Source organism: Dermochelys coriacea, chromosome 2 (assembly GCF_009764565.3).
Source record: "Dermochelys coriacea isolate rDerCor1 chromosome 2, rDerCor1.pri.v4, whole genome shotgun sequence".
Classification (NCBI taxonomy): Eukaryota; Metazoa; Chordata; order Testudines; family Dermochelyidae; genus Dermochelys; species Dermochelys coriacea.
In genome coordinates this window covers 208,710,958-208,783,046 of record NC_050069.1, presented here as the reverse complement: position 1 = coordinate 208,783,046, position 72,089 = coordinate 208,710,958, and the positions used below count along the sequence as shown (strand labels likewise).

Genomic DNA, 72,089 nt, shown 5'->3' with positions numbered 1-72,089 from the left:
AGCAGAGTTTTTTAAATAACTTCTCACTGTACTGGATCTAGGTGCTGATTGGGAGCCAGAGAACTGGAATGCAATAAAGGGGGCTGAGTGATTTATCTTTTTAACTTCTTGATAATCAGTGTTGGAGATCAGAAATACAGTCTGTGACTGGTTGGTGAGTTTAACTTCACAGACTCACTCTCAGAGACCTTGGGAGATAGGCCAGTCCTCGCTTACAAACAGCCCTCCAAACTGAAGCAAATGCTCACCAGCAACTACACACCACACAACAAAAACACCAACCCAGGAACCAAACCCTGCTACAAAGCCCAGTGCCAGTTCTGTCCACATATCTATTCAAGGGACACCATCATAGGACCTAACCACATCAGCCACAGCATCAAGGGCTCATTCACCTGCACATCTACCAATGTGATATATCCCATCATGTGCCAGCAATGCCCCTCTGGCATGTACATTGGCCAAACCGGACAGTCTCTATGCAAAAGAATAAATGGACACAAATCTGACATCAGGAATCATAACATTCAAAAAGTCTCTCTGGTCACTCAATAACAGACCTAAAAGTGGCAATTCTTCAACAAAACAACTTCAAAACCAGACTCCAACGTGAAGCTGCAGAACTGGAATTAATTTGCAAACTGGATACCATCAGATTAGGCCTGAATAGAGACTGGGAGTGGTTGGGTCATTACAAAACCTAAACTTAATTTCCCCAATACTAATTTCTCCCTACTGTTACTCACACCTTCTTGTCAACTGTCTGTAATGGGCCATTCTCTTACCACTTCAAAAGTTAATTTTCCTCCCTTGGTATCCTGCTGTTAATTGATTTATCTCGTTAGACAGACCTCACACTTGGTAAAGCAACCCCCACCCTTTCATGTATTTATACCTGCTCATGTATTTTCACTCCATGCATCTGATGAAGTGGGTTCTAACCCACGAAAGCTTATGCCCAAATAAATTTGTTAGTCTCTAAGGTGCCACAAGGACTCCTAGTTATTTTAACTTCATTGTTAACTACGAGTTTTGAGAGTATCTGTTTTACCTTTTGCAGCCTGCCCTAACCTTGGCATTTTCAGTGAAGGCTACCCAGGCACCCTGGGGTCACAGGCACAATGACTGGGCAGCACTTTGTTTGGCACTTGAAAATAATTCTGTTCTTTAGATTATGTTCTCATGCTTCAGGCAAAAACACTTTCTGCCCTTCATATGGCTATCATGTGCCAATACACAGCACACTGAGTTAAATGTAAAATAACTCAAGAGTTCCTGAGCTAATAATTACAAAGCTGCCTTAGATGTGGATTGGATATCATCATCTGTGCTGTGCATTCAGAAAACAGCTCATGTTGTACCACTCTTCTACTTCTGTAGTGAGCTTAATGCAAAACTACCACACACAGCTGATGTTCATGAGGTGTTTTTACCTGCTCGGAGCGGGAAAGGGCACGTGCAGAACTCAATTCTAATTGGATATTAGCTTGAATAATAGTATATTTTAAAAATAGGCATTTGTGTGTATGCACTGACATATATCCAGTATACTGCTCTGATTGGGCCAATCTGTGGATGTGGATCTGGTTGTGGGCAGAGTTCTCATATCCATATTTCCTACACCCATGGCTATGTATAATAGAAACTGCTATTCCTTAGTGCTCACTTAGTAGCATTTTGTTCTGGGAATACATTGCTCCAGAAATTGCACTGGCTTCCAATTTGTTTGCAGGGCCAATTCAAGGTTTGGATCTTTGAAACATTTTATGAATTTTTCCTTGTCCCAAGTATCTTAGAAACCTCTCTTTGTGCTTTGACCCAACAGCTGAGTTAGGTTGGGATGCCCAAGCTGATGGTTCCTAGACTGGTATATCTTGAGGGCTAGGACACAGCATTCATAGTAGAAGGCCCTTGACTATGGATTTCTCTTCACTGTTTGGTTCAATAGTGCCTTAATTTGTTATCCTTCCAGCCACATTGCAAGCCTTGGGAATTTTTGAGAAGGTGGGTTCAGAAGAAAGGTTTTGGTCAGATGGAGATCTTTTCATTTGCTTTTCCTTGTTAACATTAAGAAATACAAACAGCAATATCTAAATTATTGTGTGTGCATAGTGTGACTGTGATAGGCCCACTGTATTAACTGAAAACAAATAAATACAATTGTGTTTACATTGTTGTCTACTTACCATATACTGCATTCTGGCTGTCCAATCCAGAATAGACTTCCTACTAATTTCTTTCCTGATAAGACATAGAACTGCATGAATGTAGATTAGCATTATATGAGGACTAAGCCATCTTTATCTGAAACTGTAGAATTCAAACAGCAGAGCCAGCATGCCTACAATCAGGAAAATACAAGTTTCTGTAAGAGCTGGTTAGAAAACAAAAAAGCCTTATGAATGTTTTGACAATTTTCCCTCCTTACCTTAATTTGTTGATCAGTTTTAATATCTTACTGATGTATAGCACTATCTGTATCTATACAGTATTTGCCATAATTTCTCATGTCTTTGTGACTTGAATTAACAAATGACCAAAAACACACGTGTATCTTTAAGTATCTGATTAGTTCCACTGAGTACTTCATTGGTGCTACTTCATACCCATAAAGTTACACATGTGAATAAATGTTTATAGGATCAGGACCATACTGTATACCCTAGTAATTCTACAGAACTGATCAATAAATGTTGCCATGTTTTGCAGGGAGGGATGTAAAATCTTTATTACATGAGGCATATTTCTCAGAGAAGTGCAAGCATATTAATAGCTGCCTTTCCAGTTGTGACATGCCACCTACACTGCAGCATGCCTCCTTTGAAAAAACAATGATGTGACACTTCATTGAGAGGCATGTCACATGTCAGGAAATGCAGCAGTCACATTTTGAATGAGCAATTTTTATTTTGTTGTATTCTTTATACATGAAACGGTTAAATAAAACATATTACTTACTTATATCAGTAATTTGCATTGAATTATACTTGTATTAATTACTAGATTAAATATATTAGCCATTTTATTTCTATCAAAAGGATGTTTTTTTTAATCTTGGGTAATCTAGTCATTGGTTCTTGACCCAGATATCCCCAGGGAGTATCAGAGATCCACAAATCCCTACTGCTAGATTTTATATGGATCTCTGATTTAGCCAGTAGGTTTGTAAAGTCACATACAGGCAAGCTGCTCCAGACCAGCTTCATCGTGACTGACTGTTTTTTCCATTCGGAGTTTGTTCAGTGGTTTATGTGAAATACAGAAAAAAGTTGCAGCTTCAGTCCAGTTCCTAGTTGACAAGGGAGTGTCCATATGACAAAACTACCATCATACTCCCATGCAGTAGTAAGTATCCCCTTTGTTAACAGCCGCAGCAGGGAAGATATCCGTAGAGAGTGCAGCACTGAATGGGCATTGAGCATGAACTATTTTCAGTCTGTTTTAGGTAGTTATATGGTCATCATAGTATCTGAGCGCCTCATAGTCTTTACCACATCCCTGGGAGAGAGGGAAGTATTAATACTCCCCTTTTACAGATGGGGAACTAGTCACATGGAGAATAAGGGACTTGCCCCAGACCACACAGGAAGTCTATGGTGGAGCAGGGGACTGAATGCAGCTCTCCCTAGTCCCAGGTTAGCACCCTAACTATGGTGTTCAGTGATTGCTAAGGGAGTAAGGTGCTTGCAAGAGACCTGCTTTATTTTGTGCCTGGTTCCCTCCAACTGGTTTTGCATAACAACAAGAGGTTCACAGTGCCCCGCCCAGATGGCTGTGTCTAAACTGCAACTTTCAGCGCTAAAACTTTAGTAATTCAGGGGTGTGAAAAAACACACCCTGAGTGACAAAAGTTTTAGCGCTGAAAAGCAGCAGTATAGACAGCGCTTTATTGCCGGGAGCCACACTCCTGGCAACAAACCTACCACCCTTCGTTCAGGGTGGGGCTTTTTTATCACCGGGAGAGCTCTCCCCCCGGTGATAAAGCGTGTTTACACTGCCCACATCACAGCACGGCCGCAGCACTGTAACATGGGCAGTGTAGACATACCTGGGAAGCTCAGCCCTTAACAATGCAGCCTTCAATACTACACTCACCACTGAAACACTGCTGATTAGGGTTTAGTTTGCACTCACACTGTAAGCTTTTGGGGGGACTATCTCCTACAATATGTCTGTACAGAGCCTCTTGCTGTGGGGTCCAAATCTCAGCTGGGCCTCTAACCAACATCGTAATACAAAGGACAACCAAAGGGTTGAGGCACGATGATGGGGAGGTGTGTCACACATGGACCCTACCAGCACAAACTTCAGCTTTCCTTCGAATAGGTGGAGGACCTGAGATTTCAGTATAGGCAATAAAGCATATTTCATGGGTACTATTGTGGCAACAGGTGCTAATGTCATCCACATTCAGTCACTGATATGTTAGCACCCAGGACAAAACACTCCATAGAAAGAGCTAACCATGCAGTAGCTGCCTCCAGCCAGTTGCTAGGGGGATGTGTGGATTAATGCTCTGGATGAGTAGTCAAAGCCTTTCTAAAGTGCCTTTGTGTTGCAGAGCAACTGCACAAAAGTATATAATGCCCAAACCGCCTTTGAAGACCATGTGATCAATAGCAGAGCTAATAGGAGAGAGGGCAACTACTCCTTCAGCCTCCTCCCCTTTGCATTTAGGTGTATATGTAGTGCCTTTACACATAGGGCTCTCCCAACGGTGGCAGCTCCTATCCTGCAGGGCTGGCCCTAGCTCCTCACTCCAGGTATTGCGATATGGCTCAGTGTTGCCAACTCTCATGCTTTTGTCATGAGTCTCATGATAAATATTGTTTTCCTTAAAGCCCCAGCTCCTGGAACCAAGTGGATATGTGATGATATCAGCCTTCCTTCTTAAAGAAAAAGTAAGTTTCTAGCCCTCGTGGCCATGGAGAAAGCTTCAAAATGTGACCCCAGTGCACCGTAAAGGCTTAAAAAGCAGAAGTCAAATAAAAATCGATTATTTTTTACATAATCTCATGAGTTTAAACCCAAGCTCATGATGAGCCTGACTCACGATTTTTGAACATTTGGGATTGGCAATACTGGTGACCTCATGCACCAGTCTCAACACCGCTCACTCAAATTTGGCCCAACCACCCCTCTGGCATGAGAGAGGGGCAGCCAGGCCAAACCTGAGCAACACTGCAAGCCCATGAACCAGGTTGCAGCAGCTGGAATGGAGAGCTGGGACCAGCCTCATGGGACAGGAGCTGCTGGCAGGTGAATGCAGGGTGGACTCATTCTTCAGCCCCCTGTCTCCTCATGGGGACTTCCCTCCACACCAGGCTGGAGTTAGGGTTGCAGTGGTTAGAGTGGAAGGTGCTGCTGTGGGTGATCAGAGTCCTCTTGGTGGGGTGGGGAGGAGGAGGAGGAGGAAGTGGCAGGGGAGAAATGCACCCACTGAATGAGGCACCACCAAGGACCCATCACCATCCTGGTTGCAAAACCTGGCTCCACCGCTGCATGTGATCACAGGTGTGGAGCCTTGGACTGGGGTTTCCCATGTGTAAAGCCCAGGGGTTGAGACAGGAACAAGGATCTGTGGGGAAATTCTGGCCTCAGTGAAGCCAAAGGCAAAACTTCCATTGATTTCAGTGGAACTGGGATTTTACCCTCTGTTTTTAGAAGATAGATTCCAGAAAAGGCTGGGAAAGACAGAGACCCAACAGAGATTTTTCTTGGTGAAAGGACTTTCCCTGAGGTTTCTGCAAGAAGGTAGTTGCCTGCATGCTGTTTGTGACTACCTCTGGTCATGGAAGACCTACCTCTGCTCGGGATTTGTGTCCATTTTGTAAATAAACAAATTACACTAAAAATACTTGCTTCTGCATCACTTATTTCTCTTCCAAAGGGAAAGACCCTAAATTTGGCTACTGTTTACTAAAAGGCCAACAATACAACATGCACTTAAAAAAATAGTTCTATTGTAACAAATATCCATTGAATTCTTATTACTTGACCAGTGGTGCCTTTAATCCAGCATTTTGTTTCTGATAATAACGAATACCATTTGTTCCAGAGAAAGGTGCTAGAATCCCCTTAAGTGCCCCCAGCTGGCCCCAGGACCAGGAGATGATAAAGTTTACTTCAAACCACCTTTGCTTCCTCCTCCCCCTCACTTGGCACTGGTCACAGCTTGGCCAGACAGAATATCTGGCTCTTTATTAGAAAATCTCACCAGGTAAAAAACATTACAATTCTTCCCCACACACCTCCTTCATGTTATAGCAACAGATGCCCTCAATCAAAGGGTCAATGAATCCACAAAGCAACACCCATTCTCAAGAAGCAAGTCGGAGGATCATGGTGTCCCAAAACAACACCTTAATATCTGGTTTCATGTTCTGTGACAGTAGGCACAATGGTGGGCTTTAAGGCAGAGGGTGATGATGACACAAGCTACAGTTATCAGTGTGCTGAGATGGTGGAAACATCCTCTATTAATAATTACATGAGAGTTCAGGTCATTTGAAATCTCTCCCTGTTTCAAGGGGAAAGTGGCTAAAGGAATGCAGGAATTAATGGAATGCAGGGACACAGCCTAGATTTACAAGACACAGTGGATCTCCCTAAGCTGCCCAATTTGTTGTTTTCTTCCAGCTCCCACTTTGCCCATTGCCATTTTTTTTTCAAGAGAGCCCCCTGACCCTATCCTCTGATGTTTTTTGTTTTGTTCATACCATTACTATGTGGCTGAAGCAGTAAAATGATGAGTCCTGCAGCATGGCCCTTCAGCAAGGTGGGGGGAAGAGAATGGAACAGTTCTCTTGTCACCACTAGCTAACTAAGGGCCCTAGCTCCCTGCCATTCACATCTGCTTGTGTTCATACTCCTTCTTGAACACATTACGTTATGTCACTCCTGGAAAATGTTATATAGTTCTATGGATCAGCCCCCGGCTACTTCTCCCATGTATAAGTGAGTCTAATCAGCCTCTTCACTGATTGGAGAGACTCGGGAGGTGCACTCATCCTTGAGGCCCCTTCCAGGCACTGGGACGAAGTCTGTGCATACCATCACTTCCACACTGGTGGGACTGCTCATCTGTCCTGGGCTAAACTGGTCTCAGTCTAGACTCAGAGTTGGTATGCTCCTAGTTCAGTTTTTCCAAGAACAGGATGATGATGAGATGGCTAGGGACAGGGGTCCCTTTATGGTTCTTTGACAATGACACCCTTTTGTAAATGGTGACTTTTGTGACATACAGAATGGTGGAGGAGGAGATTTACGAAGTACGGGTAGCCAGACATCTCCCTAGTGAATATAGATATATGGAGGCTAGACATAACAGGCCTATAAAATTCATTTACATATTCACCTGTTTTGGATAGTTTAATGCAATTTAATGTTGGCTGTTGGCAAATATCAACCACTTTGGGTCAAACCACTTCCTGTTTTATGAACCTCCCACATCACAAACACCGATGACATGGGCATCTGAATAGTCACTTGTTTCCAGGGATGACATCATACCACTGGAGTCAAAATGTGATGCAGAAGCCACTTTTCAGCTTCAAAACATACACACCACCAAATTCCAGAGATCTGAACGCATGTATCTAATGGCATCTTATGGCCTGCCATTGGTTTGACTTTTGACTAAGATTAGTATTTACATCACAAGCAGAGAAGACTCCAGATAAGCGAGCCAGCCATCTTCGCTCTACTATCTCTTATGCAGAAGGCCCTACCAAATTCACAGCCATGAAAAATGCGTCACAGACTGTGAAATCTGGTCCCCCACGTGAAATCTGGTCTTTCGTGTGCTTTTACCCTATACTATACAGATTTCACGGGGGAGACCAGCATTTATCAAATTGGGGATCCTGACCCAAAAGGGAGTTTCAGGGGGGTCACAAGGTTATTTTAGGGAGGTCACGTTATTGCCAGCCTTACTTCTGCGCTACCTTCAGAGCTGGGCAGATGGAGAGTGGTGGCTGTTGGCCAGGCACCCAGCTCTGAAGGCAGCGCCCCGCTGAAGTAAAAGTGGCAAAACCACACTATGTCACCCTTCTGCACTGCTGCCTTCAGAGTTGGGTGGCTGGAGAGCAGCGGCTGCTGACTGAGGGCCCAGCTCTGCATGCAGCAGCGTAGAAATAAGGGTGGCAATACACCATACCATGTCACCCTTACTTCTGTGCTGCTGCTGGTGGCGGCTCTGCGTTCAAAGCCGCCAGCAGCAGCCCAGAAGTAAGGGTAGCAGTACCACAGCCCCACCTACAATAATCTTGTCACCCACCTCCACAACTCCTTTTTGGGTCAGGTCCCCTCCAGTTACAACACTGTGAAATTTCAGATTTAAATAGCTGAAATTTATGATTTTTAAAATCCTTTGACTGTGAAATTGACCAAAATGGACCGTGAATTTGGTAGGGCCCTCCTTATGCATTTCACCATTAGGTGGCAAGATGGCGGCATGCACACACATAGAGACAGACACATATATCATCCTCCATTTTAAGTATATTCTACACAGAGCCCAATAAATATTAACGTCAAAAATAAATGAAGAGACTTAGAAGAAACTTAAAGCATTTTAACTATTTAGTGAAGAAAACTAGGCAAATAATGGGAAAATATATTCAAACCATGACTATTTCAGTGAATTAGAAACCAAATTTCAGTTTGCCATATTTGCATTGTTCTTGTGCACAAATACACCCAGACCATAATTATGATGATAACTGGAGGAAATAGTGATCAGCTACAGAGAAAGGGAGACCAGTAAATTAAATAATATTGTTGTGTGTTTGGTATGTACAGTACACAAAAGATAATTCCAATATTAATACATTCAATCAATTCAATATGGAGCGTTTCATTTGTACACAGAACTTTCAGCTGCATCTTGTAGTACCTAGAAATGATTATTTAAAAGAGGATCATGTTTCATTACCAGCTCTATCAAAGCATTGCACTTTCTTCCTTTTGGTTAAGTTCTCCCCATGAACTATACACGTAACTTCGACTAACTTTAATGAGTGAAATGTAGGCACATGATAAGAAAAATAGACGTATACTTCTCCAAATTAATCATGATCCAATCCTGCCAAGTATAAAATGAAGTTTGTTTTAATCAGAATGGTTAAACAGTGAGTTACCTCAAAGGTACATCTTTGTTCTAAATAATCAAAGGGCATTATTGTGTCTCTTTACAATTTGGTGTAATGATAGTCACTTACATTTATATAGCAGCTTTCATTGAGAATAATCCCAGAAAGGTTTTCAAGTCTAGCAGCTGACTAACAAACTATCCAGGAATCATTTTGCCTAGTGCTGATGTGCAGCCACTCCTGGGGTAGAGCGCAGTAGCTGTTCACATCAGTACACTGCAATAACAACAGTTTAGCGTAAGAAGTGAAGATTATATTATCCAAGTGAAATTAGGGCTGCAATATTAGGTAGTCAGAATATAGTTACCCTAGGTGGAAACTGACTAGGGCATTATCTATTCTTGCATGAAGATCCATGGCATATTAAATGGCAACCAAGTGGTCAAGACCTTTGCTGTCTATCACATCCTAAACATGGCACCTCCTGCAGCAAACTCATTTCCTGAACATCATTTTGGGACATTGGTTTGGTACTAATGCAGTGGGCAGAATGCTACCTATTTGAATCACCAATGCTTTCTTTCTGTAGCAAATGAGCTAATACTAGTGGTCTCCCATCCAAATACTGACCAGACCCCCCATGGTAATGTATTAAATCAGACAAGGTCACAGCCCAGAATGCTATAGCCACATAGCATTCTATTGTATACAGATTAGGATTATTTCAGCAATAAAATAAACCAGTGCTTTTATGAAATGAAGACCTATTTTCCATGTCTCCAGTCAGAGAACCCTCATTAACATGATAACACCAGTAAACTATCACGGGAAAGTTGCAGAGTTACAGGAAAATTTCCCTAAGCTACCTGGAAAAGGGGGTCCACTGGGGTTGAGTTAAGAAGAGATGGAACATCTGAGTTATAAACCATTACAATATGAGAAAAAGCAGCGATACCTTAACAGTATACTGAAATACTAGGGACTGATCCAAAGCCCATTATAGTCAATGAAAAGATTTCCATTGATTTCAATGGGCTTTGAATCAGGCCCACTTTTGGGAGTGAGGAAGAATGAAAGCTGTAACTGAGGAGTGAGCATGAAACTTGTTCACGAAACAGCCATTTGCAGGTGATGGTATTACTCATTACTAACATTCTTCAGAGCTAGATGCTGTATAAACTGGATGCTGCTCCTTATTTGTACATGGGTAACTTATACAAAAGATCAACAACATGCACCCTTTCTAAAGAATACTTGAACTAGGTAAACATCCTTTACAATCTGATCAAAAGCCTCTCTCCGTTCTACAATTTATGATGTTTCTAAGGAGGTTTATTTTTAGAAAACTTACAAATGAAAATTTAATTGCGGCATTCTTGTAGGTTTAAGCTTAACCAAGACTAACATTCAGTCTTTATGATTCTAAAATAATGTGTTAAAGAGGCAGAAGTGAAATAATTATCATACAAGTTGCTTCACTAAACATATGGCAATTGGGAAGAAATATGGACTAACTTTTCAGGCTGTATCCTTTCCTTCACATTATAGTTGCCAGTAGCAAGGTGTTTCTGGAAATGCTGTCATTTTTAATCATGGCACACCATATGTGTCAAGTTTGTTAAGATAACCTATTGAATGACAAGAAAAGAGGTAGTAATTTAAGACTATATTTGAAACATCTGAGGCTCACAAAAATGATTAATAATTTTAAAAAATGACATATGAGTTACAGATTCCATAAACTAGCACCTATTAAATTGGTGGGCCAAATTTTTCCATGGTATAACGCCAATGAGTTCAACAGGAATTCATCTGGCCCATTGTTTTAATGCTGCTTCAGGACATTAATCTAACTGAAAATGACATTCAGAGGTTAAATAGGCAAAACCAAGGTATGTTTCTTGTGAAAATACACTAGCAGCCAGTTCACAGATCAGATTAAGGGCTCTTCTCCAAATCCAACAGAGTTTTTTGTGACCCAGAGGCCCACTGGTGGATAACTACTCTTGTGTCAGCAACTCTTGTCAGATCTGACATGCTCATAGACTTTCAGGCCAGAAGGGACCATCATGATCATCTAATCTGACCTCCTGTACTTTGCAGGCTACAAAACCTCAGCCATCCACTCCTGCTCACTACACCTAACACACTGTCATGATATATGCCCAAAATTGGCATGTACTATATCATTAGAAAACTAATAACTCACTGATCATTAATATTTGTGTGTGATGTATATACAAGGTGTGTACAAAGAGTTATGGATATGTGCTAGAATTAAATTCTGAAAATGTGTTTGGCAAGCAATGCATAATCCCAGACTGCCCTAGACAAAAGAATGTGTATTTGCTTGTCGTCAGGCACAGATAATGAAGGCATATTTACATAAAAGGTAAACAAAGCCATCAATCTAGTGAGTGGGAGAGTATCTTGCGAGGGTCTGCACCCTCAATTCAAATGATAATTAATTGAATCAACTGTTTGTACATAAAATCACCATACTATACAAGTGTATCAAGGACTTTTCTGAAATCTAATGGCACACAGGTGATTGAAATCAATGTGAAATGTATATATTCATACTAAACCTGGAAAGATGGATATTTAATTATATTATGTTTTACAGTCTCTGAGTAAACACAGGGAGAAACAGGTTTCTTCCAGACATGAGGGAAGGGACTTATCTACGCATCTCCAATGAAATTAAGCAGAAAGTGTGACCAAAAACAATGGAAGCCCCATTTATATACGAATCAACAAAGGAATGGGAAATCCACAGGAAGGGAAGAAAAGTATGAGGTCATCCTGAGTCTGGGGACAAAAGAGTGAGTTTGGGAAGATATAAGGAGACAGAAGCAGTCATCTTGGCATCCACCACTGGACAAACACAAGGGGCCAGAGCTCTTGCAAGCGGAGAAAGATGGGTCCTTCAAACAAGGGGGCTGAAGTCTTTGGGAACTGAATATAGTGAGAAACCTGGTTAGGCAAGGATCTTTCACCTAGGAAGACTAGGGTACCCAGGACCTTGTGATTCTGTGGAAGGTCCTGTTAGAGAGATGGAAAGAAAAAGATTAGTAAGAAATCTACCTTGAACCAAGTCTGTAAGTCTTAGCCCCTAGAAAGCATATTCTACTTTTATTTGCTTGTAACCATTTTGTCTTTATCCCTTATACTTGAACTCACTTAAAACCCCTCTCTTTTTGGTTATATAACTTGTTTTACTTTTGAATTGAAGTGATTATTAATTCCAGCGAAAGCAACAAGCTGCTGTGCTTTTGAGCAATGAACCGCATGACTCTTCTGAATGTTTCAGGAGAGGGCTGGACATTTTAGGGCAGATAGTATTGGGGACATTCAGAACTGAGGAGGGGTGTGCTGAGGTCACTTGGGTAGGAGTAACCTGGGCTATTGGAGACCAGAATGTGGCTGTGGTGTAACAACCAGGCTACTGGAGTCAGTATTGCTGAACTAGGGCTGACACAGACAAACAGGGCTTGTCTACACTATGCAGCTTTTAGCGACAAGGCGGTGTCGACACAGCCTTGTGGCTAAAAGTCAGCAAGAGTAAACGCTCTTTTTCAGTACTTTGTCGGCGCTTTTGCCAACAAAATACTTCCAGCCCCGCAAGCGGCATTAGCTTTGTTGGCAGGAGAGCGCTCCTGCTGACAAAGCAGCATTCACACTGACACTTGCATCAGCAAAACTTTTGTCTTTTGCGGGGAGGCTTTTTTAAATACCCGTGAAAGACAAAAGTTTTGTCTACAACTTCGCAGTGTAGACAAGCCCACGCTCAGCACATGGTTATATGCTGGCTGGGAGCGTCCAGACAGGAAGCTAGAACAGCAGAGCATTTTAAGGCACTCAGGGCTACAGGACATTGAGGACAAGCAGTGACACAACCTCTCACTGGTCTGAATTGCACCCCAAACCGTGACAGTTTTTCACTCATCTGATCAAATGTGTATACTGATTAATGCCCTTGAAATTAAATGGCAGATTTTATGTATCATTAAAATAATGGTAATAATAATGGCCAACATTTAATAAAACCATACTATAGCAACTAAATGGATGGCATGATTTTCAGTGGTGCTCAGTACTCAAGGCTCTCATTGACGATCAGATAAACTGCAGGTGCTCAGGACCTCTGAATATCTGAGCACTTACTCAGGTTCCTAAATGTGGATTTAGGTGCCTATCCTTAGCCCCAGGTGGATTCTAGAGAGTAGTCCTCCATGGTAGCTGTCTCTGTGACTTTTGGGGTGAGACAGAGGGTAGGCTGGGGGAGGAATGAGATCATGATCGGTGGGTCAGCAACAACGTAGAACCACTAGCTAAGCCCCCTCTCATCCCAAGAAGGTGAGTGCAGGGCCATGAACACCACTGTTGCCCTGACATTTCTGTAACAGCTGTGGAATAACTCCACAGGGATGGGGAGTTACATAGACAAAATACGGTCAAAGGGCGCAATATGAAAAACAAGGTGACTGAATGGTCACTTTTCCTTCCTTTTTAGCAATTTTGTTTCCTTTGTCTTTACATTTTTAATGTAAACTACAGACACTGCCATTTCCTGACTTACTTTTTTTTTCTAAAACGAACACATCCCCTAACACGTCTGACTAGTTTGCTTTTCCAGCTGCTCTGCTCAGGTGCATTTAAATTTGTGTGCGTTATCTTATACCCCCACAAAATTAGTTCAGTTTTTGCTTTCACCTACTGGGTGTGAAACTCAATACTAAAAAGTCAAAACATCCACAACGCTGCTTTTCTTCTGATCTCTATGGGCAATCAGTAGACACCTCCAAAGAAGGATAGGTTTTATTATAGTTATCAGTGCAAACCACACAATTCAGGAGCACTTTGCTATAGAGCTTATATTCCCAAGGGACAACTATGTTGCCATAGAAAGCAAGATCCTTGGCAGTCAAGCATGCCTGACATTTTTTAAATTAATTTTAGCCATTTGCTCTCTCCGTAAATCTGTAGTTAAGATTCTAAATCAAGCAATCTGGATTAAATCGATAACTGCTTTATTTCTCAAATTGAAATAAGACTCACCACACCAGCAATCTCTATTGTAACTTTATAGCTGATTATCATCATTCATATTCACACTGAAGTTAGATATTCCCAGTTTGCATTTATGACCAAGCACGCTTCAGAGTAATGTATATAAATTGAGTTTTATTGATCATAGAACATCTGCTGGCACTTAAATATGTGGACATATAAGCATGAACATAAGCTTTGCAAGTTCGCATTTTTTGATGCTCATAAAATTATAATTTATAATCTAGTACACTGTGTTATGTTTTCTATATCACCTTCATAAAGATAAAGTAATGTAAGCAGAGGTTTTGGATTACAAAACCATTACAAGATTGCAAAGTCTTAAGGTTTTTATGATTTATGGAAGAAAAACTTCATTATTTTTCCCTTACATCTGACACCATTTAATTGCATTTTGCCTGCTGTGGAAGAAGAGATCTGCCAAACCATAACTATTGAAATCAGATCTGGAAATGTTATGAAATACTGTTTTCTTACAGTACATTTATTGCTAAAGTTAGTGAGCAAACCGATTTTTGAAAATTTCAGAATCTGGTCAAATAATTTTGGCCCCAGATTTCAAACAGATTGATTAGTTGATTTTGACTACAAGCACCTAGCCAGGATTCTAGGTGGAGGTGTGAAGCCATGTATAGTCACATGCACTTTGGCACACATCTGACATGGGTAACTAACCCCTTCAGTGAAGGCATGAAGCTCAGGGAGTTGCTCACACCTACAGCATGAACAAAAATAGGTACCCTGACTTGCACATGCACATCAAAGGAGGCACCATGCATAAGGTGAATGCTCACAATAAGGCATGAGCAATTATGCACCTGCTTGAAAATTTGGGTGTAAGTAACAAAAAATGTACCTGGAGATGAAAGGCCTTGTATCTAATTACAATTCTCCAGAGCTATCAAGTTGCCTCTCATCCACCTCCAAAATTATAAAATGATCTCCCTTTCATTGCACAGTCAACACTGAACTAAGACAATTACCCTGGCTGAATGTCAAGTTCTCTAAGGCAGTCATTTGAGCATCTCTGAGTTTATGGGCCAGACCTTTAGCTGGTGTAAATCAGCATAACTCCATTGATTTCCACAAGACTGCTAGTGTAAAAACATTAATAATACCTAGTTCTTTTCATCAGTAGATCTCAAAGCACTTTACAAAGGAGGTCGATATCATTGTTCCCGTTTTACAGATGGAGAAACTGAGGCACAGAGCAGTGAAATGACTTGCCCTGGGTCACCCACCATAGATTCATAGATTCATAGATACTAAGGTCAGAAGGGACCATTCTGATCATCTAGTCTGACCTCCTGCACAGCGCAGGCCACAGAATCTCACCCACCCACTCCTATGAAAAACCTCACCCATGTCTGAGCTATTGAAGTCCTTAAATCATGGTTTAAAGACTTCAAGGAGCAGAGACGCCTCCCTCAAGTCAACCATGCCCCATGCTACAGAGGAAGGCGAAAAACCTCCAGGGCCTCTCCAATCTGCCCTGGAGGAAAATTCCTTCCCGACCCCAAATATGGCAATCAGCTAAACCCTGAGCATATGGGCAAGATTCACCAGCCACATACTGCAGAAAATTCTTTCCTGGGTAACTCAGATCCCATCCATCTAATATCCCATCTCAGGGGATTTGGCCTATTTACCCTGAATATTTAAAGATCAATTACTTACCAAAATCCCATTATCCCATCATACCATCTCCTCCATAAACTTATCAAGTAGAATCTTAAAACCAGATAGATCTTTTGCCCCCACTGCTTCCCTTGGAAGGCTATTCTAAAACTTCACTCCTCTGATGGTTAAAAACCTTCATCTGATTTCAAGTCTAAACTTCCTAGTGGCCAGTTTATACCCATTTGTTCTTGTGTCCACACTAGTGCTGAGCTGAAATAATTCCTCTCCCTCTCCTGTATTTATCCCTCTGATATATTTATAGAGAGCAATCATATCTCCCCTCAACCTTCTTTTAGTTAGGCTAAACAAGCCAAGCTCCTTCACCAGACAAAGCCAAGAACTGAACCCAGCACTCCTGAAAACCATTCTAGTGCTGGACCCACTACTTTGATTAAGCATGTGCTTAAGTGCCATGTTAAATCAGGACCACAAGAGTGCTGAAAAATATTAACAACTTTGCGGTAAGGCCCTGAAAAACACACCAGTTGCGTGCAGCCTTGGGGGACTGGAAGTAAAAAAGGCAGAGGAGGTGTAGGGAAGGAGGCTCAGTAAATAAATATAGGAAGCTGGAAGAGGACAGTTCACTGAAATGAAAATTAAACCTAAACACTTGGGGGGGGCACCTGGTCTCCAATAGCGAGCACAACTCTATCCTTGATTTACAATCGTACAATAATTATGAAAATCTAGCCTATGCTGGTGCCCAAAGTATTAAAGAACTGAGTTTTTACTTTCAGTCAATATCATGACTATGCTGACAAATCCTTTCCTTCGCCCTCCCCCCTTTCATCCAGAGCCTAGCCACTATTTACTGGGAATTAAAGACTGCACCTTTATTTACAATAAAACAAGCTAGATAAGTTAAAAAGCGTACAAGTGTGGACTCATGCACCAAGGTTACAGAGTTCATCACTAAATTATCTCACCAGAGGGCAGCCTTATTGACTTTAGGGAATAATATTTCCCAAAGGAGATTGCCTCATTCCACGATGGGGAGTGGTGGAGAGATATAGGGTATAGTCTTCTGAAATTGCTCTTAATATCTATTTCCCCAATCCCCATTCATAATAATGCCACCTAGCTTTACAAGGGGGCGTCAGTATCATTATCCTCATTTTACAGCTGGGGAAACTGAGGCACAGAGCAGGGAAGTAACACTTGCCCAAGGTGAACCGGCAGCAGAGCTAGTAATTGAACCTAGGTCTCTTGAGTCTCAGTCCAGTGACCTATTCACTAGCTTTACTTACCTATTCCTGGATTACTTAGGGCTTGACTCCAAGCAAAAACTGAAGTAGTGACTGAAGCCTTTGGATCAGCTCACCCTGCAAATGCGTAGACCCTGAACCTATGGTAAAGTTAAAGAAATCTCAGTCTCCTTTGGAAAATATAAAGGTGTGCACATGATGCTAAACAGGAGTCAGAGTCAAAACTTTTCTTCCTTTGTTTCTCTTTCTGACCATATCAGAAAACATCCCAGCAATTTACAATATTTATTTCATGTACCTATTTTGTTGTATTCTGAGTTATTAGCCATAAAATAACTTTTTAAATAGTTATAAGCACTCAAATGTTCCACAAATCCTTCCATTTTTTTCTGCAGCTCCTGAAATAAATAATAATCCCACGTGTCTTCAGGTTCTATCATCTCCAGGTTCATAAATGCCTTGCATGTCCTGTTAAGCCAAAAATGTGCTAAATTTCATACAGAAAAACAAGAGAGCAAGATCCCAAGAACTTCCAGTCTAAATAAATTCCTTAAATTCCATATGCTCATCATGTAATTTTTTGTAAGGCCAGAAATTCTCTTTCACCATTTTGTAGGGCTGTGAGTTGAGGTACAGTCTCTATCCACATATAAATGTCCTATCTACATGGCAGTTTGTTGCACTGGCATACGGACAGGGTTTAGGCACACATTTTGAACAGACAAGTCCTATCTTTCATGTCTATCAAAACTAGTGCTTGAAAACAAACAGGTTCAGAACCAAATACCACTTGGATGTTTGTAAAGTACATTCCTCTGACTGTGGCTGCTAAACCTTTTGCGTGATGTAAGCATTCACATGTTAAATAGTTCTGATTTTACAAGGCAACTGTATTAAGTCTGGTGTAATATCCCGTGCCCAAAGCAATATTTATGCTCTCAAAATTCCCATTGTCTTCAAAGAGAATGATGGCTATACAAAGAATGCAGGGCTGAGCCCCTGATAGGTCAATGTTCAGCTGAAAATCTTGTTGATGAAACAGAACTATCCGTAGATGTTAATGGTATGTGCTGTTCAGTAACAGCTAATAGAATCGAGTGGGAATCATTCACCAACAATTTATTCAATGCATCAGGGGTTTTTTTATGCTTGCATAATGTCTGCATGCCAATTGTGATTTCACCTAATATATTCATTACCTATATTTATTTACTGAATGTTTGTTTTTGAGGGTTTTTTTCCTTTTTGAACTGATTTGGAAAAGTTCACTGCAAGCATTTGAGAGTATATATATATATATATATATATTTGAAATGCAAACTGTGCTGATTACTTGTAAGTTGTGATTGGGCAGAAAAGTAACATGGTATTATTTCTGTTCCCTGATTGTAGGAACATAACTTGTAGGCAAGAGGATGGCCTGAAGAAGCCATCTCAGCAATCTCTCAGCAAGAGGGAGCAGTTTATGGAGAAGTAGCAAACAAAACATGATCAGGGAGCTTTAGAAAACTGTATGCTTCCTCCCACCACTCTTTCTGGGTCCACAGGCCTTCTTCAAAGCATCATCCTCAGTCAAATCAGACAACCACAAGATTTGTTGGCTGTAAAAAAAGACAAATTCCATTTTTACTTCTTTTTTGCAGTCACACAAAATTATTGAGAGTCTGATTCTGAGGGGTGGATTCAGACCCTTATCTGGTTCATTCAGCTGCCTCTGTGATAGGGCACTGGCAAGGGGTTTTGAAAACCTTGTACTTGTGCTTATGTCAAGCAGTGTTCCATCCCCAGGCCAGGTGGAATCACAGGGGAAGGGTTAAGATTATGAAATGTACAATGTGATATTTTACATGTGTGTATTTATGAGACTATAAAATTGAGGGCATTTGAATACTGTAATCATTTATTTTCATATTTTAAATGCTCAGGTTCTTGCTAACTGTAACATTCCTTTGGTAATACATCTATTTAAGATTTAATGTTAACTAGAAACTGTAACTTAAAGGAAATAGAGATGCTTATGTCCCTTTCATTTTAACAGGAGTACTTAAAGTTAAGCATGGGCTAAGGTACTTGTGACAGCGAGCTGGGCAAACGGTTGCTGATTCAGCCCTCTGTGTCATGCCAGTTCCCATTTAAGGGGATAGTTTAGAGCTGGCTGAAGATAACCTGACCCTAATTGGGGAAGCTGAGACAGTTGCTGCCTAATTAGCCTGGGCTGTATAAAAGCCTCAGAAGAAGGAAGCCAAAGGGGGAGCAGAAAGAAAGGGAAAAGGCTGTGACTGGAAGCAGGGGGTAGCATTCCCCTCCTGCTGATAGTGAAGGGCCAACTGTACATGGTGAAACGTGGTAGGAACAAGTCTATGAATAAACTGCACCAGTGGTTACTACTACCAGTGGTGAGCAGGAACCAGTTCACACCGGTTTGCTGGAACCGGTTGTTAAATTTAGAAGCCCTTTTAGAACCGGACCAACCGGTTCTAAAAGGGCTTCTAAATTTAACAACCAGCCAAAAGTGGTGCCTTAGGCGCCAACTCTGTGGGTGCTCCGGGGCTGGAGCACCCACGGGGAAAATTGGTTGGTGCAGAGCACCCACCGGCAGCTCCCCGTCCAGCCCCAGCTCACCCCCACTCTGCCTCCACCTCCTCCCCTGAATGCACTGCCCCGCTCTGCTTCTCTGCCCCACCCACCCCAGGTTTCCCGCAAATCAGCCGTTCGCGTGGGAAGCCAAGGAGGGCTGAGAAGCAAGCGGTGGCTTCCGACTCAGGCCAAGGGTGGCGGCGGTGAGCGGTTCTCCTGTGCCCTCCCTCCCCCCAGGCTACCTGCTGCGGTGCAGGTGGCCCTCCTCGTGCCCCCAGGCCCCAGCTCGCCTCTGCGGGCCCGAGCGCAAAGCCGCCGCTCGCTTCTCAGCCCTCCCTGGCGTCCCGCGCGAACAGCTGATTCGCGGGAAACCCGGGGCGGAGAAGCAGAGTGGGTCGGCCTGTTCAGGGGAGGAGGCAGAGCGGAGGTGAGCTGGGGCCGGGCACGAGGTGGGGAGCTGCCAGTGGGTGCTCTGCACCCTCCAAATTTTCCCGTGGGTGCTCCAACCCCGGAGCATCCAGGGAGTCGGTGCCTAAGGCACCACTTTTGATGTGATCAGTGGGGGGAGCAGCCGCTCCCCGCCAGCTACGCTACCCCACCTCTAAGAGCCAGAGGGACCTGCCAGATGCTTCCCAGGAGCTGCCCCAGGTAAGCACCGCCAGGACTCCCCACGTTGCCCCCCGGCAGGACCCTCTGGCTCTTTGGGGTGGGCCCACTATGGTGGTCCATGAGACCCTCCTGCCCAGTTCTGGGGGAAGTCAGGGGACAGAGGAGGGGGGTGGATGGGGCAGGGGTCCGGGGGGGCCATCGAGGACGCGGGGGGGTTGGATAGGACAGGAGTCCCAGGGGGGCGGGCCACGACCCCCTCGTGTGGTGATGAGGGAACCGGTTGTTAAGATTTTGGCAGATCATCACTGGTTACTAACCCCAGGGTCTCAGAGTGACTTTGTGGATTTAGCAGAGGCAAGAGCCAAGGGGGCCCTGCCATGCTCTGTTGCAGTACTGCATCAAGGTCAAAAACTAAACCTTCGTGCTATTGAAATCACAGTAAATCTCCCAAGCATTAGGACCTAATCAATCTCCAGGTCTATTTGTAACCTTTTTCCTTTCTGCCAACCAGCACTGATGGTGGTGGGTTTTGTAATTTGGACACACATCCATTAGGAACTGAATAGAGACTCCCAAACTAATTTCACAGAGAGCACTGAACCACCATCCCATGGTAATAATTTTAGATCAACTGCCTGCCGGAATTGGATTTGAACAGGTAACATAGAGATGAAAGGCCATACAATCTATTACCAATTCCCTGATTATTATAATCCCCCAGACCTTATTTTTGAGATTTTGAATTGTGCTGCTGTTTATATGCCTATGCTATACTCCAGTGAGAAATTAGCTACATACAGTGCTACAGGTTGGAAAGTGTAAGATCATGAATAGAAGACCAGTGGTCAAATCCAGAGCCAGGAGGTGCAATTGCTTGAACCCACTGATCCCAGGTCTGCATCTGGTCCCAGGGGCTACATGAAACTTTTTCTCACTCTTATAAAATATTTACCATTAACTTCCATCCTTTGCTCAACAGTCATTTATCCACAAATATCAGATTAAAACTAAAACTAGGAAAAGAGCCTGTGGTTAATGAGATACTGAGGAATTGCAGCCTATCTCACTCAGGGCAAGCTGAAGGAAAACTAAACTGGGAAAGCTCTAATTAAAGGATTGCAGTCCAGATTCTCCTTTACTCTGCACCGTATGTGGTCATTTACACCCGTGCACCAGAGTTCTCATCTAACTGAGTTTTGCATGGGCATAAAAGATTACACAAAGCCTAAGGTCAGAGAATCTGGCCCAAGAGGTTTTTAAAACCTGGTTTAAAAAAAAAAACACCACGAGAATTACTCCATGACATGACTTTATTTTTCTAGCCCACTTCATAAAACACCTGGCTAGAATAGAGCCATTGTCATAAATTGCATTTGTTACCAAATAAAAGTTAATAGCTGCCATATATTTGAAATCAATCCCCTATTATCATTATAGATTATTTATATAATGCTATAAGCATACATGTTGCTATATTTGGTTGCCAACCCTCCAGGAATGTCCTGGAGTCTAAGATTATGTCATATGAAATCTCCAGGAATTTGTCCAACCAAAGCTGGCAACCCTATATATAGTAGGCTAACGATGTACAAAATACCAGTTCTAAAGAGCTTACAGACTAAAGGCACAAATGGGTACGCTACAACAGAGACCAAATACAAAGAGGGGGTGGTCATTATTTCTAGAATCCAGACCTGGACTGACAGATAAAGAGGCCCAGGCAACAAATTTTGATGAGCTTACACAAAATGGTCCCAATCAAGTTTTCTGATCACTCTTTGCCCAGTCTGAACTAGGAATCCAGTGCTGCCTCCTGAGTCTTAATCATCCTTTTTTTCGGCCCTCTACCCACCCTCCCTTCTTTTCAGGCACTATCTTTTGTGCCATTCCACAAAATTCTACCCAGAATCCCCTACATTTAGCAGAACATTGGGGTACAATATACAAGGTAAAAAAAAAGGGAAAAGTTACACTGAAAAGTGAGACATGTCAGAGGTTCCATGAAGTCCACAGGGACTTCACTGTTGCTATCATGGAAGGCACTCAGGTGATGGGCAGTAGTATACACTCTAAGACAGACAATTCTAAACCAGTGGCGGTGGTAAATTAAGGGAAGTTATGGCAGAATGTTGTGGGCCACTCCGAAGATTGATGTACACGCGTACAACAGTTGCTTTTTGTTGCAACATTTTGGCATCTGACTTTACTAAACAAGAATATCAAATCATTTCCCCCAGTATCCCTTGCTTTTCTTCCTCCTCCTTTCTCTTTTCTGTTCCTGTCCACCAGTCTTCCTTCCTTCCTTCCTACTATTAGTGGTGTTGCTTTTCCTTAACTAGTTTCCATGTTCACTCCTTTCCTGCCTCTTCTTCATTGTCCCCAGTCTCTTTCCCTGTCTCCCCCTGTACCTCTCCTTCTTGCTCAAACTCTAACACTGTCCCACCAGTCACCCCTATCCACTGGCACTGTGAGCTCACATTCTCAGTATCACAACATCTGTTACCCACACACTGGTAATGCCCAAACTTCTTGCCCATGTTTACACTGATGCCCACATACTCCACCCATCACTTACAGGCCTAGGGACCTTCTCACCCCTGGATGGTCATTTCCTCCCCCCTCAGGCCACTGTATGTCAGGAAGGAGCTCTGACCTGGGCTCCACTTGTTCTGCTTGATCTGAGATCAGAGCAATCAGGGCTCAGATCAAAGCTCCCACTCTGTACCAGTGCAACTGGCCCCGTAGATCATGAATGAGCCTGATCCATTAGGCGAATGCCTGGTTATCCAGCAACCCAGTCCAGGCCTGCTGGGATGCTTCATGAAACAAGAGTGCTTACAGCTGGTTTTAGGGAGAGGATTGGTAGCTGGCACCTGTTAACTAGGAGGTCATGGGCAGCCACAGGACGCCCGGGTGCAGGTTTGGCGGGGGAAGATTTTGCTTTATTATGCTCCATGTAGGTTCCGGGGTGGCTGAGGAGGTGGTATGTGGTATTCAGCTTCCTGGGGTTCATCAGTAAGCTCCCTGGAGTCCAGAGAGATTACTGATGAACCCAGGAAGCTGAGTAATGCATACCACCTCCTCAGCCACCCTGGAACTTGTGTGGGGCATATCAAAGGCTCAGGTTCTTCTTTGGGAAGAGACGTTGTCACATTGTGGCTTTTCCCAGGCAGCATGGGGTCTGGGGAGGGGAGGTACAGCGCAGCTGCAGGTGGCCTAGGGCTCCTCCAGGCAGGTGGGGGGGGCTCCTCCGGCTGAAGGGGGGCACTCGGGGTTCTGGCCTTGGGGGGCACAGGCAGAAGGGGCAGAGCCATGGGGTAGCCTCCCTGAAGGGGGGCTCCACCTGCCATCCATGCAGGAGGTGATTTCAAGCAGAAAGGTTGGCCTGAGAGAAGGTATGAAGCCAGGAGTGGGCAAAGGAAACAAAAGGCATGGTCATGGAAGATTTGAGGCAGAGCACAGGGAGTGGAAGGGATGAAGGCAGAGAGGAGGGGAGAAATGTAGGCAGGTGACAAGGTAGAGAGAACTTGGAGAGTGACACATGCCAGTTCTCGTTTTTCATTATAGCCTTCGTGTTGAGAATGTAATTGTTACCTTTCCTAAGAGGTGAGCACGAATGTCAAACTCTGATTGCCAGTGTTGAAACACTACAAATTGCATGCATCTGGAGGCATCTCAAACCAGATTTGTTTTGTATCCACTGTAAGGGGTTGTCCACTTACTAACATTCACTGCGGGTGTTTTGGTTGGCTAGCTCCCCGTACCAAAAGGGGAGAGGCCAATGCTCCAGGTCAGCCTGACTGACCGGGTGGGCAAGCTAATCAGGGAGGCAGGAGGCCATGGAGGTCCCGTCCTCCGTGTGAGCTGAAATTGCCTGGGTCAGACAGAGTGGGGCTGAGCTAAGGATAAAGCAGGGGCCCAAGCTGAGCTGGGGAGCAGAGCTGTGCCAGATCCAGAGAGAGCAGTCCCTGTGCTGGGAGCAGAGCTGCAGCCCCAAAGCCAGAGACACAGCCCAGAGAGAGCAGACCTGCCCTGGGAGGAGAACTGTAGCAACCAGAGCAGCCAGAGAAGCAGCCCAGGGAGCTGGAGGCAGAGCAGCAGCCGTGCTGAGGCAGAATGGAGCCAGAGCTGAGACAGTGTGTTGGAGCTGGGGCTGGAGTAGTATGGAGCCAGGTGTGGTGAGCAGCTGGGAAGATGGAGGGGGACCCTGGACAGCGGGCCCAGCACAGGGAGATGCCCCGAACCAAGAGGCCCTGCAGGCCAGACTTGGAGGTGGATCGTAACCCTGACAGGGTGGGGGCGACACTGGGAAGAAGAGTCCTGCCACCTAGAGCCTGAGAGCGTGTGGCCACCGCCAGAGCAAGTGTCCAACCCTCAGCATCCCTGCAGCACAGCCAGGGCCTGAGAAGAATCTAAAGATCTAAAGGGAGCAGACTGAACTGCCCTGACATTCCAGAGACACTGTTTGTAATGTTCCCTGCCACAGAGCGGAGTGATGTGTTTTCCTTTAACCTTTTCAATTTTTCCTTATTCCTTTTTAAACTAATTGCTGATTAAATAAATTGTATTTGCTTTAAATTGCATTAAATGATCAGTGGGTCAGGGAAGTGCCCAATGCAGACAGAGTACCCAGAGTGGGGACGCCCTAGCCCCTGTCCTAGATGACCACAGCAAGATTGGGGGTCGAGCCCCTGAGGAATCCTGGGCCCAGCCTTGTTGGGGTTACAAGGACTCTGCCAGACAGGAGAGTGGAAGGGGAATCCTCAAGGGCAGGGAGGCCTCTGGGTAAAGGAAGTGGGAGTGAGGACTCAGATCTTTCCGCTAGCTCATTTTACCAGGGTAGTGCAGAAGCCAGGAAAGTTCCCCCCTCCCCCACCCGTGGGACCATTCCCCCATGTACATAATTGGCGTCACGAACAGGATCCTATCCATAGGATCCACCCCACTGGTTTACTGGTTGAGTTCTGGTTGCGCTGTCCAGGCCTGGTCAAGAACCCTACCATGGCTGGAATTGAAGAACTATGGGCCCAGTTTGCTGAACTTCAGCGCAGATTATCAGACCAAGCTGAGGCATTACAACAAGCTAGAACAGAACAGAGAGAAGCCTTATCACTAGCTAAGGCAGTAATAGACCAACAGGCAGCAGAAGCTAAGAAACCCCCTACTATTTATGTCCCACGGGAGCAGAAGGTCATGGAGTTTGGTGGCTTCCCAACAAGACCAGGAGATATTATGGTAGTGAAGTTGGTGAAGTCTGTGAAGGCAGCTCTGCATGTGCTAAGAGTACCTGAAGAAGATTGTGTAGACTTCATAGAGGAACACCTCAAGGGCCAGGCCAAGGCCACAGTAAAGTTCATGGCAGTGGCAGACAAGAAAGATGTGGAAAAGGTATTTGAACTCCTCCTAGAAGTGTATGGAGACAAGGTACCTATTGGAACTCAACTAAAGGAGTTCTTTGAGAGAAAGCAGGAGCCTGGTGAAACTATCCGGGCATATGCATATGACCTCCAGGAGAGAATGAGCAAAGCGGAGCGGTGAGACCCTCAATGAGTTCCAGACCAAACAGCTGATTTGCGGGAAACCTGGGGTGTGAGGGGCAGAGAAGCAGAGTGGGGCGGCCCATTCAGGGGAGGAGGTGGAGCGGAGGTGAGCTGGGGCTGGACGGGGAGCTGCCGGTGGGTGCTCTGCACCCACCAAATTTTCCCCATGGGTGTTCCAGCCCCAGAGCACCCACGGAGTTGGCACCTAAGGCGCCACTTTCGGCCAGTTGTTATATTTAGAAGCCCTTTTAGAACTGGTTGTCGCGGACAACTGGTTCTAAAAGGGCTTCTAAATTTAACAATAGGTTCCAGCGAACTGGTGCGAACCGGCTCCAGCTCACCACTGTCTATATCCCTGAAGCTGCTTTGAAAAATCTCAACCATCTATAGATCATCTCAGGCATTTTGATGTGCCCATCACAGTATCTAGGTGCCAGCCCAGTAAAAAGCACTAGAAGATCATGACTGGAAGGACACTGATTTAGCATCCCACCCCAACCCCATGACAGTCTGTACTCTGGAGGAGTTAACGCTCAGAGATGGAAGAGCCTTGTGGGTTGCAGGCATGAAATGAGGAGGCCAAGCATTACACTTTCCTTTTGGAATTCCTCTGTCCATGAAGCATTCCAGCAGACCTGGACTGGAGACTGCTACAAACAGCTTTTAAACCTGTAGTAGAGTTCATCCGGGCCAAAGGCCATAATCAGCTCTTATTTACATCATGGTAAATCTGGATTAATTCCAGTAAACTCAAATGAGTTATTCTTATGTACACTATGGTACCTGAGAGCAGAATCAGGGCTCAGGAGTGCAACCATGAACAGCTGTTTCTCCCTGCTAAGGTTTATCATCATAATAAAGCAAATTTAGTCTGAAGCATTAGAGTAGATGCACCCAGAGCTGGTACTGAGCCCATTCAACATGTGCATTGCTTTGTTGTCCTCTTCATGGCTTGCCATAAAGAAATTGCTCACTACTTTGCCAACAAACTTTAGGCACTTTTCACAAAGCTTTGGTTGACACTAGGTATGCAGCATAATCCCTACTCACTGAAGCACAGAGGCTAGAAGAGGTAAAAGGCTTGTGCATTTTTGGCTCACAAAGCAAACAGGGAAAAACTTCGTGTACCTGCAAACACGCCCACACCTTTGTTCCCAGAGCTCAATCATCACACTTGCTAGGATGTAGCACTCAAGTGGAAACATTTAAATGTTTCTCAAAGCTTGAATGAAAACTGTAACCTGGCTAAAACACTATATTCTGCTCATACAGACAATTGAGTGCTCTATTCACCGAAACACCACCCCTGGAACACAAAAGTGACTACAGAAAGCTGTTACTCAATGACATCTTTTTTGTAGTTGTCAGTGCTGAGTAGTCAAGGCACTGGATCCCAAGAGGCAGGTTATTTGTCTTTCATTAGAGAATATAAACTAGATCTAATCTGTTTAATCAGTCATGATCAGCATTGGGTTCATTAACTTCATGTTCTGACATGATACAATGTTGTAATGAAGACAAGTTCTAAGACTCAGAGCCTGAAAGGGATTTAGCTGCCTAATTCCCACTGATTTCAATGGACATGAGGTACCTAAATCCTTTGAGGATATGGGCCTAAATCACTTGCCCAAGATCACAGAATGATTCATTTGAAGAGCAAGGATTAGAACTCAGAATTAGACCCTGGGACCAGAAATTCCTGTGCACAGAGAAGCCTCACAATCAGACCTCAAGTAATCAATATTTCCATCAGAGTCTTTATTCTGTGATTCATTCTGTGTTTATGTGACCCAAGAACCTCTTAATGCCAGCTGAAAAGGGGGTGCAGAGGGATACAGGTATCTCCCGATTCTGGTATGTACACTCTGGTTCTCCAAGGAATGTCATGTGAGGTATCAAATGAAAGCTGGTGTCACACAGGTCATCAGTATCACTGTGAAATATATAAACATGTTTATGCAAGGAGTTACATATCTGTACCAGAAAATTATGTTCTTTAAGCATGTAAGGAAAAAGTAAGTCACCAAAAGGTGACAATGTCTTAGATCAATTCCCCCAAACAGGAGGCGAGAATCATATTGCTCTGTCAGGATGTAAATTAAGCATTGTAACAAACAGTGTTAACAGACAGGTGTGATATCAACAGGAAAGGAGCACACAGGAAAAAACAAGCCACAGGGGATTATCCTGTCTAGGAGTAAAGACAATTAATTTGGGGGGGGGGTGTATTTCTAGAAGGCAAAGACAACACCCTGTCACCTGCACTTAGGTAGTAAACAGACAGTGTGTCCATTCATGAAAATGGAGTCTCAGCCAACCTTGGTTGAAAAGGCTGAAGAAGCCTTTGGGTGAGATAAAATATTTAACCTGTTAATTAAGTTTAGCCTCTAGAAAGCACGTTATGATTTTATATGTAACTATTTGTTTCCAATATTCTTACTCACTGTCTCCTGAATCTCTAGTCTTAGATAATAAACTTATTCTTGTTTTCACCATAAATATATCTTGGTGTTGTGGGATTGAGGAAAATGTTAATCCTGGCTTGAGTTTTACAAGATGCTGTGTACTGTGTCTTTGAGAACAGCAGGCCTGGTAATTCTGTGAGGGTTGAATGGCTAAGGAGCTAGACACTGCAGGAAACACTCCAAGGACTTGGGGTTGGCATGTAACGATTACTATCTGAACAGAGAAAGGGAGCCTGTGCAGGCCTGGAAGGCAGTGCTTGTGCGGCCAAAGGCCTGTGGTTTCAGGGGGATAATCACAGCAGGCATAGAGAAGACAGATTCACACTAAGGACAGGTAGTGGTGAGGTGCCTCACTACTCTGGGTACTGTCCCAGTTTAATATTTTTATTCTGCTAGTCAGTATTTATGTTATTCTGGAGAGATTTTCAACTAAAAACCAATTTAAAACAGAAAAAATATTTTGGGTGCCTCCATTTTTCAGCATCTAACTTGATATACTTTAAAGGGGCCTGATTTTCAAAAAGACCTGAGCACCCACCTTCTGAAAATCAGGCCCTGAGTCACCCAAAATCACAAGTCCCTTTTAAAAATCTTGGCCTGAATTCTTAATGTAACACTAAGACACACACACACACACACACACACACACACCTTCTTAAAAAAAATTTTTCAGGCTGTCTTTCTGATAAAAAAGCAAAAAAGGGAACAAATATTTTTTTTTCCCCTTTTGGAGATCACCGGTCTGAGGGTTTTCCCCTCCTTACAATGGCGTGCAGCAGCAGAGCTGCTAGTTTCAGAGATGTTTATTTTTGGAGCAGCAGCAGTTTCTCTGAGTTTTATTCTGCACGTTTTAGTTTCATTGGCTATATAATCTGAATAAATTAATCAACCAAAGAAACCCAACCAAAACAGTCAATGTTTAAAAAAAGAAAACCATAATAATTTAGAAGGTTTCTATTTTCTGTTACATTTTTACTATTAAAAGTTTTTAATTTTTCACTAGCATTTTTCTTCTTGCAGTCTGTTGAAAACAGTAGTGAGCCATGAACAGACTCATATACTGCTGCTCCCATGTTCACTGATTCAGAGGAGATCTGTGGTTGTGGAAGAGAAGCTCAAATTTACACACACACACACACACACACACACACACACACACCTTACTAAATCACTTAGGAACAACATCTGTGCTAGTATGACCACTGTTTGTTACAAGCCATAAATAATATTTTAAATAAAGCTAAAATCTGCTTCTTTCACCCCATATTTACCATCTTAGCCCACCTGTTTCCTTGCACCTGTTTTTGTTTTGAATAGTTTGCACACCAGTCATCCATTACTTGAAGAAACCTCTCCCCTTTGGAAAAAAAATGTAATCATTTTGACAACCTGTGTTCACAGGCTGATATCTCACATTCACATTCTCACACTCCAGCAAAAGTTACAGAGAACATGGCAGGTACTTAAATAAGAAACAAGATGTAGTCTTTTCTCAAATGTCCCTTCACTTTAGAGGGCACAGGAGTGTTCTCTGACCTGTTGATTACTTTAATTAAACTAAAATGTCAAAGTATGTCCAATAACTACAAAGTGTTTTCACACATTTTGCTTTTCTGTTAGGGATTAATATATTCTATTCCTCTCAGTGTACATATGATTGTGTTTGCAACTTGTGGCACTCTGCCAAGACATTGGTCTGAACCTGTAATTACAGGGTTTGTTCCAGGCTAGAAGAGAAAAACAAAACTTCAAAGTATAGAGCCTACCCCAGAGTCATTCAGACTCTGTGATCCAGACAGGTTGGGCAGGTCTGTCACTGCCTGATAAAACTGTCCAAATCCAAGTCCAACATACAGTGCCAAGACTGAAACTGGATCTGGAGATTTGCATAAACCAGTGAAAGATCTGTCACAGTTGGGAGCACAGATTCTGAACAGATCCCAGAATGGTAAAATAGGCTGGGAAGCCATTAACAGAACCTTGACTCCACTAGTACAATTTGGCATTACACAGATGAGAACCATTAATACATCTGCAAACAATACCAATGAAAGAATTCTACCACTGCTGAGCTTTCAGTGATAATCCTTTTCATGCAGAAACATGGCCTAACATCAGGGATAGATTGTGTTAAGACGACTCAGGACTAGAAAAAAAGGAGTAAGATTCAGGGGAAAAAATGAAAAAAATATGGGTGAGCACAAGAAACTGAATGAGACAGAATAAAAGAAAAAGGAATGAAAATACAAAAGCTTGGAGTCTCCATTACTTTATACCATTGGACTCATCTGCACCTATGCAAACTGAGAACCAAGTGGGCGCAAAACATTCCCATTCTGATTTAGTGGTATCTTACTCTCACTTTGAACAGGTCTAAATGCCTACCCATGTGGCACAAGAACCTAATGAAACACAGCATATGCAAAAAACTAGAAGGTGATACAGACAGTATGTGTGGAGAGAGTCTGAAGAACAACAAAGGGAAGAAAAAAATGACAAACAATGGTGGAAAGGGAAATTGAAGAGGAGACCACTGAAAAACTGCAAATAAATAAGACCCTTGAAATCACTGAAATCAATGGAAGTTAGGAGCCTAAATATCTTTGAGGATCTGGGCCCTACTCACTGCAGAAAAATGTGTGGATGCAATTTTGCCCTGTAACAATGGAAAATTACATCTTTCACTAGTGTTTAATTTGTTAATTAATTACTAATTAGAGATTACAAGTTACCCAATGATCCAGTTACTGGGTCATAACAATTGTCTGCCTGTACCTCAAATAAAAATTAAAAAAAATCATGCTAGATTATTTCAATTCTTTTTAAAAACTGAATCAAGGGTAACTGGATGGCTCAGGAGCAATGGGACCTATGGCTGAATGAACCTTTCACTTCTAGGACACACTCAAATAGGGCCCAATTCCATAGTGACCCAAGTTCCTTCCATTAGAAGTCTCTTATTAAATGAGCTGATGGTTACAATCCATTTCTTGATTGCCACCTCCTAAAACCTAAAAAAATTGCTATTAGCAATCTCCACAGAGTTACAGAGGATTGTCAAAGCAGAGACTAAATTAACCTATTACCTCTAGACTTGTTCCCTCCAGAACAGGACTGAGACACACTAACAGGGCAAATGGGGGATCCTTGCACAGTTGATACCTGGTCTTTACTATTCTGTGGATAGAGGACTTCAGTCTTCCAGGCTATCAGTCTGGTGCCTATGGCTATTAGATCTGTGCATGGAGGAATTGTGTACACAAGGGTTCCTAATAAGCTGTTTTGCATTCGCATTTGTACAAACAAGTGTGATCATTGCAATCAGACTCACAATGGCTCTTGCCTTTTGCAGATGCAATTGTTCACCCAGCTTGTTTGACAATCTGGTCCTAAATTCCTATAGCAAAAATTCCATTCTACACACAGAAGAGGAACACTTTTAGAGGTTTACTCTTCTCCATTACACCATGAGATTGTCACAATAAATCATGAGAAATATGGCAATGCTGTCAGGAGAGAAAGCAGCAGAACATGTTAAACCCTGTAATTAAAATGTGTTAGTTAAAAACAAGTTAGCCGACACCTTTTTAGACATGCCCTATGTCCTAGACCAGACATGTTCTAAGGTTATAGGAGAGGAGACACAGGACCATCAGCAAAGGGAATATGAATAACATGGATTCAAACCTTAGGTAAGGGACCAGGTACTCAGTAGATAGTGTAGTCACAGCCACAGCCCTGATGCCTGGCCTATGCACATATTTCATATATACTAATGTAACCAGTTCAGTTCTAGGTGTGTATTTTTTTTATCATAACAGTTATAAAGCTACATAGATACTAAGGTCAGAAGGGACCATTCTGATCAGCTAGTCCAACCTCCTGCACAATGCAGGCCACAGAATCTCACCCACCCACTCCTACAAAAAAACCTCACCTATGTCTGAGCTATTGAAGTCCTCAAATCGTGGTTTAAAAACTTCAAGGAGCAGAAAATCCTCCCTCAAGTGACCCATGCCCCATGCTACAGAGGAAGGCGAAAAACCTCCAGGGCCTCTTCCAATCTGCCCAGGAAGAAAATTCCTTCCCGACCCCAAATATGCAAATTTGCTAAACCCTGAGCATATGGGCAAGATTCACCAGCCAGATACTACAGAAAATTCTTTCCTGGGTAACTCAGATCCCATCCATCTAATATCCTATCTCAGGAGATTAGGCCTATTTACCCTGAATATTTAAAGATCAATTAATTATCAAAATCACATTATCCCATCATACCATCTCCTACAACCTCTAGTGTAGACATAGTTAATGCTGGTATAAAGGTTTGCCATAGGGTAGCTGGTCCCTGTAAATGAAGCAGCACTGGTACCCCTGGGCCAGAACAGGAGGTCCCAATTTGGCCAGTTAAGAGAGTGAGGCAACACCTGGGGCTATAAAGGCTCCAGGGGAGGCGACCCTACACAGAGAGAGTAATTGAGTGCAATTGATCTAAGTTAGGGCTGAGGCAGTCTCTGGGGAAAGCTACCGTGAGCCCTCTGCAGGCTTTGCCTAGGAGGAGTTATGAGGAAGCCAGCAGAGGGGCTAGCCTGCTGCCTTTCCTGAGTAAAGCCAGGGAAGTTTAAAAGGGGTGAGGGCTGGTCAGCTGTCTTTCCTGAGATAGAGATCTAAGGCTGGAGAGGGCTGAAGGCTAAGAGTTGCAGAGGGAGATACTTGCTAGTTCTTGGAGCAGGATGATGGGTACTACTGGGGCTGCTCTGGAGAGCTGGGATGGAGTGAGGGAGGCTGGGGTTTTATCTGCTGCACTCTCTAGACTATGGTTGTGGGACTTAGTGTTGGGACTCATATTCTTATGGTTTATGTGTATGAGACTCATTATAATAAATAAATGAATGCCACAGGGCTATATTTATACTTGGGGAGATTGTTTGGGCTATTTCTGGGGACTCTGAAAGGGGAAGCTGGGGCAGGTGCACTTGATATGCTGTGGCCTGCTGCAGGAGGGTGCTCCAGGTGGAAGTGCCTCATCACAGGTGCCTCATGCTGGTATAGCTTATTCTCTTTCCCACAGGGGAACAAGCTACACTGGTATAGACAAGTGTAGAGTCAACACTAAAGGATTGGTACCACTTAACTATACTTGTACTGATAAAGCAGTACAACTTGGAAGAGATTTCTGTTCTGCCCCAGTCCTAGTTATGTGAACTCAAGCTTTGCAATGGAGATGAGAATTCAACCCCAAAGGCTTTGATTAAGGAAGATATTTATCCAACATGCTTTACTTTAAACACATGAGTATACCCATGGAGGTTAATGGGAGTGCTTATGTATGTACCTTCTTGAATAGGGCCTTAGTTATTATGTCTTGTAAGTGAGCTGTAGTGGAAAAGGCTAGAAGTCACTGGAAAAACTATAGTGTTTAATCTTTTTGTTTCTTTGAACAGTTATACAATCTATTTATATAGCTCCTATATTTTCAATTGATGGATGTGCTAACTTCAGAGGTGATAATAAAACAAAATTGGGATTGTGCTGAGTTTTGTTCCTTTATGATATAGGCAGAAGGCCTGAAAGGTTGTTTTACATTTTTCAGGGTGTGGTGTTTTTTTTGTTTTTTTTTAACTGCTTGTCTTTTACATTGAAAAATTAGAACTGGGTTGAGTGCATTATAGTAAAAGGGAAATGAAAGTTTTCCTTCCTTGGGAGCATCTTATATTGATTACTGCAGGAAGCAGGACATAAGATGTAGGTGTACCAAGTAGTTTGATTCCATGTGATAGCTGTTGGGTTTTTAATACTTAGGCTGATCTTCTAAATAAGTGAGTTTCCCCCATAAGGTGAACAGTGACTGCACAAGGAGAACACTCACTGGAAGAAAACAATGTTTTATTGTTATATGTGAAGGAAGCTAAGAAGTTGCCTATAAAGAAATGCCTACCACATGGATATAAGATTTTTAAAAGGATGCATAATTAAAGGATTACAGTTCTTGACATGCATCTTTTTCTTTGATTTCTTGTAAATTAGAAGTGCATTTAGGGGCTTTCGCTGTTAAGTGAGTGTGAATTAACTATTCATTTCTGCATCTAGAGAAATCTTTCTTTGCCTGCCATATATGTTTTTGTGATATGCAATCTTCTCCCATTTACTGAGTGTTTCTCTCTTTATACAGATTACATGGCTGGATTTCAGATGGTGTTATCAGTGTGTTTAGGCTAGAACTGAACTGAAGCTGAAATTTGAGAAGGAACTTATTGCAGTGCTTGGGTGTGGATTATTTTCCTTCATGTCTCTTCCATTTTATATAGCACATTGCTGCAGGCAGCTATATGCTGTCCAAGTTTTATATGCTAGTGTTGATGATCATTTATAAAGCACTAGAGGTGAATAAATCCCTTTCCAAAGATGCAACAAGCCTCAGGGAGACTATAATTTAATATAGACAAAACTGATGAAAACAAAAGGCTCAGACACAAGGAGTAATGAAGACAGAGCCAGAGGGTAGATTAAACTGTGCTGGCTACATAGAAAAAATGTTTTTCAGGAAGGATTTGAAGACTGAGAAGGAATTAGTTTGGTGCAAAGGCAGAGGATGTCTGTTCCTACCTTTTCTCAGGGTACCATTTGCTTTTGGAATTCAGATGCAAAACATAAGAGTTGTTGTTCAGATGGTACCAAGAGTGGAAGAAGGAGACAGAGAGCACTAAGGTGAGAGAACTGGGTAGAGTGGAAGGCCTAGTATAAACTAAAAAAAGGGTTGCACGTATGGCTTTACTAATATTCCAGCTATATTAGATTCAGCTTATACGGGCCCCAAAAAAAGTGCCTTTGCTGGCATAGTTTATACCAGTTCAACAAGAGCGAAACTATATCAGCAAAGTCATTTTTATGCTGGTATAACTACAGCTACACTCGGGCTTTTGCTGGTATAGAAATGTTGCTCACGTTCCCCCAAAAACACATACCACCCACACGCCTCTGACCTTGCTGTACCAGGAAAATCTTCTAGTGTGGACCTGGCCTAAGTCAAGCCAGGAGAAAGATCCTCAGTTGCTATAAACTGTCATAGCTCCACTGAAGTTAATGGAGGTATCCTATCTTGCACCAGCTATGGATCTGCCCCCCAAGGTAGAGAGAGAGAGAGATGAGGAGAGTAGGGCAGAAAGGATCAGTTGTTTGAATTGACAAAAGAAGAGAGGAAACCAGTATAATGATGTTATCAGAAGGGCAATTGAGGAAGGATGAGTATGTTGTAAAGTTCATTCTCCGTACTGTTTTTGTTACACTCGAGCCATCATTAGACACACATTTCATGATTTACCCTATTCAGAAAGGTACTTAATTCCTATAGTTCAGCACAACTTCAGGTAAGAAAGGAATGTATGGGTGAGAGGGCAGCTTTATATCTTGTACATGGAGTCTGATAGCCTATTTTTTTTGTTTACAAAACTATTACAAATTGCCATTTTTATATGTTCCTTTTTGAATCTCAGCTCTGTTACCATTCTCAAAAGACATTAACTCACATTTATGTCCATACCTGAGTGATAGGGTGATAATTCTGGGTACCTTTGGGGAACGTCCAGTACCACATCACTACCTGCCCTTAGTGTGAAGCAGTCTTGTCTGCACCTGCTGTGGATCAGCTCCCTGAAAACACCAATCTCTGGCAGCACAACCACTGCCTTCCGGGCCCCTGCTAGCCTCACTCTCTCTGTACAGGTAGCAGCAATAGGTAAATACCAATCCTCAGAGTGTTCCCTGCAGTATCCAGCCCTTTATTCTCTGAATGCTCACAGAATTACTAGGTCAGCTCTTCCCAAAGGAACAGTACACAGCAGCTTGCAAGATTCACTACAGGACCATCACTTTGCTTAATCCCACAGCACTGAGATATTTATAGTGAAAACAAAAATAAGCTGATTATCAAAAAACAGATTCAAGTGACCGTGAGTAGGAAACAAATGGTTACATATAAAACAAAATCATAACACTTTTTAGAAGAGACGAGACTAACCTCACAGCTTAACCTCCTCTCTAAAGTTTTCTCAGCCAAAGTTCTCTTCAGCATTTTCAACCAAGCTGTGCTGAGACCCCTTTCTCAATGAAGGGGTCCCAGGTGTCTTCCCTGCCTCACAAATATAGTCAAGCAAACCTTTGAACTGCACCTACCAGATAGGGTTCCATGACCCTGCTGCTTCTCTCGTTCTGTTAGCTTCTTTCTGAAGCACCCACTGTCCTTCAATTGCATTCATTTCAGATTGGTAATGGAGACCTATTACGAACAAGACAATACTCAATGGACATGTAAACAAGTAGATGGATGTGCATTTCTCATCTGATAGGAAACCTGTTTTTTCACCTTCGCTGGTGACTAAGCTCCCAGGAAGACTTTAATAACATGTTTTCAGCAGATATACTCATAACTCCTTACATAGTGTCTTTGATGCCAAGTGCATCTCCAGTTTTCATTCAACAGCTCACATAACCTTCTTTGGTAAGCTGGAATGTATGTATCAGACCCAAGAGATCCCAGTACCCCTCTGCACTCCCCTTGCCAGTTGCCATTAAGAGGTTTTTGGATCACTGACATTACATGCTCAGCCTTCCTATCTCCCTGTCAATAAAAACTCTTTGTGACTTTATCCAACCTTTGCAAAAATTTCAAAAATACCCAGCCCCACACCTCAGTTTCCTTTCCTGAGTCCCCAATAAACTCCACATGCGGGGGTGGGGGGTGGTATTCCACTCAATCACAACTGCCCTCTTTAGGGTCCAATTGATTAACTTAAAGTTCAAAACTAAAAGTCTTTCCTCCAGTCTTCAGCTGGGCACAGCCCAGATTCCCCTATTTGGTTGGAGTCCTTCATGGCTTAGCAGGCTACTTCCAACCCTTCCTAACTGAAGCAATTCCCCTGGTTTCAGAGTCTTCCCTGTAAGAACCTCACTCACTTACTGCAGTTTTACTACAACTTCCTGCACACCCCCACATCTTACTGCAGCTACTGTCTGTTCTTTGTAGGAAATTACCTGATTCCCCTCAGTGGGGCTCATTCTTTAACCAGGATTGGCGTATACCCAGGCTCTGTAGCCCAAGGGCAAGCCCTGTAACATACTCTCTTTCTTTAGCAAAGGAAGCATCTGATTTGGAAACATATCTGGAAAATAAGTCAACAGCAGTGCTTTTCATACCATAAAGTTTTCATACCATTTTAATCTGCTGGATGTAAGGACTTTAATCAAATAAGAATCTAATAATATTTATGTATTTGTATTGCATTACCCCCGAGGGACATCAATCAAGATACTACACAGTTTAGAATCTGAATAGAATAGAATCAAGGATCAGGGCCACACTGTGGGAGGCACCACACAGAGACGTTCAGTCAAAAGATAGTCCTTGTCTCAAATAGCTCATAATCTAGATTGTGCATTTAATAGTAGTCATGTATTGTAGATTATGATGGATGCCCAGGAAACCACTTCACAAGTGAGTCTTCCTGCAAGCTATCATCAAATATCAGCATTATCATTTATTTATACAGATCTCACAAGTATGTTAGGCATTTGAGTGCACAATGTGCAGAAACAGACAGGATACAAAAGAGTTTTCAAATCTGACATTACCAGGAGCCATCCGTTCATTTTATCATGAGCCACAATTCCTCTTTGTCTCTTGGCCCTGAAAACTGCAAGATCTTGCCAGATACTACTTTGAAGGTAGTGAGTGAGAAATAATAAGTCAATTCAAAAGCATTCACCACCTCTTCTATAGGGGGTTTCCCAGTTTTTCAACTGAGACAAACATGCATGAGTCCAAAACATTCCATTTGCTGTAGAAAAATTAGAAATGGTTGTGTTCATAGATCATCATTCTGCTAACCCATCCACCAAGGCTGCATTTTTCTGACACAACATTAAGATATTTTATCAAGGTTTTTAGTTGGTTGTAAAAAAAGCTAGAGCAACAGAAGTCTTTCATCTTTAAGCCAAGGCATCCCGCTGATACTGTAATTGATTGTATTAGTTCACTCACCTATATCATTTGTTTTTATTCATGTAGCAGCATAGCACAGCTTACAGAAAGTTTATTACTGACACTAACACATATCAGCTAGTTTAAAAGATTTTATTTGTTACAGTGTGTCACTTCACTACTTTTGCTGAATTTGAAATGAAGTGAGCTGTAGCTCATGAAAACTTATGCTCAAATAAATGTGTTAGTCTCTAAGGTGCCACAAGTACTCCTTTTCTTTTTGTCTTATAAAAACTTGACTGATCCACCAATCACCGCCCACACACAAACATGCCCTGGGGTAAATTAAAACTTAATTGGCTAAAATATTTTGTGATGTGATTCAGCTGCCATCAATGGAGTTAAACCAGAGATGAATGTGACTGATTTATTTCAATTTTATAAATTCCTAATATAGGTGTATCATGATCAGTGAAATTGAAGTCAGAGGGCCAATGTTTCCTGCGGGGACTGTTGTTGAGGAGATGGCAGTGGAACAGGGAGTTAGGCTGGAAGTAGCTCAGTAGTTTGGACAAAGCAGTCCACAGGGCCAGGCAGGGTTGCCAGGTGTCTGGTTTTCGACCGAAACACCCAGTCAAAAAGGGACCCTGGCAGCTCTCGTCAGCACCGCTGACCGGGCCATTAAAAGTCCGGTCGGCGGCACAGCAGGGCTAAAGCAGGCTCCCTGCCTGCCCTGGCTCTGTGTGGCTCCTGGAAGTGGCTGGCATGTCCCTGCAGCCCCTAAGCACAGGGGCAATCAGGGAAGCTCCGAACCCTGTCCCACACCAAGTGCTGTCCCCATAGCTCCCATTGGCTGGGAACCATACCCCAACACCTGCTCCTGTAGCCCAACCTTCTGCCCCAGCCCTGAGCCCCCTCCTACAGTACACCCCAAACCCCTCATCCCCTGCCCCACCCCATAGCCCACACCCCCAGCCGGAGCCCTCACCCCCTCCCGCACCCCTGCCCTAGCCCAGTGAAAATGAGTGAGGGTGGGGAGAGTGAGCCACGGAGGGAGGGGGCTGTGCCTTGGAGATGGGGCAGGACAGGGACAGGGCCTTGAGGCAGGGATGGGGCAAGGGTGTTCAGTTTTGTGTAATTAGAAAGTTGGCAACCCTATCCACAGGGTTTAATAAAGTTCCATTTGTTCAACTTTAACCTGCATTCAGCTTCACACTTTGTGAATGAAACATGGTGGCAGCATGTTATAACTTGTAATGGCTGGCAATACACTGTTCATAACCCCCAGGCAGAAAGCAATGCACAGGCACTGGCCTTTTGCTCACAGATATCAAAGTGTAGGGCAGGGAGTTGTGCAGACTTAAAACCCTGGTCAGGAGGGAGACAGACCCAGTGTCTACCCAAGAGAGGTGATGTCTAGAAGCTGGAAACCTTAAGTGAGTGCCCTTGAGGGACCATGGAGCATAGTATGGGAACTAGAGGTGTGGGGGGTGCTGCAGAACCCTCTGGTTTTACACAGGGCTTCGACTGACAGCCCTGCGCCCAGGCTCTGCTCCTCCTGACCCCACACTCGGTGTCCCAACTGCCAGCCCCACACCCGGGGCTACCCGCTCCCAGCCCCACATGCAAGTCCCGGCTGCCAGCCCCACACCCAGGACTCCGCTTTTTGCCTTGGAAGAATTCAAGGAATTTGCATGCAAACAGGAGTTTGATCACCACACCTCCTCCCTGGCATACCCACAGAGTAATGGTAAATTGGAATCAGCTGTGAAAACAGCTAAGAGGCTGTTGCACAAAGCTGTTTCTGCTGGTTCAGACCTCTTGTTAGCATTTTTGGCACACAGGAACACCCCTTAACAGGGGTGCCAAAACAGTCCAGCACAGGCACTCATGGGACAAAGGACCAAAACCCTGATAGCAGTGATGCCTGTTGCAGCCAGAGGGATGGAGATGGCAAACAATTTGAGAAAGCAGGCATTAGAGTACAACAGGTCAGCCTACCAGCCCTGGAGACAGGCATTCCTGTGAGGAACCAGCCATTAGAAATACCAGGAGTGGACTAAAAGAGTCATGTGGGGTGTAGTGGTACCCAAGGTGACTACACAAGAGATACAAGTGAGCTAAAGGAGCAGAAGCCACTTACAAGCTAGCAGACATGATACTCGGAGAGAGCCTACAGAGATCACCAGAGAATGGAGAGACAGAAAACCATCCAGAGGCCAACCCCATAGGGAGGGAGGAAACAACACAGAGAGAGTTTGCTAGTCTGGAGACAGGTGACAGGGAGAAAGATGGGTCACTCCCTAGTTTGGTCTCTTCAACAGGCAATCACACCATCTCAAAGACTATGTAACCAGCTAAGTCTGTGGTAAAGACAAGACTCCAACTCAGCTATATAATAGCAACCTCTGGCCAAAGGGATACAAGGTGGGGGTTTGGGCATCAATTTATTTGTTTTTAATGCTTATATTAATATATTTGTAAGATCGGGAAGATGTATCATGATCAGTGGAACTAGATTCACAAAGCTAATGTTCTCTGGAGGGACTATTATTGAGGGCACACCAGTGGAACAGGGCACATAGGGAGTTAGGCTGGAAGCAACTCTGGGATTACCATACATCTGTATTTTTCCAGACATGTCCGGCTTTTTGGTTCTTAAATTGCCATCTGGGAGGAATTTTTAAATATCTAAAAACGTCCGGGATTTTGCCATTATTATTTTTCCCCAAAGAAGAGTTGATCATTCAAGAAAGAGAGTGAATGTTGATTATTTGAGAAAGAAAGTGAATGTTGATCACTTGAGAGAGTGCCCGCTTTTCCACCCAGCTCCCAGCGCTTGCACCACGAAACAGTTGTTTTGCACGGCAGGGAGGAGGGGGAACACGGCACGCTCAGAGGAGGAGGTGGGGCCGGGGCGGGGATTTGGGGAAGGGGTCCAATGGGGCAGGGAGGGGGTGGGAAAGGGGTGGAGTTGAGGCGGGGCCGGGAGGGAGGGGGTGTGAGCAAATTCCCCTCTTCCTCCCTCCCCCCGTGGAGTGTCCTCGTTTTTGAATGTTCAAATATGGTAACCCTAAGTAACTCAGTCACATGGACGGAGCAGTCCACAGGGCTTAGTAAAGTTCCAGCATTATACTTTATGAATGAAACAACAGGGAGGGAATGAGTAAAGATTTGGGAGCTTTTTTCACCGGTATCAAAGGAATTGACTGGTGCTGTGAAAGCGACAAACTTGGGTCCAGAGGAGGGCAGATAAATAGCTTCTCGCTACACAAGAGCCCCCTTCTGGCTGATCCATGAAGAAGTATTATTCACCTCAGAAATGTTATATGGCCAACATTTTCAATATGGCTTCTAATTTGAGAGGCCTCAGATTTTGGTTGCTCATTAGGCTCAAGATGGCTTAAGTTGGACTCACAAAACTAGTGGATACTTGAAAATGTTGGCCTACATAAGCAACTAGAGGCTTGCTATGGAGTATGGACAAAAGAAAGTTAGTCTTTAAAATAGGATATTCAGAACAATAGGCCAGTGTTCCTTGAGACTCAACATTTTAACTAGAGCAAGCATAGTAAGGGAGATAAGTTATATATCTGGAGGGAAGGTACAACACGCAAAAGGAAGAAGGAAGGAATATTATGAAGAAGAAAGGCTAGTTATGGTAGCAGACTGTGTAACACTGCAAGAGGCAATGTTGTTTAGTGGTTAAAACACACAAATGTGTCTGAACTCTGCTTCTGATTTTCTCACTGATTTACTGTGAGATCCTCGGCATATCACTTAACCTCCCTGTAGCGCAGTTTGACCATCAGTAAAATTCAAATACTTTTTGTCAAAAATACTTCTTCTCATTGAATATTAAATTCATGTCAACTTTGGGCAGCAAAAATAAACATGTTTTTGAGATAGCTGAATGCAAAATATGTCTTATTTTTAAGAGGAGACTTTTTTAAATCATGCTGCATAACTCAAAAGGGCTGACCAGAGGCCAAGTTACTGTAAAGACTCTATGGACAAATTAAATTCTATCAAAAGTAGGTTCCATCATGACACATCAGAGGTAACAGTATCAGAAGACATTTTAAAAAAATCAGATCCATTGGAGGTTAAAATTCAGCCAGTTCAGACGCTCCATAAATAAACTTAGGACCTAATTCTGCACTGGGATTCACTATACTGCACACTTTTTTTGGTGGCATGTAGTGTACATACCCATGTAACCTCTCTAGCATGGGTATAAAGAGCAGTGTAGATGATAAAGCACAGCTTACATGAGCAGAGTAAAGCCACACCTGAAGGGTGTGGGCATGTAGTTGAATACATACACTACATGGCTTTCTACTTGCCCAAGCTAGGCTTTCCCATCCATACTGTTATTTATAGCAGAGTAGTGCCATGCTGCCTCCCCGCTGCTGGAGTCTTTCCCTGAAAAAGACTCCGGCAACAGGAAAAGGCTTTAGCGCAGGGAAAAGCCCTGGCAGTGGAGAAAAGCTCCAAGAGAGGACAAAGGCTTTGGCAGAGGAAGGCAGCGGGGGGAAGGCTCAGCCTCTGCTTCCCCACTGTCAGAGCCTTTCCTTGTCCCAGTGAAAGGCTCCAGCAATAGGGAGCTGCTGAAGCCTTTCCCCCACTGCCTCACCTCTGCCAGAGCCTTTCACTGACATGTGTAGCTACAGACCACAGGGTGGACAGTGTGCTTTCCACTCCAATGTGTAGCTACACATATACTACACACCACCAAAAGTTGTGTGCGGTGTAGATTTAGCCTTACTGTCCTACTGACTTCACCCAGGTGCTGGAGTCCACACTATTGACCCTGACTCTTTTATATTCAAGGTTCAGTTACATATTAAAAGGCAGGCAAGTGATTGGAACGTGACCGGATGAAGTAGAACACAAAGTTCCATGGAGAGAAAAATAAATGAAAAAATTTGTAAAAATCTACACTGCCTAAGCCAAATATCTTATAGGTTAAAAGAATCCACTTCAAAAGAAGAGGGGGAGACTTGAAAACTGTATGGGAAAGTCCTATAGAATTCAATAGGATGGAAGATAATAGGGTTCTGGAGAAACTAAACAGAATTCTATATGCTTGACTTTAAAAGGGCTATACAATTTAATACAGAATTGTCTCCATGCTATAATATGTTATAGTCTGGTTTAAACATTCTATAGGAAGCTTCATTCTTTATGACATTCTATAGGGCTTTTCCATAAAGGATAACCCACCAAACTAGTCATTTAAGAATTCTGGGATTACAAGTAACAGGAGCAAGAGCCTGTGTGGCAGGTCAAACAGACAGAAAGGGCTAGACCCTTCCAGTTTTGGGAGAGGGGGAAAAAACTACGTTTTTATGTCTCAGCTACATTGACAGTGTTGGCCATATACTGTTCTTTGAGGTGAAGAAAAACACTTCTCCATGGATCAGCCAACAAAGAGCTCTTGTGTAGCGAGATACAATCTGATTGGCTCAATCCCTTGCCAAAAGGGTTTGCCTCAAAGTAAATACAAAAAAAAAGTGAGCTGTTTGCTCAAACTCTGGAGACACCCCTTAACACAACTGGCTCCTTCCAAGTCTCTCCCCAGTCTTTTGGGAAGACTCCATATATGTCCACCCCAATTTCCTGGCAGAATCCCAGGCTACTGGCCCAGCTACCCTGGGAACTGCAATTCCCAGTAGCCTCTGAGCTAATTTTCTTCCTCACTGCTGAGGGGTAGGGCACTACCAAATTCACAGCCATGAAAACCATGTCATGAACCGAGAAATCTGGTCTTTCGCTGTGAAATGTGGTCTTTTGTGTGCATTTACCCTTTTTATATTTACATCCTCTATTTTAGAGGTATTATTCTTGTAACTGGGTGGTACTGGTCCAGGAGAGTTCTCCTAATCTTCAAAGGATCAGAACACCTTGCTACAGAAGCAAACTTTTTTTTAATTGACTGTTTGAAAAATTGCCCTATAGAAAGTGGGTCTGTCCTATACCAAGTAGCAGTCATCGACTCATAACGTCCCAGTACTGTGATCAGGCAAATATGTAGATGGCATAATGGGGGAAGATTTCTTGAGCTCCATTCCCTCCCTTGAGCACCAGGCCCACTGTTGGTAAATTACTTCCAGATCTGTTGGGATGAAAGGCACTAAATAACATGTTGGTTATTTATTTTCTCTCCGTGTTAGCATTTTCAAAGGCCTAGAGAATCCCAGTGTCGCAGAATAAATAATGAAAACACAAAAGCAACTAAGATTTTTCTCAGGGTCACCATGACCTGCTTACAAAACAAGCACCATCCAATGTAGATTAGCAAGGTATTTATACATATCTCATTTGGCTATACTGCTAGCATGCTTGTGTGATAAATGGGAGATATGGAAGTACTTCATGCTCTCCAGAAGGTCCCAGGGTTTCCCCACAGTGACTTCATGCAAAGTGTCTTTATGTCCTTGTTTTATGTTGTGCAGGAGAAATTTTCTTAACAATTGACAGATTGTAGTTCTAACAATCTGGCCAAAATGAACTGAAGGAAGGCAGAGTTTGGTGCTCTGCTATAGGGTTATCAGAACATTTTCATTTGCATAACAGAAATGTTGTTATTCTGATGCATATTTTTTCACCTATTGTGGAATGTTATGCTCTTATCTAACTAATAAAACAGAGCAGAACTTCATTAATCCATACTCCAATGAACTTCATATTTTGTAACCTGCAGAAAAATGTGGCGGTCTTTCTCTCACTCTATAAAGATTTAATAGCAGACACTATTCTAAAGTCTCATCACTAAAATTTAATTATTTTACAAAATATATTATGTGGTACCATATTTACTAGTATATAATGGTCATAACTAAAATGTTGACACTCATTGTCTGAAAGTAATTAGAGCTACTGCAGTATTACAGGTATTCCCCATACCACTGTGCAAATGCTACTTACTTTACATTTGCAACCACACTGTACTATGAAGTTTTATGAATAATTAAATCCAAAGTACAGTTGGCAAAATAAATGAACAAATAATGTTTTGTGATGCATTATCCTTATGGGGTTTTTTTGTGTGTGTTTTTTTAAAAACTGTTTGTTCATTTTTGGCTAATTCACAAAATTCAGTAACTTGTAGTAGGTTGTCATTAGTGTAAATTAGTAAGATCGTGCCGTAGTCATTAATCTGAGAAAAAGATGCATAAATGCAAGCTAAACTGACTCGTTTTGATTTGGCTCTTGCAAACGGCTCTGAATTGGGGAACTATATGTTCGAAGTTCTTGGGAGTCAGAAGACACTTAGATACCATGGTGATAGGTGCTGTGTAATAGTCAAGATTGGGGGACCTGCAGCGCTAAGTGCAGTCGCTGACCGAGTTTACAATCTAATCTAAAACAAGGCTCAACAATTGGCTGTAACAGACAAAAAGGGGAACAGTGATACTAACTAGATAGATACACAATAAAGGAATATAGAGCCTCATATCTAAATTGTAACTTCAAATCCATCTCAGATCAGTAAAGTCCAAAAGCTCTGATCAACCGATTATCATTCACTGGCCTTTCTGATGTGACTAAGATGCTCCCACTGCTGCTGTAGTTTTAGTTCTTTCCTCATCTACAGGATGTAGGTTGACAACATTCAATTTGCTAAACACAAGAGACCAAATTATGATCTATTACGCTGATACAATCCCACTGAAATAAAAGGAGTTACAGCAAAAGAATTTGTCCATGGTATTGCCAAACAATCCTTAGAAATGCGTATCTATCATAGTGTGGTTATTTCAGATGCACACTAGTTTGGGTTCCAAAATGTTTGCAAGTGTTATTTATCCCACTGCAGAATGCTGAGTGTACAAACTGCTTGGGTGGCACCAAAAATGTAATGATAATGGAGGAGGTGGGGTGAGCAAACCACGGAGACCTGCTCACAGTTCATTAGAAATGAAGGTTAGGATAGTCACGGTTCAGATGACAGGGATTCTACTGTACTTTGGACTATGGAATCACCCAATTCTCCATTTCTGCAACAAAAACTTCTGTGCTTTCTCTCAAGCTGCCCTTCATGTTCACAAGTTGGAAAAGCTCACAGTCAAAATCTGTAAGTCACCGTCCTGTCTTCCTTCAAGTCTTTCCTCAAAACTCACCTCTTCTGGAATGCATGGAATGAAGTACAACCTGATAATGGCTAGGCAGGTGAAGACCAGTGAACATTACTACTGGACAGCTGAGAATTGTGTACATCCAACTATTTGTCACCTCATCTCTCCCACCCCCACTTTTTGTTTCTTCTGTTATGTTGTGTTTCTTAGACTGTACGTTGTTTGGGGAAAGGACTGTCATTTATTATATGTTTGTATAGTGCCTAGCATAATGGATCCAATGTGATTGAGGCCTTTAGGTGCTACTCCAACACAAATATTGTTAATAATAAATAATAATGCTAATTAATAATAATAATAAATCATTAATCATTAATAGGTGAATGCCCATCTTGAGAGAGTGTACATTTAAAATAGCAGAAAGTAAAATGGACATGACTCATTTTGCAGGGATCTAGATTGTCCTTTTTTGGGAGAACCTACTTCAAAAAATTTCATCCACATATTACAGATGTGGTGTCCAGGCTAGACTTGGACAGAATTTTTGAACAAAAATTTTTTTCACTGAAAAATGCATACTTGGGTCAACTGAAACATTTTGCTAATTCCTGTAGAATCCGATGAATTGTTTCAGCTGAAAAAAAATTCAGAACATGGTAAACATTTCATTTTGTCATTGTTGAAATAAATGTTTTGTTTTCAGTTCAAAATGATTTTTCATTTCAAATTGTGATTCACTTTTATTTTTTTAAAAGGGTAAAAAAAACCCACCTAAAATGAAATAAAATATTTTGTTTTGGGTCAAATGAAACATTGTTTTTAGATCAAAATAAATTTTCTTTGACTTTTTAATTTTGCTGAAATATTTTGAAAAAAATGTAATTTAGGGTCAACCTGATTTTTTTTTGTAATTCAGTCACTGATCCAGAAAATTAGCTATTCACACAGCTCTTCTCTAGGAACTTGCCAGCTATTTTCAGGATACATGCAATCAGTCATTGACTGTTGTTTGTACTATCATAGTGCCTAGGAGCCCCAGTCAGAGACCAAGACCCCATTGTGGTAGGCAGCATACCAACACAGAACAAAAAGATCAATCCTGCCCCAAAGAGTATAAGACTAGAGACAATAGATGGGTACAGACAGACCAGGGAGAAAAAGAAAACAATGAGATAATATTGGGCAGCATGATGAGAGGCAGTGGTCTCAACACTCCAGCAACCTACCCATTGTCAAGCTTTTTGTAAGCATCATGTCAATGGAAAGTTTTGAGGAGGGATTTGAAGGTGGTTAATGAAGTAAATTAGTGGATGTTTACAGGGAGTAACTCCCAAGTATGAGGGGCAGTATGGGAGAATGCCAAAAGGTGTTTGTTTGAAAATTTAACAAATAGGCAATGGAGGCTGACTTCATGGGCCAAATAGAGGTCAGCGTCAATGGGTCAATAGCAAATCAAAGTGGGGATTGACCATGATGGACCTTGGAAGTAAAGACAAGCAGATTATATTTGATGTAATAAAAGGGTGAAGGGATGTGTCAAGGTTCCTTCCCCACTCTGAACTCTAGGGTACAGATGTGGGGACCTGCATGAAAGACCCCCTAAGCTTATTCTTACCAGCTTTGGTTAAAAACTTCCTCAAGGTACAAACTTTGCCTTGTCCTTGAACCTTATGCTGCCACCACCAAGTGTGTTAAACAAAGAACAGGGAAAGAGCACATTTGGAGATGTCTGACCCCCAAAATATCCCCCCAAGCCCTACACCCCTTTTCTGGGGAAGGCTTGATAAAAATCCTCAATAATTTGCATAGGTGAACCCAGACCCAAACCTTTGGACCTTAAAAACAATGAAAAAGCAATCAGGATCTTAAAAGAAGAATTTTAATTAAAGAAAAAGTAAAAAAATCACCTCTGTAAAATCAGGATGCTAAATACCTTACAGGGTAATCAGATTCAAAACATAGAGAATCCCTCTAGGCAAAACCTTAAGTTAGAAAAAGACACAAAAACAGGAATATACATTCCATTCAGCACAGCTTATTTACAAGCCATTTAAACAAAAGGAAATCTAACGCATTTCTAGCTAGATTACTTACTAACTTAACAGAAGTTCTGAAGAGCATTCCTGACCTGGTCCTGGCAAAAGCATCACACAGACAGACAGACCATTTGTTTTCCCTCCCTCGCCCCCCCAGCTTTGAAAGTAACTTGTCTCCTCATTGTTCATTTTGGTCAGGTGCCAGCGGGGTTATCCTAGCTTCTTAACCCTTTACAGGTGAAAGGGGTTTGCCTCTGGCCAGGAGGGATTTTATAGTTCTGTATACAGAAAGGTGGTTACCCTTCCCTTTATATTTATGACAGGATGCAAAGAAAGGACTGACATGGTCAAAATGACAAGCTAGGAAAATGACCTTGGCAGAGCATTCTGAAGGGATATGAGTGGGACAAGCGTGCATTTGTCAAGTCTAGCAAGAAGGATGTTGCAGTAAGTGAGACATGAAATGATGAGTTTGGGGCACTGGAGAAAATACAGACTTTCTTTAAAGTCTCTAAAGCAATGTGTAATATTTTTTCTAGCAAAGAGATCTCTTGCCATTCTTTTTATATCTGAATATTTCAGATAAATAACCTGTTGCTCATAAGATAGCTCTTGATCACTTAAGTTATCCTTTTTACACTTTTAAATAATCATTATATTTTGCATTTCAATGGGACTTGTTACTTTAGGAGGCCAGTTCAGCCAGTGAGACTATTTACAGAGTAAAATGCTACTTAATGCACCAGGTTTTAACAGGGCCATGTGATGGAACAGTATTGGGCCAAGAAGGCTCCAATCTTCAGCAGCTACTGGGCATGCTCTCTATAGAGGACCTGCTTAAAAGGGAGTTCTGGCAGTCCAGCATGGGGGAGCATGGAGGAGAGACTGGCTTCAAGAAAGCAGCAGGCTGTAGCCACTGAGGCAGAGCAATCTACAGGGGAAGGACAGGGACTGGGAGTAAGACTAGGCTGGGATCCCCCTCCCCCTGACTAAGTGGGGAACAACTTTGGGACAGGGAGAACCTTTTTTCTTTTACTGAGGTGTTGGTTTTCATAACCATTCATCCCCATAATGAGTGGCACTGGTGGAGATACTGGAAAACTGAAGTGTTTAAGGGAATTGCTTATGTGACTTGTGGTTAGCCAGTGGGGTAAAACTCAAGTCTTCTCTGTTTGGCTGGTTTGGTTTCCTTGGTATGCAAAGGAACCCCAGCCTTGGGCTGTAACTGCCATGCTTTAAGCAATTTGTCCTGAATTGACACTCTCAGTTGGGTCCCACCAAGGCCAGCCTGGTTACACAAGTCATGGGCAATAACCAAAAAGTCATGGCCAATGACTTGTCCATCACTTTTATTAAAAATACCCCTAACTAAATCTTTGGTGCTATGTCGGGGAGGATGCTCCAGTGGAGCTGCTGCTGGAGGTGGGTATACTCCGGTGGTTGCTGATGCTCCTGGAGGTGGGGGTGACCCAGGGCCCTGTCACCATCGCCACTGTTCCAGGCAGGGGGCAGCCCATGGCCCCGCCGCCACCATTGCTGCTCCGGGACCAGTTGCCTGGGGCAGATCCCCTTGATTCTGGAGTCCTAAGAAAAGACAGCCTTCTACATTCTGTTTGGCCTGTACCAATTCCAGACAATACTGTTTGCCCTACATGGAGCAACAGCCACCTTCCAAAGGCTGATGGACAGGGTGCTTCAGCCTCATGATCAGGATGCAGCTGTGTGTATCGATGATATCGTCATCTATAGCAAGTCCTGGAATGAGCATTTAAAACATGTTGCAACAGTACTGCAGGGCCTCCAGAAGTGCTGGATTTAAAGCTAATCCTGCCAAGTGTCGCCTGGCTAATTGAGAGGTGATGTACCTGGGGTATGCAGTGGGGAGGGGGCGCCTGTGCCCCTTTGTGGTAGAACAGGTCCTAGCTCTGGTGGAATGTCCTGCATGCACCACAAAGAGGTAGGTATGATGCTTCCTGGGACTGGTGGGCTATTATAGACAGTTTATCCTGGATTTCACCACAATTGTGGCCCTGCTAATGGACCTGGTGAAAAACACAGCCCCCAGGACAGTCCAGTGGTCTCTGGACTGCACCACAGCCTTCAAAAAATTAAAAGATCAACTGACTTGGGAGCCCATCCTGTTCCACCCTGATTTTCTAAACCTTTTATCCTGCAGATGCCTCCGATATCAGCCTGGGAGCCATGATTTTCCAAGAGGTGGAGGGAGAAGAACACCCAATCCTTTACCTCAGCTGGAAATTGTTCCCCTGGGAAATGGCATACTCAGTGATAGAGAAGGATTCCTTGGCAGTAAAATGAGCCCTTGAAGCAGTCTGCTCTTACTTATGGGGCCAGCCATTCCATCTCATGACGGATCATGCAGCTCTTCAGTGGCAGAACACCACAAAAGACCATAACTTGAGGATTATGCGCTCGTACTTCTCACTGTACCTGTACAAGTTTGAGGTACTGCATTGAGTGGGATATGACCACGAGAAAATGGACTTCTTTTTGTGGGACAGAGGAGACCTATCCATATAGGCCAACCCTGCAGCACTCAGCCTGAGAGGATGGGTATGTGATGGGGCTTACAAACCCCACACCATGGAAAAAAGGAGTGGCGGAACAGTATAGGGCCAAAAAGGCCCTGCCCCTAAGCTGGGCATGCTCCCTATGGAAGTCCTGCTTAAAAGGGAGCTCTGGTAGTCCAGCAGGAATGGAAGAGAGACTGGCTGCAAGTAAGCAGTGGTTTTCAAACTAGGGCTGCCGCTTGTTCAGGGAAAGCCCCTGGCAGGCCGAGCCGGTTTGTTTACCTGCTGGGTCCAAAGGTTTGGCTGATCGCAGCTCCCACTGGCCGCAGTTCGCCACTACAGGCCAATGGGGGCTGCAGGAAGGGCGGCCAGCACATCCCTCGGAGGGCGAACCGCGGCCAGTGGGAGCCGTGATCGGCCGAACCTGCGGACGCAGCAGGTAAATAAACCGGCCTAGCCCACCAGGGGCTTTCCTTGAACAGGCGGCAGCCCTAGTTTGAGAACTACTGATCTATAGGGGATGTACCGCGATTGTGAGTAAGACTCAGCTGGGATCGCCCTTCCCTCTGACTAAGGGGGGGAACACACAAAACTGGACTCTGAGGCTATGTCTACACTACGAAATTAGGTCAAATGTATAGAAGTCGGTTTTTTAGAAATTGTTTTTTTATAGTCAATTGTGTGTGTCCCCACACAAAATGCTCTAAGTGCATTAAATGCATTAACTCGGCAGAGTGCTTCCACAGTACCAAGGCTAGCATCGACTTCAGGAGTGTTGCACTGTGAGTAGTTATCCCACAGTTCCCGCAGTCTCCGCTGCCGATTGGAATTCTGACTGATGATTGATGGGGAAAAAAACATAGTCGCGGATGGTTCTGGGTACATTGGTACATGTTGTAAGGCCCTCCATCCCTTTCTCCCTCCTTGAAAGCAACGGCAGACAATTGTTTCGCGCCTTTTTTCCTGAGTTACCTGTGCAGACACCATACTATGGCAAGCATGGAGCCCGCTCAGCTCACTGTCACCATATGTCTCCTGAGTGCTGGCAGACATAGTACTGCATTGCTACACAGCAGCAGCAACCCATTGCCTTGCGGCAGCAGATGGTGCAATAGGCCTGAAAGCCATTGTCATCATGTCTGAGGTGCTCCTGGCCACCTCGGTAAGGTTGGTCAGGAGTGCCTGGGCAGACATGGGCGCAGGGACTAAATTAGGAGTGACTCGACTAGGTCATTCTCTTTAGTCCTGCAGGCAGTCCTATTGTACCATCTTATGGTGAGCAGGCAGGAGATGAGGCTGGCTAGCAGTCCTATTGCACCATCTTCTGCTGGGCAAGCAGGAGATATGGATGGCTAGCAGTCCTATTGCACCATCTTCTGCCGGGCAAGCAGGAGATGTGGATGGCTAGCAGTCCTACTGCACCATCTGCTGCCAGCCAAAGATGTAAAAGATAAATGGAGTGTATCAAAACAAGAAATAGACCAGATTTGTTTTGTATTCATTTGCCCACCCCCCCACCTCGCTCCCTCCATGAAATCAATGGCCAACAATTGTTTTGGTGAGATCTGTCAGGGGCACCTTGAAAACTTCAATGGAGATTCAGTCCTACCTGAACTACCAGAGGGAGGGATAGCTTAGTGGGTTGAGCATTGGCCTGCTAAACTCAGGGTTTTGAGCTCAATCCTTGAGGGGGCCATTCTGTGTGACAGTTGTTTTTGTTTCTCCTTGATGTATAGCCACCCCTTTTGTTGATTTTAATTCCCTCTAAGCCATGTCATCAGGCACCCGTCCCTCCGTCAGAGCAACGGCAGATAATCGTTCCGTGCCTTTTTTCTGTGCAGACGCCATACCATGGCAAGCATGGAGCCCGCTCAGATCACTTTGGCAATTAGGAGCACATTAAACACCACACACATTATCCAGCAATATATGCAGCACCAGAACCTGGCAAAGCGAAACCAGATGAGTAGGCAACGTCAGCGTGGTGACGAAAGTGATGAGGACATGGACACAGACTTCTCTCAAAGCATGGGCCCTGGCAATGTGGGCATCATGGTGCTAATGGGGCAGGTTCATGTGGTGGAACGCTGATTCTGGGGCCCAGGAAACAAGCACAGACTGGTGGGACGCATAATGTTGCAAGTACGGGACGATTCCCAGGAGCTGCGAAACTTTCACATGCGAAAGGATACTTTCATGGAACTTTGTGATTTGCTTTCCGCTGCCCTGAAGCACACAAATACCAAGATGAGAGCAGCCCTCACAGTTGAGAAGCGAGTGGCAATAGCCCTGTGGAAGCTTGCAATGCCAGACAGCTACCGGTCAGTCGGGAATCAATTTGGAGTGAGCAAATCTACCGTGGGGGCTGCTGTGATGCAAGTAGCCAATGCAATCAAAGATCTGCTGATATCAAGGGTAGTGACCCTGGGAAATGTGCAGGTCATAGTGGATGGCTTTGCTGCAATGGGATTCCCTAACTGTGGTGGGGCCATAGATGGAACCCATATCCCTGTCTTAGCACCGGAGCACCAAGCCGGTGAGTACATAAACCACAAGGGGTACTTTTCAATAGTGCTGCAAGCACTGGTGGATCACAAGGGACGTTTCACCAACATAAGCGCGGGATGGCTGGGAAAGGCACATGACGCTCGCATCTTCAGAAACTCTGGTCTGTTTCAAAAGCTGCAGGAAAGGACTTTATTCCCAGACCAGAAAATAACCGTTGGGGATGTTGAAATGCCTATAGTTATCCTTGGGGACCCAGCCTACTCCTTAATGCCATGGCTCATGAAGCCATACATAGGCAGCCTGGAGAGTAGTCAAGAGCCGTTCAACTACAGACTGAGCAAGTGTAGAATGGTGGTAGAATGTGCATTTGGACGTTTAAAAGCGCGCTGGTGCAGTTTACTGACTCGGTTAGACCTCAGCGAAACCAATATTCCCACTGTTATTACTGCTTGCTGTGTGCTCCACAATATCTGTGAGAGTAAGGGGGAGATATTTATGGTGGGGTGGGAGGTTGAGGCAAATCGCCTGGCTGCTGGTTACGCACAGCCAGACACCAGGGCGGTTAGAAGAGCACAGGAGAATGCGGTGCACATCAGAGAAGCTTTGAAAACCAGTTTCATGACTGGCCAGGCTATGGTGTGAAAGTTCTGTTTGTTTCTCCTTGATGAAAGCCCCCGCCTCTTGGTTAACTCTACTTCCCTGTAAGCTAATCACCCTCCCCACCTCCCTTCGATCACCACTTGCAGAAGCAATAAAGTCATTGTTGCTTCACATTCATGCATTCTTTATTAATTCATCACACAAATAGGGGGATAACTGCCAAGGTAGCCCGGGAGGGGTGGTGGAGGAGGGAAGGTCAAGGCCACAGATCACTTTAAAAGTTTAAAACTTATTGAATGCCAGCCTTCTGCTTCTTGGGCAATCCTCTGGAGTGGAGTGGCTGGGTGGCCGGAGGCCCCCCCACCGCGTTCTTGGGCGTCTGGGTGAGGACGCTATGGAACTTGGGGAGGAGGGTGGTTGGTTACACAGGGGCTGTAGCGGCGGTCTGTGCTCCACCTGCCTTTTCTGCAGCTCAACCATATGCTGAAGCATATTAGTTTGATACTCCAGCAGCCTCAGCATTGAATCCTGCCTCCTCTCATCATGCTGCCACCACCTTTCAGCTTCAGCCCTCTCTTCAGCCCGTTACTTACTCTCTTCAGCCCACCACCTCTCCTCCCAGTCATTTTGTGCTTTCCTGCACTCTGACATTGTCTGCCTCCATGCATTCGTCTGTGCTCTGTCAGTATGGGAGGACAGCATGAGCTCAGAGAGCATTTCATCGTGAGTGCATTTTTTTCGCCTTCTAAACTTCACTAACTTCTGGGAAGGAGAAGATCCTATGATCCTTGAAACACATGCAGCTGGTGGAGAAAAAGAAAAAGGGACAGTGGTATTTAAAAACACATTTTATAGAACAATGGCTACATTCTTTCACGGTAAACCTTGCTGTTAACATTACATACATACCACATGTGTTTTCATTCCAAGGTCGCATTTTGCCTCCCCCCACCGTGTGGCTAGCCCCTCACCCCTCCTCGTGGCTAACAGCGGGGAACATTTCTGTTCAACCACAGGCAAACAGCTCAACAGGAACAGACACCTCTGAATGTCCCCTTGAGAAAAGCATCCTATTTCAATCAGGTGACCATGAATGATATCACTCTCCTAAGGATAACACAGAGAGATAAAGAACGGATGTTGTTTGAATGCCTGCAAACATACAATGCAATGCTTTGTTCTACAATGATTCCCGACTATGTGCTACTGGCATGGAGTGGTAAAGTGTCCTACCATGGTGGATGGAATAAGGCTGCCCTCCCCAGAAACCTTTTGCAAAGGCTTTGGGAGTACATCCAGGAGAGCTGCAAATGCCAGGGCAAATCAATCATTAAACATGCTTGCTTTTAAACCATGTATACTATTTTTAAAGGTACACTCACCAGAGGTCCCTTCTCCACCTGGCGGGTCCGGGAGGCAGACTTGGATGGGTTTGGGGGGTACTGGCTCCAGGTCCAGGGTCAGAAACAGTTCCTGGCTGTCAGGAAAACCAGTTTCTCCACTTGCTTGCTGTGAGCTATCATCTTCCTCATCCCCAAAACCTGCTTCCATGGTGCCTCCATCTCCACTGAAGGAGTCAAATAACACGGCTGGGGTAGTGGTGGCTGAACCCCCTAAAATGGCATGCAGCTCATCATAGAGGCGGTATGTTTGGGGCTCTGACCCGGAGCGGCCATTTGCCTCTCTGGTAGGCTTGCCTCAGCTCCTTAAGTTTCACGTGGCATTGCTTCGGGTCCCTGTTATGGCCTCTGTCCTTCATGCCCTGGGAGATTTTGACAAATGTTTTGGCATTTCAAAAACTGGAATGTAGTTCTGATAGCACGGATTCCTCTCCCCATACAGCAATCAGATACCGTACCTCCTGTTTGGTCCATGCTGGAGCTCTTTTGCGATTCTGGGACTCCATCATGGTCACCTCTGCTGATGAGCTCTGCACTCACCTGCAGCTTGCCACGCTGGCCAAACAGGAAATTGAAATTCAAAAGTTCGCGGGCCTTTTCCTGTCTACCTGGCCAGTGCATCTGAGTTGAGAGTGCTGTCCAGAGCGGCCACAATGGAGCACTCTGGGATAGCTCCCGGAGGCCAATACCGTCTAATTGCGTCCACAGTACCCCAAATTTGACCCGGCAAGGCCGATTTCAGTGCTAATCCCCTTGTCGGGGGTAGAGTAAGGAAATCGATTTTAAGAACCCTTTAAGTCGAAAAAAGGGCTTTGTCACGTGGACGTGTGCAGGGTTAAATTGATTTAACGCTGATAAATTCGACCTCAACTCCTAGTGTAGACCAGGGCTGAGGATGAGCTGGGAAACAGCCCCACCATCCCCTGCATCTGAAGCCCTGAACTTTGTAGGCTGTAAGCAGAAGGCTGGGGCCATGCCCTAAACTGAAAGGAAACAGGGAAGGTAGGAAGAGGCTCAGGGGGAGGCTGATCTAGGTTGGCAGCCCAAAAGGGTTGAGACACCCCTCGTCTCTCTCCCCTCTCCACTGAGTCCTGGTCCAAAGGAAGGCCTGGGTCCTCCTAGCCTTCCCTCTTCCCCCAGACTCCTCAGAGATCCTGGAGAATTCCAAGGGGGTACGACGACCTGTGGCTTGGCCACTGGAGCCGCAGACTGGCCGGAAGAGCCATCTCAAGGTTTGTGGAGATTGTTTGGCTCCTAAGTGGCAGAGCCAGGAAGCTCTGTGTGCTGCTCTCACCTGCAGGCTCTCAGCTGCAGTGCCTCACCAGAAGGCCTGCTGGCCCCCAACTGAAGCCCACTACAGACTACTTGTGGAGGAAGGTGCTACCCATGGTGAGTGAAAACATCTGAATCAGCCCAGTGTGAGCAAGATTGGCAAAATCTGGCCCAGGGTGTGCAAATTGGTTTAGAATTCCCAGCAAGTATTTTCCTCCACACCTTAAAATGGGCTTGCTCTGAGTGTTGTGATTTTTAACACCATGTCTATTCAGACTTTAGGTGTTGCATTAAGGCCTATACAGAATCACATACAAATACAGTTCATAAATAGAAGTGTTTAGGGAAGTGCTTGATTCCTCGATTAAGTTGGGCATATGCACTAGTGTGGTGATAAATTCAGTATATGCACATTCAGGATCTCTGGTTAGGGCCAATGTTTGCCTGATTCAGCATAGCATGCTTTAATAATGTAATTCAATTCTTCCTCATTTTTAATATTATTTGAGCCCTTTAATATAATTTGGCAAGCTATTACAGTTGTTACAGCTGCTAGTTTTGCCCTTAATACTGATTTCACTTATGACCTCAGTCAGAGCAAGATTTAAAGTTTGGGATGATGTAAGTGAATAAGGATTATTAGATTTATTCATATGGCAATTTAAATAAGAAACTGCCTGGCTTAAAATAAACGATAAATGAAAAATGCATGTGTGATTTATAGACCCATCCATTCTAAAGATTTATAAGTGGAGGAGGATGAAGTAAGAGACAGACCTGATTACATGAAATATGTAATTTTCATAATGCAATATTGGAAGCAAACTGCTAACCGCACCAGCATAACAATGATTGGCTAAGCAGTTCATTACAATATTACTGTACAGCTGGTATGCAGTGGCCATGCAGACCGCTGAGCATTTTTATTCCCTTTACCTCACAATGGGGGGAGAATATGTTCTGATGGAAAGGCTCTTCCTTTCACTCACTGCAATGGAGTCTCTTTCAGAGCGTGCTCGGAAATTTGTGTCCCTTTTAAGCTTTGTTTATTCCGCCCCCATTTCAGAGCCCCGCTGAATCTTCTCTATTTTTCTGAACTTTCCTACAAACAGAAATGCAGGCATCCTCAAGGCCACACGCCATGATTCCTGCCCTGTCCTCTGTCCAGAATCAGCCACAGAAGGGGATTGCTGCAGGGCCCTGCGTGGCATTCACTCCTTCACAGGGGTGGAGCATGCTCAGACGCACTGTCGTGGAAACTAAAGGACCAAAAATAATTGTTCAGCTTTTCTACTAGTTATCAGATAAGTGCAAACTTGTTTGTTCCCTGCATTAAGCTTATATTATATTGCATAGCTTTTAAGGCCAGAAAACCTTTATGATAATCTAGTTTGACCTTCTGCATAACATAGGACACAGAATTTTACTGAGTGCTTCCTGAATTTTATCTCTTTATTTTAGCACTGAATAGGTGCCATTGAAGGGCAAAACCTCTTTCTGCGAATACTTGCTCCTGATTAACATGTTATAAGGCCTCCATGGATTACATAGATTAATAGTACTTTGATGTCTCTAAACCCTAGAGCCCTATTGTGAACTGCAGCTTGAAGAAGTGTGTGCAATCTGATCACAAACAAAAAAAAGTGCACTGTCTGATGATTGTGACTCGGCAACGCACACTCACCTGCAGCTTTGGTTGAGGGTACCAGCCTATGCCACGGTAGAGGAATTAATAAACTTTTTATGGGGAAAAGTAACACATGCATTCAGAATGAGGGGGTCTTCAATAACATAATTTGCATGAAACAGAGTTGACCCAGAAAATACTAATCTAAATTCCAACCTGATTTGTATAGAGTAATTTAATTTCCTCCCTAGTAGTTATATGGATTTTATCAATTATACCAATTAAATTGTCAAGCAGATTTATTGACCAGTCATCCTCAAGACACTTTCTTTGATGTACTATTCTGGTATCATCAACTGGTCATGTATGTCTAATTTCAGGTTTTGGTGTCATTATGTGCATTTGAAAAACAAAGAATTCTCAAAAAGGAAGGCTTGTAATAAATTACTGCTGTGAGCCACATTTTCGAAAGAGGTCGCTACATTTTTCACCTACAATTTTGTGCCTGCAATTAATGGGAGGTGCAATCAATTTAGATGCCTGATGATCTGATTTGTGGGATATATGACAATTCTGACTACAAATCAGGCAGTTAGAGATCTGTATGTTAACAGCTACCTTCCAAACTAGATTGCTTTTGCAAGAATGCACATGAAATTCATTGTGGATGCAAAATTTCAGGTACAAAATTAGAGGCCCCTTTTAAATTTGCCAACCTGTTTCTTTTTTACACTGAATTCTTTCTGTTCCTTTGTGTTATATCCAGTTAATATATTTTCTGAAATAACCTTGTTATCCACTGTGATTAATCTGACTAATAAAATAAATTTGAATTTGACAGAATGAATTAGTAGAATCAGACACCTCATTTCCATGAAATGAGTTGCAAAAAATATATTTGTGTGTTGCAGCTCTGGATTTCTTTTTAACCTATTTTAAAACATTACACACAGGCTTGCCAAGACAAGAGAAAAATGCCAGGAAAGTCAGCCACTATCTGCTATTTGCAGTCAAAGAGAAATAAAGGTGCAAAATGGAGACCATTGCCTTGGAGAAGATTCACTAGTCAAAACAGAAAAGAGCAAATCTAAGTAACAAGTAATCAATGCATTCAAATGTGTTTCCTGTCTCCCACTAGATGGGTTGCCATAGACAGAGTAAGAGCAAAGCTGACAGTCAGTGGAAAGTGAAAGTAAAAGTATTCTGGGGTGTGGTGCAGCCATTAGCCAGTTCTAGGGCAGATCACCACTTTTTAGATTTCAGAGTAGCAGCCGTGTTAGTCTGTATTCGCAAAAAGAAAAGGAGGACTTGTGGCACCTTAGAGACTAACAAATTTATTAGAGCATAAGCTTTCGTGAGCTACAGCTCACTTCATCGGATGCATTTGGTGGAAAATACAGAGGGGAGATTGATATACACACACAGAGAACATGAAACAATGGGTTTTATCATACACACTGTAAGGAGAGTGATCACTTAAGATAAGCCATCACCAGCAGCGGGGGGGGGGGGGGGAGAAATAACATGGAGAAATAGTTTTACTTTGTGTAATGACTCATCCATTCCCAGTCTCTATTTGAGTCATTACACAAAGTAAAACTATTTCCCCATGTTATTTCTCCCCCCACCCCACCCCATCCTGTTCCTCAGATATTCTTGTTAACTGCTGGAAATAGCCTACCTTGCTTGTCACCATGAAAGGTTTTCCTCCTTCCCCCCCCCCCCCCCCCGCTGCTGGTGATGGCTTATGTTAAGTGATCACTCTCCTTACAGCGTGTATGATAAAACCCATTGTTTCATGTTCTCTGTGTGTGTATATCAATCTCCCCTCTGTATTTTCCACCAAATGCATCTGATGAAGTGAGCTGTAGCTCACGAAAGCTTATGCTCTAATAAATTTGTTAGTCTCTAAGGTGCCACAAGTACTCCTCCACTTTTTAGAGTTAGGGATGCCAACTTTCTAATCGCACAAAACCGAACACCCTTGCCCCACCCTTTCCCCGAGGCTCCCCCCCCCAGCTCACCACATTCCCCCTCCTTGGTGGTTCACTCTCCCCCACGCTCACTCACTTTCACTGGGCTCAGGTGTGGGCTCTGGGGCGGTGATGAGGGGGTTGGAGTACAGGAGGGGACTCCAGGTTGGGGCACGGGCTTACCTCGGCGGCTCCTGGTCAGCAGTGCTGCAGGGCTAAGGCAGGTCCCTGGTTGTCCTGGCAATGCTTTGCGCCCCAGAAGCATCCAGCAGGTCTGGCTTCTAGGTGGCAGGGCCAGGAGGCTCTGTATCTGCTCTCACCTGCAGGCTCTCAGCCGCAGTTCCTGGCCAATGGGAGTGCAGAACTGGTGCTCGGGGTGGGGGCAGCATGTGGAGCCCCATGGACCCTCCGCCTAGAAGCCAGACCTGCTGGCCACTTCTGAGGCACAGCATAGTGCCAGGACAGGTAGGGACTAGCTTGCCTGCAGCACTGCTGACCAGAGTTTTACCGGCCCAGTCGGCAGTGCTGACCGGAGCTGCCATGGTCCCTTTTCGACAGGGCGTTCCGGTTGGCAACCCTACGTTGTATTAAAGGATTGTTGGTGTTCAAGACAATATGGAATCATCCTGTTCTTTCAGAGACCCCTGGTCCTATAGTATCATCATGGCACATTTCAGAGCTGGTCTCTGTATTTCCCTCCCCAAGCATTCAAAAATCATGAGTCAGGTCCCCACCCCCACCCCAAATCATGAGATTTGCTTTAAAGGGGCTTTTTCAAAAATACATTCAGGAACTGGGGGGGGGGGGGGAAGAAATTTGCCTTCTAGTTACTGAGCCTTAAAGTACACTCTGGTCATGTTGTCGAGCTTTTCTTTCCAACCATGAGGACTAGAAACTCTTTTGTTCAATGGAAGATGAGATTCTCACCTAATCACATGCTTCCACAAGCTAGAATTTAAGAAAAACATTCCCCAAAAATCATGACAGTTGGCAACACTATTGGGATTAGCTCCTAAATAGCACATTAGCAGATAAAACTGCAAAGCGCTTTTAAACCAGATTACAAAGAAGTCAGTTTTTAGACAGTTTTACATGCTACTTGCCATTAATGTGTTATAAAAAGAATAAAAATAAATCAGGAGCAGACCACTAGACAATGGGGTGACAGTGATAGTTAGCACTCTTCTTGAACCCCCATAATTAGTGTAAAGATCTGATGGTCTCTCCAGAATTAACTCATGTCATCCAGCTGGGCCATTTCATCTTCAGTCACTGAAAGTCAAAGTTCCATAAGTGCTATACTTACCTTGAGTCAGAATCCCACTATTGACTGTCTTTAGCATTGCAATATTTATTCTGACGGGAAATGCTAGTACAGAACTATCATCAACTAAAGTGCTTTATGGAACAGACTCGCCACAGCTGCAATGAAAATTAACCACCTGGTCTAGTGTCAGTTAGCATGTTATGAAAAGTGCCTAGTGAAATAAAGATGCTAGCCTGAAGTGACTTGTTAGCAGAATTTACAACAATCCTTACAACACTGGCATTTTCCAGCCAAATGCATGCAGGTGAGCATGTGTATGTATCTGCAGCACACAGAAAGTACAGAGCCAAACAACACTTGCCTCCGTGCCAATGTCCTTTCCCAAAATTCCCATGCATGGGGCAGCTACAGCTAGCACATACTGAGCACGAGCAGTAGGGTGCTGCTAGTGTGGCCAGCAGCACTAAACACTACACAAGAAGTTATCTAGGGAGGTAGTGGAATCTCCATCCTTAGAGGTTTAAGGCCTGGCTTGACAAAGCCCTGGCTGGGACGATTTAGTTGGGGTTGGTCCTGCTTTGAGCAGGGGATTGGACTAAATGACCTCCTGAGGTCCCTTCCAACCGTAATATTCTATGATTCTAAGCTGTTTTACTGGGTGTGTTGCATGGCCATGGAACTGTGTCCCCTGTTCACTAAAAATCACCAGGAGCCCTCTACTGGAGGCAGCATAGGGCTACATCCTTTCTAAAGCTGTTACCTTCAGCACCTCCTGAGACGTTCTGCCTAGCTCCTCTCCCATGCACTACCACACCATTGCCACTTCTCTATTCCAAAATATAGCTAAATATAGGTTGTTAGGACCCTTACATGTGCCCCAAAATCCCCTTCCTCCTGAGGCTGTGCAAGAATATAAGACTAAGGATCTTGATCAGAGGATGCTCATGCAAGAAACAAGCAGATCTACCTCTTGGTATGTTGAGGTGTAACAGGAATGCTTTTAGAACAGCAAAGGAAAAGGGTTTTTCAAAGAAATTTGTGAAATGGTTTTATTTCTTAATGCACAATAACCTCAAGTTAACTGATAGTTTGTAACGGAGACAGATATCAAGAACTATTGCACTGGAGAATGGTCCTGACACCAATATGATCATGGGAATCTCAAGTAGGAGTAGAAAGGTTATTTCTCCTCTTTATTTGGCACTGGTGTGATTGCTGCTGTAACTGTGTCCCATCTTGATGCTCACAATTCAAGAAGGATGTTGATAAATTGGAGGGTGTTCAGAGAAGAGCCATGAGAATGAATAAAGGTTTAGAAAACATGCCTTTTAGTGATTGAGCTCTTTGAGCCTATCTATTTAGCTGATTAAAGAGGCTGAGGGGGGGGGGCTTGACTGCAGTCTATAAGTATTCACACAGGGAACAAATATTTAATAATGGGCTCTTCAATCGAGCAGAAAAAAGGTGCAACAATCCAATGGCTGGAAGATGAAGATAGACAAATTCAGACTGGAAATAAGGTGTACATTTTTGACTCTGTGGATAATTAACCATTGAAACAATTTGCCAAGGGTCATGGTGGATTCTCCATCACTGACAATTTTTAAAACAAGATTGAAAGTTTTTCTAAAAGATCTGCTCTAGGAAGAATTTTGGGGAAGTTCTTTGGCCTGTATCATACAGGATTTCAGAATAGGTAATCACACTAGATGGAATCTAGGCCTGGCCTTGGAATGTAGGACTATGAATTAAATATATTACCTGTAAAAATATTTAAAAAAAAAAAACTTAGGAAACTATGTAGACAGCAATAATCATGTACTCTATTAAAAAGGCTTAACAGAGAAGTTAATGGTCCTTAAATATAAATATGGACATCATAAATGAAACTAGTGTTCTTGGCACAATTGCTAAAGGGAAATCTCCAGGCCACAAAGACAAAGCATAATAAGAATTACGGGAACTAAAAACAAGCCCAGTACCATAGCTAGTGTACAAGGATTGGAAAAGTTAAAGTTTCATATTGCACACAAGTTAAGACTAGCCATACATCATTCTAGGTTACATCAAGAGCAAGACAATAACATTTTGCTTAAAATATTGGAGAAATGTAATTTCTTCCAGTTCACTACCATAGTACAGATAAAAAGAAAAGGAGTACTTGTGGCACCTTAGAGACTAACAAATTTATTAGAGCATAAGTTTTCGTGAGCTACAGCTCACTTCATCGGATGCATCCGATGAAGTGAGCTGTAGCTCACAAAAGCTTATGCTCTAATAAATTTGTTAGTCTCTAAGGTGCCACAAGTACTCCTTTTCTTTTTGCGAATACAGACTAACACGGCTGCTACTCTGAAAATAGTACAGATAAAAAGTCATCTCCATCCAAAAATGTTTCTATGCATTTTTTCCTCCATTTCAACAGAAGCAGGGCCCATGACATGGGGGGGGGGGGAAATCACCTTACAAGCAGGCTTAAATTATATATTTGTACTGATTTGTAAGAAATATACACACACACACGAGAAACTGCATTGAACTGAGGTGTTACAGAATGGAGAATATGCTCCTTCATTCCCATTTAAAGTAATTTGATAATTGTGGGCCTGATTCTTCCATCACACTAGTTTTACACCAACTTCAGTGAAGTTACTCCTGATTAACCCCAGTGTCGGAGCAGAATCAATCTCTAGAGGACAAATTCTGATCTTGTTGACACCTCTGTAAATCTGGAGTAATTCCACTGAAGCCAGTGGAGTTCCTCCTTGGCCTGCCAGCCACCCTTGACACTGCTGACTATGCTCTTCTTGAAATTCTTTCTGCCCTTGGCTTCTGTGTCCCTGCCCTTTCCTGGCTCTACTCCTACCTCTCTAAATGCTCCTTCAGTGTCCTTTGGAGTCTCCTCCTCATCCACCCCCAGTTTTCCGTGAGAGACCCACAGGGCCTTGTCATTGGTCCCCTTCTCTTCCCCTCTACATCTTATCTCTGGGTAGTCTCATCTGCAAACACTAATTCAACTATCATATCTGTGCTGACAACTCACAGATCTACCTTTCTGTTCCAGATCTATCTCCTGTCCAAACAAAAAGCTTGACCTGTCTCTTTAACATCACCTCATGGAGGTCTAGCTGCCAGTTCAAGCTGAATGTGGCTAGACAGAGCTCTTAACCTCCCTCCCCCAAAGTCCTCCCTCTTTTCTAGATCACCATGGACACCACCATCATCCTGCTTGACCTGTCACTCAGACCATAATCAGAGTGTCTTCTTGGACTCAGACCTCTCTCTAGGTCCTCAGAGCCAGGCTATGTCTAAATTTTGCTGATCCTTTCTGCACACCATCTCTAAGATATGGTCTTTCCTACTCATCCACACAGATAAAGCTCTTGTCCAGACTCTCATTTTGATTACTGCATCATCCCTCTCTCTGGCCTTGAGAAATGCAATCTTATCCCATTCATATTAATTTAAAATGCTGTGCAAAGCTCATTTTCATAGCTCATCGCTTTGACCACATCAGCCCTCTTTGCAGCCTTCCACTGGCTTCCCCTTCTTTATTGTATCAAACAAACTGATGGTATTCATTTTCAAGGCCCTTCATAGTCCATCTTTTCTTATTGGTAACAAGCTGTTGATTCTCAACTCCAATCAACCCGGGATGTCAGCATCCACTGCCCACTTGTTAAACTCTCAAATACACACCTTCATGCTTTCTCATGCTGCCCCATGCTCTTGGGAAGCACATCCCACAAACATCCACAATGCCATCTCATTATCCATCTTCAAATCCTTCCAGAAACCTCTCCTTTGCCATGATGCCTGCAAAAAACTTGACAAGTTAGTGTACTGGTGTGCTGAGACCACAGCCTGTCATGCTGACCAGTATTGTCTCATTGTTTCCTTATCCTCCATCTGTTTGTAGCATGGCAGAGCTCTGACCTTGTCCCCGTGGGTCCCGTGCTTCTAGGTGGTTTATGCTAGCCTCAGAGGCTCACTGTGACCTTCCACGTAGCTCTTCTCTCTCTAGGGCCAGGGTTACAGTCTACTGAGCCCTTTTCATCATAAGCCAGCAAGGAGGTTGGTGAGAGAATTCCCACAGTCTCTGTTGTGCCTATGGGCTTATTCCCGAACAGTTTAGCAGCCTGTCCTGACAAGGGCCTGTCTTCCCCTCCCAGGAGGTGTTTCTGTAGTGGCAGGTTGGGGGGAACCCAGGCCTGCCCTCTATCCAGGGTTCTGGCCCAGGGACCTAATGGTAGCAGCTGTTGGCAGCCAACCTTTCCCTGTCAGAGTTGCTACATTTCCCTGGGCCACTTCCCCACAGCTCTCCCACTTCTCTCTTCTTCACCCTTACCTTAGGGCTCCCTTACCGATGGCTTGAGGGTGTCTTCATTAACCAGCCCTTCAGCCGCACTTCCTCTCCTCTGCCTCCCCTCAGCCTGACTGGAGTGATCCCTGGTCATAAAAATAAAGGGAAGGGTAACCACCTTTCTGTATACAGTGCTATAAAATCCCTCCTGGCCAGAGGCAAAACCCTTTCACCTGTAAAGGGTTAAGAAGCTAAGATAACCCACTGCCACCTGACCAAAATGACCAATGAGGAGACGAGATACTTTCAAATAGGGAGCGGGGGGGGGGACAAAGGTTCTGTTAAGAACCTGATTGATTGTTCTTAAGATCCAAGGGTTTGGGTCTGTGTTCACCTGTACAAATTGGTGAGGATTTTTTCAAGCCTTCCCAGGAAAGGGGGTGTAGGGCTTGGGGGGGGAAGACGTCTCCAAGTGGGCTCTTTCCCTGTTCTTTGTTTAACACTCTTGGTGGTGGCAGCATAGGGTTCAAGGACAAGGCAAAGTCTGTACCTTGGGGAAGTTTTTAACCTAAGCTGGTAAGAATAAGCTTAGGGGGTCTTTCATGCAGGTCCCCAAATCTGTATCCTAGAGTTCAGAGTGGGGAAGGAACCTTGACAGCCCTTTTATAGTATCAGAAGGGCCTTAGAGTCAGGTATTCACATTAATGGCCTCATCTGACTCTTTGCAGGTTAATTGGAGTTGAGTGTTCTCATTAGCCTGGAGCAGCCCCTGCTCTGGTCAGTCAGGGAACAGAAAACTGCTAATCCAGTGGCCAGTATATCTCCCTTCTACTACTTTGTACCCAACTGGCCTGGGTCTATCACAGTAGTCATCTGTTATTTCTAGTTTCTGCTTAGATTGTCAGCCCCTTTGGGCAGGGATCTTTGTTCTGTGTTTGTACATCACCTTGTATAATGGCCTAAGTCTAGGCCGATCGTGGGCAACCTATGGCCCGTAAGCCTGGCCACCACTTCCTGCAGCTCCCATTGGCCAGGAACGGTGAATCACGGCCACTGGGAGCTATGGGCAGCCGTGCAAATGTAAATAAATGGTCTGGTGACCTGCCAATGGATTGTCCTAATGGGCTGCGTGTGGCCCGCGGGCCACAGGTTGCCCACCACTGCTCTAGGCACTATGGTAATACAAATAAATAAAATAATAATAAAACTAGAATGCAATCAGAATCTGGCTCTACAGTACAGGTCTGACTTTTAGAGATGCTAAGCACCTGCAACCAACGTCAATGGGAGATGCAAATATCCAGCTCATATGGGCTTAGCTATTGGGACCCAGAACCTAGTGCTCTGTGTCTCAACTGTGTTCTGTTATAACCAGACTGAAGACTTACCTGTCATCTTTGACACAAATTTTGTTTCATGTCATAATTTTAAAACTGTTTTTTAAAATGCTTCAGGACATGTTTGTCAAAAGCATAAATGGCATTGTATTGTAAATATGGGCTGACAAAAAATAATTAGGTAGAGCTTTCTGCATGGCAAAGATACCAGGACAGTGATGAAATGATTTTCAAAGGAGTCAGCTATGACTAGTTCATAGGCCACTGCCAAAAATTGTAGAAGACTATTTAAAATATAGAATTAAAATACAAGTCCAATGATCATTAAGAATGGAAAAAGCTTCATGAATTATTTGCAAATTGTCGTTTTGTGAATGGGACAACAATGAATTGTTTAGCTTTGCCAAAAAGGTACTATGAATTACTACTCTTGATCATTACTGAATAAGTTATAATGCTATAAATTTCAGGGACCAAATTCTGTTCTCTGGCATAAATTGGTGGCAACATACTGAAGGCAATTTTGGATTTATGCTGGTGTGACTAATAGCAGAATAAGGCCACAAGTGAATTAGATAAATTAGATGGAGTAGTTATACATTAAAGACCCAGGTCCTTTTGGAAAGAAAATTACTTTCAAAACACTGAAAAGGTCATTTGAAAACTTAAGGAAAAACTTAACTAAAGGTTCCCAATATTCAATTTAGCAAACAGTTATTGTAAACTGCAATGTTACACTGTCATTATGAAATATCACTAAAATACAAATAACTAACAACTATTCCAGTGCTGCCTTACATACCTGATACTGGATGTGGGCAAAGTGTACCCACATCCCTGTCCCCTGTAATGGGTACTGTACTTCAGGTTTAAGTCCAGATGGAAGTTTGCATTATTATACCCTCACACACAGGCTCCTCTGGTTTAATGTTGCCCCCTTGTTAAATAGCAGTTTAAAACCTAAGGCAAGTCAGACTACCTCTAATTAAAGGGGTTAGTTAGAAACTTGCCCTTTGGGCAGGTCCTCCCATAATTGCTAATTTCAGGCTTCCTGCTCCTTCTTATCGGCCAGAGTCAGTATCTTAGACTAGATGGACCATAGATTCAGTAAAGCAATTCCTCTGTGCTTGCATAAATGCACGGAAACCCAGATCTTAGGTGCACCCAAACTATGCTCAGCGGAGCTCAGGAAGTGGGGGACATTAAGCAACCTTTACACCAAATGGCCACCAGTTTGGTCCCCAGCATGAAGCAGAATGATTACTCTATTTTTCACCAGGTGTCCATGTCTCCTAAAGGCCATTGCGGCAGCTGGGGATGTCTGGAGTATAGCGAAGCTCTAGCTATCCCTCCTGCCACCTGAGCAAGCCCCCTACCCCAAGGGGTGGCTAAGGAGCCATTAGGGTAGACCTACTCCATCTGAGGATTCCCCTGTCTGTATCAGGAAGGCTGGTTTTCTAGCTGTGTTGCACTGCTGTAGGAAGTAGTGTGGTGACCTCCAGGGGAGGCAGAATACCCGGCATTATTCAAATGACATGGAGTCACAATGACTGACTAGAGGGAATGATAAGCAGGTGACCTCTTCTAGAGGACAGTCACTACAGCGCAGAGTCTTTGACATAATGAGAAAGTAGAAACAAGGGGGAGAATGAGGGTCTCCTATTGGAATACAGGATCCCAAAATGTGTCTTGTTCCATTTTTGACAGAGCACTAGATGCAGGCTGAATGACATTAGTTGACAGCAACTCTCACCTCATCCTCTTCCAGCTCCTTTCAGTAACAATGCTGATGGTTTTATATTAAAAAATTATTCACACTGCCAGATGGATATACATATTGCATGGTCTATGTGGCACTATCAAAAGCACAAAGATATGTGCATCAGCTAAAGGAGTAACTCCACAAATCGGCCAGCAGATGTCTCTGTATTTCTTGTATGTACCAAGTAATAGAATAGTTTTTAATTGCTTTCTGTGAAGAATGGTAGAATTCAGACATTTAAATGTACATTAGAGTGGGGGACCAGGCAAAGCTCCATTCTCAAAATGGTGTCCATTGCTTTTATTTAAATTTGTCTTTGGATTATTCTTGAAAGCCTTTGTGGAAGAAAGGGGTGGGACTAAGGACAGGGGTTGTGCAAGATATGGGTTACTAAATTAGGACAGTACATATTTTGTTTACATTTAAAAATTAGAATAGATTTGAGACTCAATAGTAACTTTACTATATTATTACTAAGGCTTAATCACACAACCAGAGAAGCATGACATGAAAAACACCTTTATTCACATAAAATCTGATTTTAAATGTTATAAAATTACAATCTATACACAGAAAGACACCAATGAAATAAAACAAAGCCCTCTTTAGTGAGCATTAAGCATAGATCACTAAAACATCACCACCACCAAGTTCACTCAGACTATTGTTAATACACCAAGTTGACCGAAAAGTGTCCAGATTTCAAGTCAATTTATAGGAGGTATAATCAATCTGAAAACTGGCCACAATCAGTGCCAGGAACAGCCCTAACACATCACACCCCTTTACTGAGACCCCTCTTTTCTCTTGAGATTTCAAAATGGCTAGTTTTGCCTGACCCAGTAACCAGTTAGCCAGGTGGGAAACTGGCCGAATGCAAGCACTGCATCTCACTCCCAGAACAAGCAGAGGCTTGGAGAAAGCCAACCCCAGATTGCTGAAAAGCTGTTGCAGAAAATAAAAGAGGATTCAAACAGGGGAGATAAAGGAAAAAATGAAACAGAAAGGGCACTGCACAGACACCTCAGGGGTGCTATGGTTCACAAAATGACTGGTTGCTAGGATGCTGTGCAGGATCCTCCCCTGCAAGTCACTGGAGTGCTTAGAAAGAGGAGGTTTGAACAGCATCCTCCAAGCCAGGGACATGTAGAGTCACCCAGGGACAGAGCCATGCTCCAGGTTGTATCAGGGAGATCAGAGATGGTGGGATAAAGCCACACCTTGACACATACTGTAGAGCTCCTTCTTGGTCATGGCTACAAAAGGAACATTTACCAGGAAAATAAACTGCCTGGAAGCACAAGGATCTCATCTGTGGAAGGGCAGACCACCAGTGAGGGGAACACAGAATTCCAGCCGGCAAGCACAGTCCCTGCAAAAACTTTCTGCAGATGTTGTGCAGCCCACTGAGGGAGCACTGCCTGGAATTCAGCGAGAACCTTATCCAAAAAATGTCAGAGCTGCTGCTATTATCAGTGTGACTAACAATGAACAATCGGGTGGGACAGGTTGGTCAATCCAGGCTGAGTAAAGGCAGAAAATAGGCTCCTGCAGGAAAGAGCTTCAGAGAGAAAAAGTGGTTTAAAAAAAACAGTGGCTCTTCCAAGAGTCAGTCTAAAAAAAAGTGTGGTCCGGCTGTGCACTGTACACAAGCTGTTAAAAAGGCCACTATAGAATTTAGATTTGCCTCCATTCTAATTGACCAGGTGCAGGTCAAGGCCCATCCACACAGCACAATAGAGGACAGAAAGGGCAAGGGACCTCCAGGCCATACAGGAGTCTGAGTACAGCAACCACTGAACAAAGTGTAAGTGAAAAGCTGCCATCCTACTGACCAGGCCAATGAGCCCTTGTCCATCCTCAGTTGGTGGCTGGAACAGTAAAGCAGGGAGCAACCAGTGGTAACCATCCCAAAAAAACGGTTAATGTTCTTCTGAATCTGGTCCAGGAGGCTTGGGGGAGGATCCAGCCACACCAGTCGGTGCCACAACATTGAGATCACAAGGTTGTTAGCGATCAAAACCCATCCTCAAAAAGAAAATCCAGGAAGGAGCCGGCGCCATCTCTGAAGGCGATTCTGCACCTTCTCCTCAGCCCCCTCCCTGTTCCTTAACATGTATTGTTCAGATCCAAAAAAAACCCAAAACAAAAAAAACAAAAAAAAACACACACAAAAAAGCCTAGCACCTAAATCCCAGAGGTACCCCATTGTACTTGTTGGGGCAACAATAGGGGGGTGCTGCACAGCCAAGAGCCTAATAAGATCCAATTACTCTTTTCCCAGTTAATTCAGGTAGAGGACACTTGTTCATATACTTGTAAACAGGCACAAGCTGCCGGCATGTCACCTTCAGACGTGATGAAAACAGATGTCATCCCCACAGGCCGACAGATAAAATGGGAAAGCATCTAGCAACCCTGGCACAAACAGCCAGTCAAATGGCTTCTTGGGAGATGAATGAATAGCTCCAGACTCAGGGCATACAACGTCCCAGACAGAGGGCAGCCTGACGTATGCAGACTGGGAAGACCCCATTAATCTTTAAGACACTAAAAATGTTATGGTAAAGAAATATATGAAGTGAACATTGCCCCAATCCCAAAAGCTTCTAACATTTTCAAAAAAATAGCAATGGTTAACTTGATAAAAGGCCTTCTTTTGATCCATTGAAATAAGCCGCACAGCCTGATTAAAAAGTTTGCTGACAGTATAAATGTCACAAATTAAGAACAAGTATGCAGCAGCTACGAATACCTTATATTTGGTCAGGATGTAACAAAGAGTCCAAACAGTCCTTCAGCTGGCTTGGTAGGGCCCTGGATATAATCTTATCATTAGAGCAGAGAAGGGGAAAAGGTCTCCAATTCCTTAAGTCACAGAGGTCTCCTTTTCTGTGAAAACAGGGTGATCTCTGCCCTACAGCCACTGACAGGAAGCTCTTTCTCCTGGCTCTGCTCCAGCACCACTAGAAAAAAGTCAGGACCAATAAGATACCAGACAGGTTTGTTGAATTCAGGTACCGAAGCCTTGCTTGTAGAGAGCTGCTGGTCTGCAATAGAGAGCTCCTGTAATGGAAGCAGGATGTCCAGTAGGCAGGCCACGCATCTGGTTTTAAATTGGACAGTCTTGCTTTTGTCATGTGTATCCCTTGTCTGGTACCAAGACAAAACCAGA

General features: G+C 43.6%; 1 long non-coding RNA gene across 1 annotated transcript; it reads left to right on the top strand.

Moving 5' to 3' along the window:
• The first annotated feature begins 32,734 nt into the window (after positions 1-32,734).
• LOC119852308 lies at positions 32,735-34,655 on the top strand. Its single transcript, XR_005291594.1, has 2 exons — positions 32,735-32,871; positions 34,414-34,655. It is a non-coding gene; the product is annotated as an uncharacterized LOC119852308 (long non-coding RNA).
• The last annotated feature ends 37,434 nt before the right edge of the window (positions 34,656-72,089 follow it).